Raw genomic sequence first — 72,089 nt, forward strand, 5'->3', positions numbered from 1 at the left:
ACCTCGTGATTTCTCACTTTAATGAACTGAGGATGAACGCTGAGGGGGAAGAAGTTTGAAAATCAGTTCAGAGTCCTTTCAAGGAAGTAGTTCAACACACCTTTTTTCTGTTTCTTTTGTTACTACGCAATTAGGTTTTCTGTTTTTTCTTTTAACTTTCACAATGAAGTACTGCCAGAGGGTTGCTAGTTAAGAAGCGCAGCATGTACAGGATTTTGTATAAAAATTCAGTGCCCCAGTCGGAAAAGAACTTCTTATACTCTTCGCAAGCAACATCATCAATACAAACCCTACTTCTAAAGGCGCTCGTCACGCGATGATGCGAGTAGTTTCCGAGGACGAAAATCGAACTTGAATTCAACCTCCCACAGTGGAATCGAATACGAGCGCCTGCACGCTAACGGGTACCTTTAGCAGTCAAGAGTTCCGCAAAACACACCGTCTAGCTAGGTGGTACCAAGCCGCCAGCCTATACACCAACTCATGTTTACAAACAAACCGGAGCGCCTCTATAGCGGACGCCACCGGCGCCACGCATGCGCGATGGGGGTGTGGGCAAGAAGCTCGCCGTCGCCCATAAACAAACCATTGAAATGCGATGTTGTCGGAGTCGGTGTGAGTCCCCCTGCCCTTTTTTGCGTTCGAATGGTCTTCATGGCGATGTCTGACTATCTTGAGCGGCGTCAGCGAAATTACCGAGGCTCGTCACATCGCAAAACTAGCAAAACTTCGCGTGAATAGTGTGACGTGTGGCGATTCATTCCGCGTGGACGCCGCAGTATGTGCGCTAATGCCTGATTCGCTTGATGAGATTTCGCTCGCAATATTCAGTCGCGACGCCGCTCGGGTTGCAAAAGCGTGAACCGTAGCTGAGATGGTCGACGTCGATACTGGAAATCGTAAGCAGAATCGGACCAAGTAAATTAGGCATAACAAGTCGGTGATGGTCACTGGTAACAATGATCAACATCTTCATGTATCTACTGTTTACATCGAGCCTGCTTACCAACCTTCAAATTTAAGTCTTTTGAGGCCTGCACTTGCTTCTTATTTCAAGTACCGGGACAACGTTTGGTCTACGGGCCGGCGTCGTTCAAGAGAGCAGACGACAAGCAGAAACGTTTGAAAGAGCAGACGACAGTTCGAACGATCAGAAGGCCGTTTGAACTTGAAGACGCACTGAACGTAATCCGCAGGTGGTCCGCACAACTTGACGGTGTTCTCGCGTTCATGTTGGAACAAAACAAATAAATCTGATAACCACAAGTATATCCGTGAATTCAACCCAAAGTGCTTCCCACCCAAGCAATCGTTGTCCGACGGCGTCTGCTTTTCCCTTTTCACGGCACATATCCAGATCCTCAGACGAACCGAGCACGTGAAAACTGACCTTCAAACTTTTCTCGACACTTTTGGTACGGCCACAGTCGCGGCGTTTTGACGAGATGGCAGGTTTTTGTCTGGTTCCTTTCAAAACAACGCGGGAATACATGTCTGGCATGGGGACTTCTGCCCACAGTTCTAGACCGGAAGTGCGACCGACGCGCCACCACGGCGCCGTGACGCAACAGAGATGAGTTCGTGTATTTGCAGAAATCAAGCCTTGTCAAGCGATCTACGAGATAAGGCTCCCTGATACACTCACCAAGCGCCTCGCTTGATCCCCCCCCCCCCCCCCCCCCCCCCCCCCTCCGGTGGGACCTTTGCCTCTGGGTGCGCTCCCGCAGTCTGAGTGCTCGTTCGGTGACAGGTCGGTTCCGGTACTCCCTTATGGTGAATTCCGCTCGCAGATCTCGAGCGCTTCAAAAGCGCTCCATTTGGAGCGCGCATATTCGGCTCGCAGATCTGGCTCAAGTTGGTCATCTTCCGCTCGTAGATCTCTGGCAGCGCCCGCTCCACGGAGCGCCCAAAACTCCGCCGAACTTGCTCTGCGGGATTTCACGGATCTCCCCGGAAGCTGAAAGAGCGGCCCACATGACTTCCGTCTAAATCGGCGGTGCGCTTGCGCGGCGAGGTTGGAGAGATCGGCGGGCCGGTCGGGTCGTGGAGTTGGATCTGTTCGGGTGCGTCGGTTGTTTACTCTGGATTGTGACGGCTCGAACGCTTCTACCTCGCGTAGATCAAGGATAAAAAGCCGGGAATGTGGAGCGTGGCAAATCGTAAGCGCTGACGTCTGTGATCGTGAGAGGAAGAACGAGAAAAAGAACGACAGAAAAGCCGGAGGCAGACGCAAGGTTAGGCCTATTCATTCTGCAGCCAGTGATTGTTTACCTTTTTACACTGCATTCCGTCGGCGTTTTCCCGTGAAATAAAGCAAGAAGTGGTGAGGCAACGACCGCGCAAGTGATGGTTTCTTACCCCTGTGTTTATTAAAGTCGTACTACAAATCTGAACTCCACGCTGGCAATCGCTGTCCGTGCCCCGCCGCTTCGAGGCGGCCGAAAGGTATGTGACGGTGCCGAACACGGACGTCTTCGTTATTTGTGACATGGGCGCCGCGGTACGTAAAATTTCGCCCGGCCTGTGTCGCGTGTTACTTCTGCAGCTAAGCAGTGACAGTCGTCACTGGTCGTTGGAAAGATCAGCCGGCTGAGGCGTTGGTGGGCTGGTCAAGTTCAAGCAGCGGCCATTTTGCACGGCGGAGGGAGAAGGGGTGGGGAGGGGTGTGGGGGAGGTCGCTCCAAAAATGCAAGCTTATTGTCCCCTCGCCGATTCGGAGCGGGTCCCACGGAGCGGAATTTTGCCTCCCTCGCGGATTTCGGAAAGCGCTCCAGATCTACGAGTGGAATTCACCCTTAGAAAAGGCTCGAGGGTCATCCAATGCCTAAAGCACGTGTGCGACAAGGAACCGCACACGTTCGCTTTCACGCCCACTGCACACACAAGAACACGTCATAAACGCTCCGAGCAGAAAGGACTGAAAAAGTAAAACAAATGGGCGAGCACTTACCAATTAGACTTAAATCCACAGCTGGTTCCATGGGAACATCGGTACTTAGGACACTTCCATTTTCCAAGACGTTATTCGGTGCTTTTTCCTAAAGTCTGCAAGCGCCCAAAAGTTTGTAACACGCTTTGTTTCTCTGTTTTTTGGGTTTTGCGATGGCGTAGGTGATGCGGCGATGCTCGTACCGTTGGTTTCGGTTTCGACCAAGCTCATTTGACGCAGTGTGCTCCCTTCCAACTTTAAAATGCAGAAAGTTGTTTTAAAATTTATACAATTATTTGTAATAAACCATCCTGTAGGGCATTCTGTACTAAGCTGAAGCTGGCTTCGTTTCATTTCAACAAAGCGGCGACAACCGACTTCCAAGTGCCGGCCGTGCTCGACCTACTCGTGCGTTGGCTGCAGCCCTGTTATCCACCTTCTGCAATTCACATCAGCCATGAGCATGCTGTCTAGATATTATGTGCCCGCTGGAAATAATCCCATGTCATCTTGGAAGCAAGGACCCCACTAGGGTTGCTCGGACGTCGTCGGCCCCACGAACCGAGTCAGCGAGCCTCACGTCGTTTGCTTGGTTCCTCCACGGTTCTGGCGACAGATTCCCCCCCCCCCCCCCCCCCCAGCCCTGCCCTCAGCCCTACGTGACCTAGCTGGTGAAAAACAATCTACGTCAACGCGGCGTTTTTGGTATCCGATTACTACGACCAATGGCTCCTGAAATCTCAGTAGCACCCTTCAATGATGAGCTCTTCGATGTGAACGCTCTTACCTTCACAGTGTGCAAACTCCACGAATCGTCATTCTACAGGCAACGCTGCGAGACGGCAGCCTTCTGCGATGTTTCAACTCGCAGTGTGATTCTCAAAATGGGCACTTGGTCCCAAATAAGCTGCTGCACCTTCATTCACTCCCCGAGACGAATCCCGCGTCAGTTCTAGCGGTATGTAAAACAAAAAGTTGATGCAGGATTCGGTTTATGGCGGTTACCTTGTCGATTGGTATACAGTGGAGTGGAGCACGCTAATTACGGAAAGGATCGTGCTAAGAACTCTAGATTTGTGCTGGTCGTGGTACCTTTCCGATTAAACTTTTGGCGACGCCATAACCTGGAGCTGGAATCTCCAACAAGCATGGCAACACGCTGTTATGCTGTGCGTGCTGCCCGGCTTCCGTGAAGCCTATATCATTTCTAGTAGCCCAAGTGCTCGACAGTTTGATGGGACAGTGTGCTTAGTCCAGTTGTTCTCAACATGCTTATTAATCGTGATAATGCCTCCCAAAAAACGACTCCACTGCTGTTACAGACTACCTGATGCTGGTGCCGTTTATCAGGTGATCCCAGAAACAACGAAGGTTTGCAGAGCATTGACAAGGCCTACTATAAACAACCAGTATACGCTTCTTCGCACAGCATGTCATCAGTTTTGTCCTTAACGTGCGGAACACTGGGTTTTGTACTTTGCGTGTCCAGTGGAACCGGCCATAGCACACTTAGGTACCTTTCACAGCCCTGGTACTGCCACACCAAGAGTATCGCAGCGCCATATGTGATTGATCTTGTAAGATAAGCTGAACGTTTTCAGCAAAAGGGGGCAGCATACGCTATTCTTCGGCAGCGAAGCTCGCTTCGGATCACTCACTACTCTAACGTTGGCTAGAATTCTGGCCCTTCACTGGCGGGCCAGAAGTGATCTCAAGTGTGGCCCTTTAATGGGTCGTCTTATTATGCCTCCTATACAACGTTGTGGAACTGCAAGCTCACGAGACAGCACTGAAGGGAGTTTTTTTTTTGCAAGAATTGGTGCTGGTGCCTTTCAACCGTTTCCTACTGTAGAGCAACAGCATTCCTTCTTGGTGTGGTCTTCACTCTTCTGGCAATCCGTTTATGTGCACTCATGCAGAAATCACCTAACAATCATCACAAGCTCGAAAACTTCAGTAGACATGCAACTCGTCACCTTCACTCCCGGTGAGGTAGAGCAGTGCGCATGTGCTTTACTGTGAATTATGTACTTTTACTTAATATCGGTCCTCTGTTTCCCCCACACTTTTTATTTGTTCCTTTTGCAGGGTACTGTAGGATTCTTGGTAGCCTTTAGTATTTTCACTATAAAGAATTGCTTTTAGCAGGATTAAACGATAAAAGCACTTTAACGCTTTTATCCTTTACTACAGTACGCTCTGATCCGATACGACTGTATACTATTTTATTCAGCCTTACAAAAATCAAGTGTTATGTCCGTTAACTAAGAAACGGACACATAGTTCGTCAGGATTACGACAAAAGTGTTGTAAAATTACGGATATTTTTTACAGTGCGTAATCAAAACATATTATTTTTTCTTTGTTGTAAAATGAAGGTATTGTGTTTTTGTTATGTTAATTCTCATGTTATATTTAAAACAACATGATGAGGTACGAGATAATATATTGTTTAAATTCACCTGGTCATCTACTGAACACCAGGTGAATAGCATTCGGTGCCGCCAGATGGGGGGGGGGGGGGGTTGATATTTTCCACTTGTGGAGGCGGGCGTACCTGCATTTAACTCGGTTTTTATGGTATTAGGACAATCTATCTGTGCACTTAATAGGTTGCTCATTAGTTTTGGCTCAAAAAGGAAAAAAAAGGAGGCCGCGAAGTTCTGGAAAAATAATTGTCAGCAACATGGTCGCAAGACTCGTCACTCAAGCAGAGATGTGGGCCATCCACTTCACCCTTATTTGGCCATCCAGTTAAGGAACCGGTCTATAACAAAGTCGCTATGTGAAGGGTTCGTACTGGACTTGCGGCACGTTTTTTTATATTTTAGATCTACGACTCCCATTTGCCGGGAACATTGCCTTTCGAGCGAAACAACCGGTACGGGAACCCTCCAAAATGGCGGAAATTTGATAATTGATTATGAGAACACTAGATGGCGCTTTTCTTATTGCATATGGTGTATTCTCCTAGCCGAAAATTAACCTGGGATTTTCCAAAACGGTCTATTGGAAGGAGCAGTCAGGAAATGAGAGGTACACAAAAGCAGAAAATAGTAAAAACAAGAACTGGTCTAGCGGGAACCGAGCTTGGCTCTTCCGCGTGGAAACCGCCTTGCATTGCTCATTGGGCTACGCACGCTGGATTCCTCTCTTCGAAGTGGAATTAGTTCAAGTCGAGAGATGATGTGCGCGACCGTACACAAGTGCCAAATGAAACGCTGGAGTTCAGAGGGACTTGTAACTTGCAGACTACTGCAGCTCATTTAGCCTTCATGGAACGCAAACAGTGTCATCGTATATTCATGCGGCGTGCAGGAAAGCGCTGGGGAAACTCAGCCCGTGTTTTCAGTCGGGTTCAGAGGCGTCTTGGAAGTGACACGGTGACGCCTCGCGCTTGTTTGCATTCGGCGTTGCAGCACTTCGTTCAGGGGAAGATGGAACCAACGTTCCGGCGCTACGCCTCGGTCCCCCGTGGTTGCCATAGAGGTTTCCTTGGAAACTCTGCATTATAATAAAGAGCACTTCAATTAAAAAAAAAGTGAAGCTCTTCAGAATTTGTTTTGCCAGGCAGCAAATAATATCACTTTTGGCTAGAGAGATACGTAATCATTCCTGGTTAAGTTTGGCGATCTGACCTCCTCGCGCGCCCTCATCTTCTCGTCGCATAGGTTTGCGACGAGGAAATAGGGAAAGCAACAAAACGCAAACTCGTTCGGTGGCTTGAAGAGAAGAATAGACGATGGCTCCTGAAAGGTTTCGGGTTAGCTAGTCGGCGACCGCGAATAGCCGATAGCGCGCTCAGGTGTGCACGTCTATGGTGTTCTTCGTAATGCGAAAGCATTAACTGTCCCATGGAGCGAAGCCAGAGTTGTCAGTAGCAGTGAGAAACGGCACCTGAATTCCCATTCGCTGAGCGAAATGGCACCTAAGTTATTGACTGATCTAAGCGGCACCTAAATTCAAGCACGCGCCTCAGGAATAAAACGCAAAGAGAAGCACAGCAACGCAGATGCGATCGTCACGGAAGCCGTCGTGGAGCGGGCAGGGTTCGCCGCGCCTGCGCAGTGGGAGAGCGTGATGTTTCCGCCGGAGCACCATGTGAACAAGGAAGACGTGGCGCGCTGCTTGTAGGAATGCGCCGCGTGAAGGAATACTTTCGCATTCCTACAAGTAAGCACTGTTAAGTGTTCCTACGGATTTTTGTTTATGGTCCAACATCGCTAGCTTGTAGCGCGATAGTTTTGTCGCTCAGCTTGCGCTCGTTCGCAATGAATACGCTCACGGTATTCGGGTGTTCGGGTTCGAGGTTCGTGACCAGTCGAGAGGAGAAAACAACCGCCGAACTGGGACAATCTAGACTGCACGCCACATACGTAGTATATGGCTGTGTGAGGAACATGGGAGATTAATTACTGGGGTAGCTGAATACTGCCAGAGTACACAGCATTCCGTTAGTGGTCGCTGAACTTATTTAGTTTGCTATTCGCTGCGAGAACTTTTGGAATCGCAATTTAGCGGAAGCCTGGCATAACCCAAAGTGACGCCACCGCCTCTTGGGTGTTATTTCAGCCTCGCTGTCTCGCGGTTTAATTTTAATCGTCTCTTTCTTTCCCCTAACAGATTTTCTGCATTCGTCATGGGTGATAAGCGAGTGTACGTCTGGCAGGTCTTGATCGCGGCTTCAATGCTGCTCACTGGAGTTTTTTTTTTTTTTTTTTTTTGGTAATGTCATTAAATTTCGGATAAGTAGCGCCATTTTTGTCTATAGAATGAGCATTTCCTTTTTGACCACTCGAGTGTTGGTGAGCCAACCCGAAATTTTGGTGGTAGTTTGCTTGATAAAACATTTCTCGTATACCTAGGTTTGGTTGTGTACTCACCAGAAAAACAAGTGCGAACCTCCGCTCCGCCACTTAATGTGGCTCCGGTGCTCGGCGGCATTAAAAAATAATAATCTTTCTTGAAATACCGTAAGAAATTGTTATAATTGTAAGGAATGTTTCGAGATCAACTTGATAAGTTGATCGCATATACAGCGCCGAAGACTCTTATATGGGCGAGCTGAAAGCTTTCAGTTCGATGGCGATTCAGAGCAATCTTGATGCCGCTGGTTCAGGACAAGCCTTTCGAAACTTCAAAAATTTCAAAGGGCCAAGATGGCGATTAATATGACAACAGATGCCGGTCAGCCAATAGGTAGTCTGTATGTTAGTTGTATCTGTTTGTGTCCTGCTGATAGGCAATGGCGCAACCTTCCCAAGAATCAGTGACTTTAGTCCTGGCCAAAGCACGCTGAAAATTTCGAATTTTCACTTTACAAATTTTTCAAATTACACGAATATTTCAGGTTTTCTTCGACAGTTCAAGAAAAATAAATTTAGCAATCTTCGTTGCAGAACAGAAAATTACAATGTTCTTTTTCTTGGCTTCTCGTTTACCGAAACTAGGAAAGTCGGGAAGCTACCCAAGAAATTTGTTCAAAAAAGAAAAAAAAACAAAAACAAATCAAAACGAGGGAAAACGTGGACATGCCGCCTGTTTTAGGGGACGGGCTCCACCCGTCTCCTATCGCCTCTGACTTGCCCGCTGGCTACGTGTTTGTTCGTGTTTTTTCTTATATTTCTTTTTTTTTCTCTTTGTCTTTGTTATTGGCGTTGTTTTTGGTATTTATAAAACGCACGTGCATGATTAGGGGCTCCGTAGACTATAGAACTAAGTAGGGTCCACCAGGGACGTGTTTGTGCCGCACAAACTCTTGCTTACTATGCATTCGGAGTAGTCGCGGCGGCAGATCTCATTTTTTTCACGGAGCGAGCTAAGATATCGCTTGCAAAGGGTCCGTATCCTTCGAAATGTCATACATAGACGAAAGTAAAGCACGAAAACACCGCAAATCGTCTCCTTACAAAACCAAAAAGTAAAAAAAAAACAAAAAAAAAACAGAACAATCACCGAGTGCCGCAGTAAAAGTTCCCCGACTTTCCTCCTCAGCCCCCTCCTCTCGCTCTTATCCTTCTCGGCCTCCTTTTCTACTCCTCTATAATTCCCCTCTCCCTCCTTTTTTCCTTTTTCTCCTCGAGCGGAGTACGATGTCTTTTAGATCTGTACCAAGAAACTTTACATTTCTTTAGCCCGATTTTTGTATCTTTAAAATATGAAGGACGAACCTCCACCGATTACGTTTTAAAAAGATCCGAGTAGTTTTCAAGCTTGATAAAATTATCAGCTGCACCATCTTTACCCTCATTGTAATTATAGTAAAGGAGTGATTAATGCTTCCAAGATATTAATTACGGATGACTACCAGCATTTGCAAACAGATGATGCTAAACTAAATGCTGCGGTGTTAGGACACGGTAATTAAATATTAAGAACAAAATTTACAAAGGCATTGCTCATAAATAAGATAAAAAAATTCAGAGACAAGCTTCCAGTGGAAATATTTTTGCTTCCAGTGGAAATGTTTTTGCTTCCCGTGGAAACGTTTTAGTCAAATTGTATTTATCAACGAGTCATTTCATAGAGATCCTGCTTTTTACTCACATATCATTTGAGTGACCGCTAACTCTTCAATAACTGTTCTCTAAGACATTGCGCAGATTTTTGATGACCGTTATTACAATTTCATTAAAAAAGAAATAGGTGAAATTGTTTGGTATGTGATCTGCGGGTGTGGAAAGCACCTTACAGCCCTAGGATCACAGCAATATTTTGGTACCTTACATGACATGTTGCCGTGTTGGCCATAAGCCTTCGAGAACAAATTGCATCCGCAACACAGAAAACTAACGTTCAACAACAGACGTTTTATTGCACAAAAAAATTGAAAAAAAAATCGAATGGCTTATAAATGCAGGAGAAAAAGTGAAACACTGCATTATTATTTAATGTTCTCGATCACAACACTGTACACAATACTTCCCATGTTATGATGTCGCAGCTACATAACAATAAAAGAAGAAAGACACGCTCTAATCTGGGATCTTCGTCAACCGATTTGTTGAACTTTATACAGTAGCGTCTTTTCGATTTGGCAGCATACGAAAAATTGTTTAGTCTTTCAAACTCGCAGCGCCAGAAGTACGACACGGAGGAGTAAATGCAGGCGCGAAGAAAGGGGAAAGGCAGATTGATTATCGGAGTTTCGTTGGAACCGACTCCCACCATTCAAATCCGAAGAGGAAACAAAACCCTCGCGAAGAAAATCAAAACATCATACAAACTGCAACACGATGCGTCGTGTGGAAGCATCTGCTCAGAAACGTTTCGAACACACCAGCGCGCTTGCCGAACGTTTTTGCCCCCGTTTTAAGCACACAGGCTAATGCTTCCACACATGTTTTTCTCGGATACGGATGGAAACTTTCCTTTTTTTCAGTTGCGCATGTTATGCCACCTGACAGAACAATAACAAGCCAACCGCGTCTCGTTTGTGAGCGAGCGATCATGCCGTATCTCGCCACGGCCCGCACGGCAGGTGATCGCGTAGACCTTTTTTAATTTTCGCTTTTATTTTGATCGTGTTCGTCGTCCTCTCTGGTTGTATTTTATTTCGCCTTTTTTGTTTATTTTGATCGCCCACTTTGTTTCTTTTTTTTTTTTTTTGTTTTTCTGGGGGAATGGCGGAGATTTTCTGAACCAAAACCGCAGTTTGTGAGTGCATCGGTGGAGGCACGCGAAATCGGATCGAGACGAGGCCATTCTTTGGAAATACCTGCGGAATCTCAACAAGGTTGTGCTACTCTTCACTTCAGGTTCAGGAGATAGCAACTAAATATGCCAAGGGCATATGCAACGGTGCAAGCAAAAAATAATTTGAATACTTTTTCACTCATTACCTGGCCGCATGTCGCCAGCTCAACGAGACGGAATTCTTCGGCCACATTTATTCTGCAGAAAACGTTTGCAGATCAAAATATCGAAATATTGAATCCATGTTTTAGCCACCCTTCTCAGAGAGTCGAAATACATTTGCAATTTAATGATATATTGTTGAGGTATGAGTGCACGTGTGCTTTGATACAGTCTGAAAGGACTTGGCCCGTCTCTGCATGTGGGTGTTCAAACAACATAATGGCCAATATATAGCCGCGCCCATTCAATCAGTATTGTATTCATTTGCGTAGAAGACAGTTAAGCGATCCGGTATGTGGGGCCAGTCTGGTTGATTTCAATAAGCATTGCTGTTGTCTCTACAGCAGACATGTACAAATTACTCAAAAAAGGTAGTTAAGTTACTGAGTATCGACGCCAAAAGTAATTGGAGTAGAGTAGAAATTACGCATTTTTAATAGTAATTGAGTAAACTACTAACTACTGTAAAAAGTAGCGAGTTACTTTGAAGTTACTTTTGAAGTTACTTTTTTATATTTTTGTTTCAGCAAAATGAACAGCAGTTTTGATCAATGAAAAACCCTGTGAGCCTAAAATAAATAGAGTCTATTTATGGCTTGCGTTTTCGCCAAAATAGTTTATTCGCTCGCAGAAGCAATTGACTTTCAAAGTTCTTGATAGGAGAGTTTTCCCCTTTTCCTTCTAAGGACGTCCCCAGCCAAGCTAAATAGACGTTCCACCGACGGGCTGGATGGAACGGCAACGTTGAATTTGAGAAACAGGCTGTGCAGGGTCGGATAAGCGAGTGTTGGCATCTTTAGTGTCCATACTAAACATGTGAGGCTTGCCTCGGGTAGAGGACCTTCTATAACAAACTTTCCTCCTCTTGTCTTTTTTCTTCGTCAAGTTGAGATTGTTATGACTGGCCCCTCTTTATTCCGACGTCGTTCTGAGAGTACGCTGACCGAGTGCACCAAACTGTCAAGGGTTCAAGTCTCGCGACACGACGATGAGATCATCCGGACGACTGCGCGTCCCGTTGTAGTGCTAGTGCTACGCTACTGAAAAAAAATTGTTTTAGTTTAACAGACGATGAACCGAAGTTCGCCGCTGACGCCGGGTCCAGCAAAATGATCTCCCAAGGGTAACTCGCAATCCTCCCTGGCGACTACAATATTCTGCTGCGCCTGATACACCTGACAAGTAAATCGTTTTTAACAAAGAGGAGGTCTCCCAGGCATGGATGGTCGGAAGGACGCGAAGGATTACGTGAACAAGCATTGTCGCTCGTATACAGTTGCAGCTGGGAGCGAGAACGTGCTCCCATGAACGGATTATCTGTGCCAGGGTTTGTGCGCGGGGGAGCCCGGCTTTGCAAAGACGTATGCGCTGACGACAAGGCGACCATGGGAACAGGCGCCCAGCTGCGAGGTCATTCCAGTGGCGCCTCCCGTGGAGCCTACCGCTTGAGTCAGAACTCACTAAAGACAGACAACACGAAAACAATAACAACTCTCGGAGTGTACCCGTCTTTCATGGTTGCAGCTGGAAACGCGGCGCCTTCGTGCATTACCGGATTAGGTCAATACCCGACCAAGGCTTGTTAAGCATCTCTTCCTGCGTTCGTGCGTGCCGGTGTTATGTTTTGGCTGCTCGTCGGCACCTTGGCCCAAGGACGCCTTCCCGAGCAAGGGGCCCCCTTGTTCGGGAATGCCATTTTATCTGCCGGCGTCTTATTCATTTCTGCGCTCAAACTTTCGTGATGGGCAAAATTAGCACTATATAATTTCGAAAGTAGTTAGTAATTTCAGTAGAAGTTACCTGAAAAAAGTAGTTAAATTAAACTACTAATTACCCAAATCAAGTTGTAATTGAAAGTTACCAAGTTACTCGAAAAAGTAGTTAAACTACAGTAGTTTGAGTAGAGTAGTTGAACTACGTCCAAGTCTGCTCTACAGTACGCGACAGCTTATGATAACAGTAGGTGTTCATAAAAAACGTACCCACAGCAACTCTACTTCCTACATAGCTGGAAGGTTGCGATCATAATAATATGAACCTTCAAGCACAGTATTTAGCCCAACTATAGCTACATTTTGAATTATGTATTTCCTCGCTGCCATGGTGGTTTTGTGTAAAAAAAAATCATCCGCGCCGCGCTTTCTTGGGCTTCTCGCTCCTTACTCCAGATGGCGCTACCTCTCTAGCGGGTCGCGGCTAGGCAGAAAATAGCTTCCTTTCAGTCGCTGCAGCAGCTGTGCTGCCTTCTCCCCCCCCCCCCCCCCCCCCCCCTCCCCGTATGATTCCAAAATAATTTACATATGTGGAGTAGAGTTCACTCGGCAATACCTGAAAGGTTGGTTCATACAGCACCGTTTTTTTTACGTTACGAATAAGTCACCTAAACATTCGTGTCTCGAATGTCGTGTGCCAGGTTTTCTCGTTGAACTGGAAGCTACGTTCAATATAAATTCCGGATGTCCTGGTCGATTTACGTAAGATTTCATAACGTGACGTAACTTAAGAAAAGTTGGCTGTGTGAGCCAAACTTTAGTTGCAGAATGCGTGGTTTATGAGTGCAGAAAACATGCTGAGTGATAAAACGTTTTAGCGTTTCATCAAAGCACGGGGCAAGCTATATTTGCTTGGCGTTCATCAGAAGTGACCACTATACATGAAAGACTTTAGTGCGGTGCCAATCAGTTCGTGAAAAGACGTTTCAACAACAAGTTGTTTCGTTCACGTACAAATCGATAAGTCTTCTAGCGTTCGTTTTATCGACATTCCTGGCGATATTTCGTCGAACAGAACCCTGCAGTTTTCGCAACAACCTTTCTGCTCCTCGCCTGTTCGCAATAAGAAGCACAAGTTGCCTCGAAGTCGAAGTACAGGCGCAAGTCTCCTACTCGGCACAGTCCAAAGAAAATAGTAAAAAGCCCATGTGCCCCAACCACACGTCTCATTGAGTCAAAACATCACCCAAAAAGGTGCACGTCAGGAAGGTGTGCGAAGTGCAGCACTAGAGCACAGCCATCAGGGACGACATGGATGTGCAAAACATGCCGAGGCCTCCTCTACCTGTGTAAAGATGGTTTCGAAGACTTTCAGAAGAATGAGGAGCTTTCTTTACCAGTATGGTGGTCACCTGGACCGACCACCTAATATGTCGTCGAAAATCTCTCTCTATATATATATATATAGATATATATACATATATATTTTTTTTTTTTTGCGAGAACAGCCTTCTCAGTATAGTTTTTGTGATAAACCAAACTTCTGTACGTGAAAGAGTTGAAGAGACACGCTTGTTGAACCCGCGACCACCAAAGAATGCTTTTACTGCTTCGCAGGCGATCGGACGGTTAGCACACGCACATGACACGTTTCATTTGGGCAGGCTGCCCAGCTTCCAATTTGTAGAAAAAACAAGGAGAAAAAAAGGAAATGCGAGGAAACAAATGCCGGAGAAATGATGGAAATAAATGCAAAAACTTAGGAGTGAGTCGGTTGTGACGTGATCTATATGAACACGTGACTGCCCCGAACCGGCGTTCATAAAAGGCGTCCTGGCCCGCAGAATGTAAACGAAGCCGTCCCCTTTAGATTGCGGTGCGATTGTTTGACGGCACCTGCTGGCACAGCCTGGCAGGGGTATTGAGAAACAGAAAATGTGCGTTCATGCCATGCAACAGCAGGCTTCGCTTCGAACTTCGCGATGCATTGCCTACTCTGTGGGGTGGTGACGCCATCTGCGCGCCGTGAAACAAGTCATCTTGACGACGCGTGGGGAGCTCCACCACGCAAACAGCTTTTCGGTGCACCATGCACCTTAATATCATAGGGGCATCGCCACTCCAACTTCGGAGCTACGTCCCTGCCATAGATGGCGGGGCCGTAGTTCCGAAATGGTGAAAGAGACGGGGTATAAATTATCGAGGATTTTCCGTGCGCCTGCTCACCGACGCTTGTCAGTGCTCTCAAAATAAATTATCTGTCTGCAAATGCCAAGCTGTCAGGGCAGGAGCATATTACAGTTGACAGAAATGCAGTATAGACCCTTTCAGGCAACATTCGTGGGTGCCGCCATCTTGACGTCACGTGACCCTGCCGCCATAACCGACCTTCAATTTCTCGCCGTTGCTCCACTCTATGGTTGCTCCGCGTTGTGTCCTGCGGCGGTCACGACCGGAGCTTTGTTTTTGTGTTCTTTTACGTTAAAATCGTGTGTTTTGTTTAGGTCGTTTTGATATTTCGGGCTTTCATTTAATCATTTGATATCTATATTTGAACGCAGGCAACCTGCAATGCTGTTTGGTTTGGCGCCATCTATTGACTGAAGCAAGAAATATTGGGTACCCATGGGAGTGGCAGCTGCATTGTTCAAACGTGAGCTTTTACTCGGGTGGCGCCGCTTAGCCTAGTGTCTGAAACAAGAAATACTGGGTAGCCCAGGAAGCCGTGATGGCGTAACGTGCCAGTAGAGTGGAAGCTACGGCCCTGGCGGGCCAATCGGAACGTGACTGAGTATCACCGGAGCGCGCTTCAACTCCGAAGAATTATCAGTCTTTTCACTGCGCCATGTTCCAATTTGTGTGCGTTGCGCTCGTATACGTCGCGCATTTCGAAGCCTTCGGTACGCAATGTGGGGCTTATCGTTCACCCTTTGCCAAGTAACAGCGAGACAGGGTATAACCGTGTGCTCTCACCCTGCTGGCGCCGCCTGGCCGTCGCCGGCTGGCTATAGCTCTTGTATTTGCTTATTTATGGAATGGAATCGGACAGCGAATGAATCGACGATGCAAGATTATGGCCTAGGCTTCAGAGTCCGTGTAAGTTCATCACATTCTTTTGTTTTTGTCGCTAATAAAGGGCAGTCTATACCATCGCAACATATCGAAATTTCAACTGACGCAGTAAGGCTATCGCAGTCGTGCTTCTCGCTGCATGTGCCCGCTTTAGACATCGTTTCCGTAAGTAAAAGCCGAACTGAATGTAAGGGCTTTAGCGAGCGACGACACGAGAGACGGTGACAACCACGAGAGTCAGCGACGAATATTTCTCATTGGCACTTGTCGCGTCGCTCCGTTTTTGAATTTGTAGAAAACGTCGTTCACCGTCTTGGTCGCTTGCTCTCGTCGCTTCCATGCGGTTTGCCTCGTCGCGCAATTGACTGAGAGACAGCGAAGCGGGTCGCCGTCGCTTGTCTCGTTGCTCGCCAAATTTCTTGCATGCGGTTTCGAGGTGTCAATGGTTTAGGGTTGTGTGCATCGAAATTAAATAAGTTTAAACTGTATGTAATCGATTTGGCGAGCGACGAGGCAAGCGACGGCGACCCGCTTCGCTGTCTCTCGGTTGATTGCGCGACGTGGCAAAGCGCATAAAAGCGACGGGAGCAAGCGACCAAGACGGTGAGCGACGTTTTCTAGGAATCCAAAAGCCGAGCGACGCGACGAGTGACAGTGGGAAGTCTTTGTCGCTGACTCTCGGGGTTGTCACCGTCGCTCGTGTCGTCGATCGGTAAAGCGCTTACATGCGGTTCGGCTTTTACTTACGGAAACGATGGCTAAAGCGCGCACATGCAGCGAGAAGCACGACTGTGATAGCCTTACTGGGTCAGTTGAAATTTCCATATGTTTCGATGGTGTAGACTGCCCTTTATTAGGGACAAAAACGAAAACGTGTGATGAGCTTACATGGTCTCTGAAGCCCATAATCTTGCGTCCTCGATCCATTCGCCGGCCAATACCATACCATAAATAAAAAAAATACAAGAGCTATGTTCAAATATAGATATCAAATGATTAAATGAAAGCCCGAAATATATATAAAAAAAATGACCTAAAGAAAATACTTGATTTTCACGCGGAACGTAAAAGAACACGAAAACAAAGCTCCGGTGGCAGCCGGCGCAGCACACACGGCGAGAAACTGAAGGTCGGCTATGGCGGCCCGGAAAGCGCGCGGAGAGCGCGCCGACTGGCGGCAGCTTGAGTAACTAAGTCCCTGAAAGCGCCTATTGGGTAGCATCGGGATACTTGTGTCACAATACTGTAATTTATTTCTTTTTTGGAAACTTTTAGCTGTAACTCGAAACATTTTTTTTTAAGTAACTGTAACGATAGCTTAAATACATTTTTTTCGGAAAAGTACCTAATGAGTATCTGCCAATATACAGACACTTTTCGAGGAAAAATTGCCCTATTTTGTAAACACCACAACGGGTTGACCATGTGCGAATGTTCGGCGGCACACTAGACGCAACAAAATAAAGCAAGAACTAAAAACGTTTTCCGTCCAAGAAACGTGCCGGCGAAGAGGGCAGACGTTTTTCTACTTCTGTTTTTCATTTTTCATCGCGCAGAAGAGCGTATTAAGCATTCACTTTATTTGAACCTTCTTATGCGTGGCTCTCTCGCCCCGTCTTCACCATCTCCTGCATCGTCGAACACCCCCGCTTTTTCAGCCAAGAGACAGGGCCACTTCGCGGAAACACGCGACGCGTGGCGGGGAACTGTTTAACACCAAACGAGAGCCTGTGTCGTCGGTGGCACAGCAGTCGCAGCGACCGCTTTCTTTGCAAAAGTGAGTCGTCGCGGTAGACACTGTCTGATCAGACAACAAATGTTTTTACTGATTGTCTTCCCCTTTTCCAATGCCGTGAGCCCGTAATCCACGGTCGAGTCTTTTGTCATGCTTTGCATAGAAAAAAATTAAACGGAAAAGCGGATGCATTCCGAGACGACTTTGTCCTGTTGTTCAGTCTTTTCCTTAACTTGTTTGATACTAGCCGGTCGGTTCCATTTCACTTATTTAATTCAGCCTTCTGCTTCCCTCCCTATTATTGTAACGGACCCGTATGTTCATCGGTATCGAACTATCTTCTCAGTTAAGAAAAGGGAATAAGAGAATCAAAAGAAAGAAGGAAATTCGTGGGAAGGTAATTAACCGCTATCGCTCAAGCGAGAGGCTCTCATGAGTGACGAACTGCAGGTGTAGAGTTCCTGTACAGGCTCCCTACGGGAGCCAGGGTTGCGCGTTCATCCCCGTAGCGCCGTCTTTCCTGCACGGCATGTTGATCCTGCTCCTCACGTGACTGAATTCGGCGAATAGCGGCGCCCCGTGTTCGAAGCGCGCGGCGCGCTCAAAAGCAGGGGTACGTACGGCGGGGCGCGCGCAACGTCTACTTTCCTTCACGGCACTTGATCCGGCTCCTCACATGATCGGATCTCGGCGAATAGCGGCGCGGCGGCACGTGGAAAACAGACGCGCAACCATCGTTGCGCGCAACTCACGCCGCGGTGGTGGCGCGCCGGACGCACTTCCGGTCTAAGGCGGTGGGCAGAAGTCGCAGTGCCAGACATGCATTCCTGTGTTCCTTTGGAAGATGCGAGACAAAAAACCTGCCTTCTCGTCAAAATGCTGCGACGGGGGTTGCACCAAGAGAGTCTAGAAAGGTTTGAAGATCAGTTTTCATGTGTTTTTGCCCCCTCCGTTCGCCCGAGAACGTGGATAGTAGCCGTGAAAAGGGCAAACCAGACGCTGTCGAACTACGATTGCGTGTGCGGGCAACACTTTGTGGTCACCGGATATATTTGCTTTGTTCCAACATGAACGAGAGAAAACCCCCAAGTTGTCCGGACCACCCACGGGTTCAGTGCGTCTTCAAATTCACACGACCGCCTGATCGTTCACACGGCCGCCTGATCGTTCGAACTTTCGTCTGCTCTTTCAAAGTTGTCTGCTTTTTGTCGTCTGCTCGTTCAAACAAAAGCGGCCCGTAGACCAAACTTTGACCCGGTGATTGCAATAGGAAGTAATTGCAGGCCTCAAAAGACTTAAGTAGGCTCGGTATAAACAGTAGATACAAGATGTTAATTATTGGTACCGGTGGCCATCACCGACTTGTTACGCTTGGTCTGTTCCCCCTTCCGATTTTCAGTATCAACGTCGATCATCGCCGCTACCTTCTACACTTTTGCAGCACGAGCGACGTCGCGACCGAAAGTGCTACAAGAATCTCATCATGGTTTTGGCGTCCATTCTGCAGCGTTCATGCGAATGAATCGCCGCACGTCAAATTATTCACGGAAAGTTTAGCGGCGTAACGAGCCTTGATAACTTTGCTCAGGCGATTAAAGTGGTAAGGCATTGCGATGAGGACGTAGAATCGACAACTCCAACGCGAAAAAGAGTATGCAGACTCACACAGACGCCGACAAAGTGACATTTCAATGGTTTGTTGACGCAGGACGCGGTGCTTCTTGCCCGTACTCCATTGCGCATGCGTTCGAACTGTCGTCTGCTCTTTCGAACTTGGCTACTTTTTGTCGTCAGCTTGTTAAAACGACAGCGGCCCATAAACCAAACGTTGACCCGGCAATTGCGATAAGAACTAAGTGCAGGCCTCAAAACTCTTTTGAAGGTTGGTTGGGGTAAGTCGGCTAAGTGTAAACAGATACAAGAAGTTGTTGATCATTGTAACCAGTGGCCATCACCGAGTTGTAATGCCCAATTCTACTTGCGGTTTTCAGTATCTATGTCCACCATCTCAGCTACGGTCCACGCTTTTGCAGTCCGAGCGACGTCGCGACGGGAAATAGCAAGCAGAATCTCATCGTGGGAGTCAGGCTTTAGCGCCCGTTCTGCGGCGTCCATGTGAAATGAATCGCCGCACGTCACATTATTCACGCAAAGTTTTGCCTCGATAGTTTTGCTGAAGCCACGCAAGTAGTCCGACATTGCTAGGAGGACGTAGAATCAACAATTCCAACGCGAAAAAGAGCACGGGGACTCCCACCGACGCCGACAACAACGCAATTCAATGCTTTGTTTATGGGCGACGGCGGGCTTCTTGCCCACCATCCACCGCGCATGCGCGGCGCCGGTGGCGTCCGCTAGGAGCGCTCCGGTTTGTTTGTAAACATGTGTTGGTGTATAGACCAGGGGTGGCCAAGCTGCGGCTCGCGAGCCGAATGCGGCTCTTCGCGTGTTAAAATGCGGCTCGCGGCTCCCTCCTCTAAGACCCCCCCCCCCCCCCCCGCCCACACACACACACACTTTCCTGCCTCTCTCCCGGTCACATGAGCACTTACCTAAAAAAGAGAAATGGAACGCGTTCAAAATCGGAAGGCAGGTTGCAGTTTGATATTATTGTGCTACTGCTACCTTACAAACAGTTGGACTGCTTTTGACGCGGAGAGATTGAAAAAAGTCCGAGTTTCGTTTACTGCTCTGGAAAAAAGTTTGCCCCCCCCCCCCCGCGGCTCTTGGAAGTTTCGTGGTTTTGTTTACGGCCCTTAGGCCGGGTCTGCCTGGCCACACCTGCTATAGACCTTTTCCACAAGGGCGCCGCCATCTTGAATTGTCGTCACTTCCAGTATAGGCGAAAACATTGTTTTGCCGTCGCCACGCCAACAGAAGAGATTAGGATATAAGCCTAACCGTCACACATTCTCGTTTTGGCTCCCCTCTATTTTTTTACTATTTGCAGGTTGAAACGTTTAATTATTTTGTCGTCGCCCATACTGGAAGTGACGACAATTCAAGATGGCGGTGCCCCTGTGAAAAATGTCTATAGATCATTCCATTTAGCGCTCTCTGGGCGGCACCATTTTGTTCGACCGCAGCGCTCTCTCCACACATCCGGGAAGTTCAGCGGGTTCAGCGGGTAAAACAAAAGAGAGGCCACGCGCCCGACTCCGCTAGCAGACGACAAGCCGAGAGGTTGCCGTTCTCCATCGTTGGGCTGTATCGGCGGCAGTACGGAACATCGAACTCTCACTCGTGGCTGCCGTTGTGAAGTGGTTCGCGTTCTTAGAATAGTTCTGGTTACTCCAAAATCAGCCTATTGCTCTCTGTTTTTCTATTTCGCTAAATGATCAACTAGCATATCTTTTTTCCGTTACTTAAATAGCAGTTGAGTCAGCCGGCAGTACTACCCTCAACTACTGCGTGTATTGCGGCAGGAGAGCACGTTTTATTTATTATTTCAGACTTCCACTCATGGTCTTTAAATGCCTACATCAGTACAAACTTTGTATAGTAAAAAAGGTACAGCAACCGGGTTTACTTTTCGCCAAAGAGACCGGCCAATCTGACACAGTTTTCCCTGTTTTTTTATTTTTTATTTGCATGCAGGTAAAAGCGCAATAGGACCCTGTGAGTCTTTTTATCTAGCACAGTATTACACGACAACTGGCATACCAAAATCTGCGCATCTGCGCTTGAAGGTTCCAAAATGACGCGATTTTAAACAGCGTTTGCACGCCAGCCGGACGCTAGCTACAGCCCACTCGGCGGAGCAGACGATATACGGGGTGAGAGGGGGAGTGTATTTTTTTCTCTTTTGCCCTCTCTGCTATAACCCTAATGGAACGGTCTATACAGGAACTCTAGGCAGGTGCTACCGTGAACAAGCTATGAAAAAGACTTTGACCTTGTAGAATATAGTGGTGATTACGCTGCCTTCATCTGCGCTTCGCATAGAGTGATGCCAACTGCCTGTTTCCCTTTCCCACACCCTCTTCCACCGTCATTATGTTCCTGTCATTATTTCCCCGTGCGCCGGAAAGTGACCTTTGTGTCCATGGGTCCTCCCATCCGAGGGGGAAAATGCTAATCCTCCCTCTGTGGGTTCCACAACGCTGCTCCGAACTTGTGAGATTAGGGGCTTGTTTCCGGGAGTGCTATAAGCCCCACGGATTATCGCCGAGAACCAAAATGGCTGCTGGTTTGTCGGCGAGTGGTATTACAAAGGGTGGCATCACCCTAGGAAAGCGCACATGAAGGCTCCCTAGTGGTGATAACTCCACTGCTCGCTCCCAATACACCGTTCCAAGTAGGTCGATGCAGAAAGGAAAAAAAAAAAAAAAACACTCTCGAACCAGAGCGCTGTGCCAACACTCCGCTTACCCTTTCCCTCAAAAGCTCGTTTGCTTCACGAAGTGAGCTGTTACCAGAGGGTGGAGAAAGCACGTGCGCAGTGTACGGAAGCAAGTTGTTTCGACAATGTTAGGCGCCGCTTTGAAAATGTAGCGTGTTTTCGCGCAGGACATGGCCTATGCAAGAAAAGTATCGACCGAGCAGTACTGTGCTGCAATTAGTTGTATAAATTACAAAAAAAAAAAAAAAAACGTAAAATGAACGCCGATTCAGTGTGCGAGACCCACGCTATGATGTACACCATACCCACGCTGTTAAACAGGATGAATGTGGGTGCGGCATGTTTATGCTGCGTTCCCCGCTGCTCTAGACTTACAACGCCGGTGGCTGGCAAATTTTATCAAAAAAGACTTCTTGCCATCGAAGAGCAGTCGTGTGTGCTCCGACCATTTCTTGGACGGCCGGGGAACTGCGGAGAACCGCGTGCCGTTCCTTCGCCTGGGGTACGACCAAAAGGTAAGCGGAGGGCGGCTTAGACATTGAAAAAAGAAAACAGTTGCGTGACTCCTCGTGCACTGATTTGATAATTCTATTTTTCTTCAGTAGGTAATTGACAGGCGACGCTTGGTGCCGAACGAAACTGCGAGGATGTTCCTTGCAGTTTCAAAAATGAGATGAGAATTGCCCATGAAGCAAACAGTAAATGCCAAACTTAAAAAAAAGTTGGTATGGTCAAGGGTGCCGGGAATGTTTGGAAATAGAAGGAAGACGGGAAAGGGGGGGGGGGGGGGCGTTTTGTTCTGACGCCATTGTGCACAGCAAGACTGGGCACAGAGCTCAGACTTTGGCTTTGCTTTGTGGTAGACTCTCCAACACGAATATATAGATATATATGTGTGTGAGTGTGTGTGTGTAACACAGCCGCATGTAGCACATGCCGCGAAACAAAGTTGCACACAAATAATCCTCACGCGAGGCGATTACAGAGAGGCACGTCAATGTGCCAATATTGTGAGAGTGAATTCCAAATCAGAAAAAAAAACAGGGATCCGTCGCACTTGCTATCTGTACTCGGTATTTATATATGGATTCATCTATAAATTTAAAGTTTCTACTATTTCAACTAAAGCAGACGTGGCAGCTCAGGTCTGAGCCGCTAACCGCGCAGTTATTTGAATTGTCCCCAGCGCCTTCAAGCTGCGGCAACTTGAGTTCAGCGCGAATTCCCATGCCGTAATTCGTGCCATCCTTGCTTCGTTCAATCCTCAATTTCACTTCAGATCCCCAATTTCGCTAGCGATTGAAACGCCGAGTTCGGTTTTGGAGCGACGACTGCCCCCAGAACCGCGCTAAAAATTACCCGCATATAGATGCCAGGAAGGATACACTTTTCCCCATGCCTGACATAGCGATTAGGATAGTGCTTTCCCCATGAACGAAGGCGATGAGCCGAGGGTGCCGAATACTGCAGCAGTGCCGGCAGATGCAGCTGCGATCGGTGTTTCTCGGCGAGCAGGGTAACACTTTAGTAATGGCGGTCGGACATTCGGATGGGTTCAGATTCTCCCAAATGCCCGGATGAGGGTGGACGGCGCTACAATGGTTAAAATGTTGCCGCCCAGGAAGCCCAACTTGGAACGGTGTATACTGCAAAAAGTTTACGCAGCCGAGAGGTATTTTTCCTCCGACCTTCGGAAGCACCTCGAGGCGAGTTTCGACTTTCATTTCTGAACACAACCGTTGGACGGAACGATGGAATGCCGACACCTCGACAGTGCTCTCCAGACTCAACGAATTTCCCACCTTTATGAAAGTTTGTGTGTGTGTTTTTACAGCCTGAAGTTACTCTTCCACAACAAGCGACCTGTCTCTCAGATGTAACTGAGAAATTCGGCCAGTGCAGTACAACCGATAGCATGGAGTTTTAACGTGCACCACTGTGGGATTTTGCAATTAACCCCATTATCCTCATTGAGGTAAATACCCACTTCGTAGTCCACTCTTTCTGAGGCTACGGCAAGGTCCGTCTATTGACTGCTTTTTGCACCGCTGGACGAGAAACAACACAAACACAGTCAGTCCGTTTTCGACGTGTTTATTGACTCAAATGCCAACACGCTTCACTCCTAGACAAGAAAAGTCTGGGCGCTGGCTCAATTGCCAGTATCACCCGGTCGGTTTCCCGTACTGCGGCTTTAGACAGATTCACGGGAAGTCAGAGGCCCACAAAAAAAAACCGAGCTCCGTAGAGCCAGGGCCTCCGCCGACGAGAGCCGCTGGCCCTAAAAAAAAAAAAAATTGGTTTGCTCTTTATGTTTATACAGCCTTGATGGAGATACGCCACGACGGGTAATCGGTCTCTTAGCTGTAGATGAGAAATTTAGCCAGTGCAGTACAACCGCTAACCTGGGATTTTTAACGTCCATCACGCAGTAGTGATAACACGAACGCGTGCCGGAACGAAACTCATCCAGATCGAAACGGGCGGGCCTGGTGGGGATCGAGCCCAGGAGCTTCCCATCGCAAGCTTTCGCTCCACGCTCCGAGGTGAGACGCGTTAGCCCACTCGGCCACGTCCCCCCAGCCGCTGGCCCTTAAAAAAAAAAATTGGTTTGCTCATTATGTTTATACAGCCTTGATGGAGATGCGCCTCAACGGGTAATCGGTCTCTTAGCTGTAGATGAGAAATTTAGCCGGTGCAGTACAACCGCTAACCTGGGGTTTTTAATGTGCATCACACAGGAACGCGTGCCGGTACGAAACTCATTCAGATCGAAACGGGCGGGGGCGGCGGGGATCGAACCCAGGAGGTTCCCAGCGCAAGCTTTCGCTCCACGCTCCAAGCTGAGACGCGTTAGCCCGCTCGCCCACTCGGCCACTCGGCCACTTCCTCCCCTCAGCCGCTGGCCTTCCTTCGGGGCCAGCTTATGTAGCCTAGGAGATATGGACCCGCCCGGGGAGGCCGCCAGCAGTAAGACCTTTTCATTTACGAGCGATTCGGAGGAGGAATAATGGCAGGTCACGTGACCCGACGTCACCGGAAGTGACGTCACAAATATAACGTCACGTGACAAAAAAATTTTGTTTTGCTTGTTTTTGTTTGTTTTGTTTTCTGTGACGTCACGGTATTTAGCGAGGAAACTTTTTGTTATTTTTACTTTGTTGACGTATTATTTATTTTTTTTTGTTTGTTTATTTTCTTGCTTTTTGCAACCGGGTGACCGCGTTTTCTGCGCTACAGACTGCGTTTTTCTGACTCCTTTGTTTGATATCGTGTCGTATCGTCGTATTTATGTAGTTATTAGGAACGGCAAGCCTACGTTGTTGCGTCCTTTACCTGAATATCGTGACCGAATCGAGTGTCGTCGATTTGAATCGTGTCTTGCGAACCATCGTCGAACAAAAGGTGAGTGATTTACGTTTTCCTGTGATGTGATTTCGATGTGTTCGGTCCACGCGTCCGAGCTGCTTCTTCGTTTCAAATACATTTGGCGCCGCTGCCTATTGTTTGAGCCTGTGCTCACGATTAAAACACGCATCGCAGAAAGCTGAAAGCCCGCCAAAAGAGCTCTAAAAACCGCATACTTCCGACCCCAGACCTGCCGGCAGACTTCCGAGATAAGCCTGATTAAATAAAAACGTTTGATCCGACGGAATAATGTGTTTAATATTACATCCCATGTCAACAAGGAACTGCGCTGTCTGTCTTCGCCCCTACAGGTTTTATTCTTCCGGGTTTTTCAAATCTTTACCAACCCGCGTCCGATCGTAATACCCCGATCACAACAAATAGTTGGTCGTGCTCCGATGGCTCCTAACATCAGCCGGCAAGGAAGTTACGTTTTTCGCTTCTATATTTTGACCCAAGTAACCCCATATTCTCAAACTATGTCATTCTATCACCACCTCCAGTTGCACATTCTGGCGCACTTGCAGCTTCGTGCACCCTTGCGAGGTTTCCTGCTATCGTACCCTGGATATCATGGATTTCTCGCCGTACGCGAGTGCTCACGGAGGCGTGCTATACACTCTGTATCATAAGTTGTGTGCAGCAAAGGCGCAGGCCCGAGCACATGACAATAAAAAGCGCCTTTTTTGCACGAGTACCCGCGCAAAAAGAACATTCTGCAGAGCTGCGCCCTCGCACCCGTGCGTTCTCTGCACACAACTTATGAGACAGTATAATAACCGAGCCGTTTTTGTTTCTTTTGCACATTACTGTGAAAGAAGTGTCATTGCTGTTTTCTTCTCGAAGAAAACTCGGAGACGTCAGACAAAAGCAAACAGATAGAAGACTGCACATTCACACGTTTTTCCCCCTTGTGCTACAGGTCATGGCTGGTCGCGGTTCATCAGCGTTTGTTTTGAAACTGATGGGTGCCACAAGGCATGAAAGAGGTGACTTGCAGCAGCAAGACACCGCAAGCCTTCGCAGCAACTGGCTAGCCAGTGCTGCTCTGTTCTGAACTGTACTGCATGTCATGTGGAGGGTTTGTGCAAGCTCTCTGGGCGGCGACGCTAGCCACGGTAAGTGCATTCTATGCAGCTTTCTTTTAGGGATATATGTGGCTCGCAGGCCATGTCGTGCCAGCGAAATATCTGCCACCCGAGTGACAGCAGTGCTAGTGGCAAGGCTGCGCTGACAGTAATCAACACTGCACTGTGTTTTCATTCTATAACTAGTGACAAGGAACCAAATACTCCCGAGAGAGTCTCGGTTGTGCTTTGATGAACTCCAGCTCGCTTATGAACAGGTGGATGGCACAGATGGCTTTTCCTGATGAACTTGGTGTCCGTGTTAACAATGCAACCAGACTTTCTTTCAGTTTGTGACGTTTTTTCGTTGCGGGTGACTAGCATTGCAGTAGAAAAAGATGCAAAATAGTATAATGTTTGCATTCGTTACCTAAATTAATGGCAAGAACAACTGACCTACATTTCCGCCGACTACATTTCTCTGAGGAATCGCCTGGACTAAAAAGCTCGCTACACTATGTCGTTCCCTCTTAGCCTGTACAACTCTGCGTCTTCCCTCGATTGTCTTATGTGGCTGCTTCTGTGTCTGCCTAGGCACTCGGTTGAAATGGGAAAAGCTGTCTGCGCTGCACATAACCGCCATAAGAGCCAGCGTGGGCGTAGCTGGGGTAGCCCCCGCTATGGCTTCTCCAGCTCGACACAAGTAACATTCCTACCGCTGTCGTGTTAGCAGAAAACGGACGTGCTTAAAACGTTCAGTGCACGTAGTACACAATGGAGAGGTTGCTCGCCAATCATTTTCTTGGAAGTGTGAGTTGAGCCCCTTTGAGGCAGTTTGCTTCCGCACCGTGCACTATAATCCGCCCGAGAAAACAAGATGAATAACCAGTAGGATTTCTTTGTTCCAAGGCTTCTTGACGCAGAAAAAGACTAGGGAACCAGTATTGTTGCTTTTTACCACCCCGTGCGAGACTCAAACCCGACATGCAAGGGAGTGGAAAGGCCTCTTCCTTTCTGCTTTCTTGTGCCTTGGGTTTTAGCTGTGCTCACAATTCACAGCTCGCCTGCATGCCTACTCTTTTGTTCACGGTGTTACTGAAGTTTTCTGTCGTTGCTGTCCCAGATTGGCTTCGTGGATGCACAGAAATACTCAAGGCGCTTGACGTCTGTGGCTCATTTTTTTTTTCCGGTACCACGGCATGAAGGAGCTGGCCTCCCTCCCTTCCGTCAGCTGCAATATACTACAAGCACTGGGCTACAGCTGCAGCTAGCCCATGGGTACCGTTCTGCGTCCTGTACTGCATCTAGTTCGAAAGGCCATGTGAAAGGCAGGTGTGGTCTTTATGGGCTCTGTCAGTATGTGCATTTTCTGCAGCTTTTTCGGGGCAACTTCATATTAAGATTCAATACGGACTCGAGTGAGAGGGGGGCATTCTGAGAAAGCCAGCCTCTTTGTTAAATCATTGGGACTGCTATTATATCTATAGAGTTTATTTACACCTTACGTTATGTACTTTTTCATTTATTTTTATTTTACTAGTTACTTGTACTTCAATCTGACACGACAGCCACCAAAAATGTTGACATATTGGCCTTTTTTTTTTCTGTCAGTTTGTTTGAAGAGCCAATGTTGGGGGCGGTCATTCATGTTATATTTCCCACACGCACGTCCAGCCTATGTTTACGTAAAGCCCAATTGCCCCTTAGCAACAAAAATAATTTATGCGACAGACTACACGGCAGCATTGTGGACGAAAACAGGCCAGATTATATCTGCCATGTTTAAAAACTACATTGGGCGACAGGTTATGAATTCAGTGGCAAGAATGCACACCGCCTGCCAATCGCTGCCGTCAGTTGTCCTGACGTCATGTCTGCTAAGAAACTAGAATATATTTTTTTTAAATGGCAGGTTTTCGTTGCTGACGCCACGTAGCATGTCGGCACTCTAAGCACTTCTTCTGCTCTTGGCCTCTCCGGTTTTATCTTGCGAAGTCATGACGGTGTCTGCTTTTGTTTGCAGTATTTCCCGTGTGTCGACGTGAGAAGGCAGCGGTTGTATCGCCAAGGAAGTAGCAATCAATCTGCGCGCATTTGTTCCAGCGGCACAGCGTTTACAAACCGGACTTTGCCCTTCAGCGAGGGGAAAGTCTACCGACTCGCCCTACAGTTGGTGAGCATTGTGCAGCCGTGAGCGCGTAACTTGTCCGAATGCTTTCGTCTGTATACAGTGACAAAATGACTCGCTGAAATGCGAAGTACCATACAGTACCATGCCGTACATCAAACCATCGATCACTTGCTGCAGCAACTTTGCGTTTTAAGTCGTAATAATAAACTGTATTTTAAGGCTAAAATCATTATTTCAAACTGCTCAATTATTCGGAATTCTGCACGATCCCCATCGGGTCTGCAATATCGGTCGGTGGCTGTATAACCTTTAAACACAATGGTTACACACCACAGGTACCGGGGACCATGACATCAATGAGCTGGCTTTCACCTTGTCCAAGGCAGCAGCGGAACACTACGGGCGGGACCCTGGATCACTGCACCGTGGATGCCGTTCTGTACCCTGAACGGCACTGCGTGTGGCTTAAGTGGCCAAGCAGAGGGTCATTGCATGACTATTATGAGGCGCCGCTAGCCATTGTAAGTATATTTTGGACACTCATGTCTGGTGATGTACTTTTGTGCTCTACCACAGAGCACATTTGGTGGCGGTTCAGTCTTGCCAATTACACCATTTTGAAACGGAACACATTTAGTGGTGGCTCGGTTTAGGTTTCCTGGATCGGTGATCTTGCAACAGTGCCTAGACTTGGCGTAAACCTTTTTGTACTTTATTGTCAAGGCTAGTGTAATTTCTGCAATGCCGTTGAAGCCACTTCTGCACGCAAACAAGATAAAAGACGAAGCCACATGCTCGTGCACGGCGTATGACTACATGTATGCATGGGCACTCGTGCCCATGCGTACCCACTCGCAACATGGACAGGGGTGGAACGGCTGCGCCATTTGCGCCAGACGCATGTGTCTGCGCCATCCTGCGCCATGTTGCAGAAACTGCGCCACAGCCAATACCTCGCGCCATTATACGCCAAATCGCAAGACGTGCGCCAAAAAACTTTTTATTTCGTCTTAGTTTCGGTTTCTATCGACTCAATTGGCAACAATGAGGGCGTTTAGCCTGGTCGGCCTTGCAATCCTTTGTTGTGTTTATTCCCCCTGTCTATCCCGAGTCGGAAGCGCGCGAAAGAAAACTCGGATTCAAAGCGCTACACCACCTGCGACTGGATTGCTATTCTTCAACCATAAGCGGTAGGGCAAGTCGGCCGAGGTGAGGTCGAGTTTTGCATTGCATGAGGCTCTGCGGCCCGGAATCCGGACGTCATCCAGTCGAAAACAAATGAGCAAAAGATTCCTTTTAGTACTTCATCCTTAGGAGTTGGAACCGCATTCTCGCAAGATAAATCGTGATTCGATAGAACTGAAACGCGGTCCGATCCGAAACCTTGCCGGCCAGCAGCTCTTACCTTGCCGGCCAGTAGCTCTACTTATCTGCTCGGCGTACTTTAACCTTGCTCCTGCTTATCGCTTCAAATACGATAACTTCGTTAATCGTAGCCTGCTGCTTCGATACCGAGTTGCACAATAGGATAAACTCGAAATTTGTTGCCCTGCTCCTCCGTCCAACTGCACGTCCGTTGTTTACGCACGTCACGTGGTTCGCACATGTAATTACTATGTCAATCACGTGCGGGTTGTGCTATAAGCAGTGCATGGTTTGCATCTTGAGCATCTGAAAGCCATTCAGAAAATATCAAGGACGCTTTCTTCAGAAACATAGAGTACTTGCTTTTTGATTCTCATTAAGGCTCACAAAGTTTCAAGTTTTCGCATCTATTACACTGTTATCCCATCTACCTGGGTCCCTAACCACTGATGTTCATCTCTGCTCCTAAGCAAAATTGAAATTGTTCCCGTGCTTGTCTAAGACACAAGCTGAAGTGCAATGCAAACTGATCTGAGCTGCTCCTAGCCTGCTCCAGAATGTAGTTTTAGCTGCTCCCAACCTGCTCTAAAACAGCTGTTTCAGCTGCTCCCGTGGCTGCTCCCAAGTACATTTCATGAGTTCCACCCCTGCATGGAGCAAGTTTGTTTCGGCCGACACTCCTCGCGTTCATTTCGGCGTCGCCACTCCACACGTCCATGCACTCGCTGCACCTTGAGAATCAAGTGTGCACCAGAATGCACTCCCGTCATGCATCACTCAGGAGGGGAACAAGAGCAGACGACTGGGGTTTTTCCGCCATAAGGAACGAGAACCGAAAAAAAGGGGATTTTCTGCTAAGAAACTGCGTCCCACGGGCAACAAAATCGGACGCGAGCTGGGCTATTTATTCTGTGAAGCAAGCAATCGACAACCTGTGCTTCATTTTCAAGTTTTCTTTCAGTTTGTTGCCACACAGACATTGAAATACATCAATGGGGTAAAGTAAGGTTCAGAACCAACATCAGCTACCGCGAGATCTTTCATCATCCTTGCGGGGGTGAAAAATTTGGACTTCAGTTGACAAACGTCGCTTGCCCTCCTGTCCATCACCTGACCCCATTCTGCACATGTGGGTATGCGCAAGGGAGCGTGATCATGTGGCTGAAAACACAAGTGTGACCGGCCCAACGAGCACATAGTTTCCACAGCACCGTCGGCTTAGGGGTGCACGGAAGATACTGTATAAACTGGAATATAGGTCGAGCCCTTAATTTACAAGTTGCAAGATGCAAAAAAAGTTCTTATGGCAAGAAAATGCAACCTTACCTTGGTGACAAAATTGTCCAAGTATATGGAAGGACGAGAAAACACGGCAGATTTATTTAATTGTTTTGCACTCAATAAAACAGGAGGTATGCGAGTGTTACTACTCAGATTCCTCAGAGCCTTCGTCCGACGACGAGTTCACTAGCACAATTCAAAGGGATGATGCCGTCCCTTTGAATTGCGCCCTCGAGAGCTCGGAGGCACGAGCAACCTCAACGCCTTTTATACGGATGCTCTCCGACATCAAAGGTACCGATCTGGCGCACAGATCCCGAATAAAGTTTGCCACCTTAGTTTCCAATTCAGGGTACACTGCAGTCCTTCCACGGAATTAAGTTTTCTTCGCCTTGTTGCATGCCGCCTATCTTTGTCTCTGGTTTTGCCAGTAGCGTATGCGCTGCAAGATTCTTGTGGATCTCTGCATAGGCGATAGCCTTCTTCTAGAAGGCTACTGTGAACTGTCTCCTACTTCCGCTCATTATTGCTCTGGGAACAGCAACGGTAGATGTAACAAACCAAGGAGCACAAGTAAAAGTGAATCAAGACTAGTGGACGAGTGCTAGGCCATTGCAAAGAAAAACAAAATGGCGTCTTCAGGCACTCAGTGTTGCGAGATTATTTTTGTTTTTCCGCTAATGACCGTCATATAAGACGAGGGTCGACTTTTTCAGGTCCAATTTCAACAATAAATTCGACCTATATTCCGGTTTATATGCTAGTTGTGCGTAGTACTGTGGAAGCCACAGGCTGGGGAGGGGGGGGGGGATTAGCAACTTTTGTCTCAATGTTGAGCGACGAGCATTAAAGGGGCCCTGCAATCATATTTAAGCGTTTACCTTTTTTGCGGTTTCCGCGTCTCTTGGGGTTCGGGCAAGCCAGCGGGCACGGAAAGAGTAGCTAAATATCAGTGCGCCATATTTTAACCGGACGACACGGAAACCTCCTCCACCGACGAGGGCGACCCGCGGTACCGAAAGCGCGCAAAATGTGACGTCTTTGGTCCTGGGCTTACTACTGGTCAGAGCCACTAAAAACTTCTTTTTGGTCGAAATACAAAATATAAGTGGCGCGAACCGTTTCAATTATTTATAAAAGTAGTTTATGTTCACTATTATAGATGAAAAAAAGAAAGAAATGCAGTTTATAAAGTACGGAAACAAGAAATGACTCGTCGACATACTCGCCGTTAAGCGGTGGCAATAGAAAGGAGTAGTGAGATAAGGCGCAGACACGGAGAAATCCCGGATGTACGCGGTGGCGCTGCAGTCGTATGGACAGGAGGATCCGACCGGCTCCGAGCGTTCCGAAGGCCTTCGGCGAGAGGCTTTGTCTTGCGGTTTGGCCATTCCGCGGTATGGCAGCGCGAAGTGGCTCCCATTCTGAACTGAACTTTACCCCGTGTTTGCTGTCGTTTGGGGCCAATGAAGTGTCATGCCGAATTAGTGTTTAATCGCGCAGCAAACGCAATGAAAGCCGCTTTGGCTGCCCGCTGCATATAGCCTATCCAGAACATGCTTTAGTGGCGCCCTCTGGCGCCGTCGACACGGAGTGCGGCGGCCGTGAGCGCTCGATGAGCTCACTATTCCTCCTCTAGTTCACGGCCACTCAAGCCAGGACCTACGACGTCATGAAGGAGGTTATTTTTTGCTTGTTTTTGTAATTCTAAATTGCCTATAACTTTTAAAGTAAAGCGAATTTCGCGAAAAGAAAAGTTTCACTAAGTTACTATGTTCAGTGCGCTCAGGTTCGGTGCAAATTAAAAAAACAGTTAAAAGTCCTTGCAGGGCCCCTTTAAGGGCCAATTTCCTAGGGGGAGAATGGTGACGTGCGAGTACAAAAATGAGGATCCAAGCGCCATGAGCAAGAGGGGAGTTCCTCCTTTTCCTCCTCTTGAACTGCTAGAGGTATACTTACGCCCCTGTACCTTTGGTAACACTGCACAATTTGTAAGTTGAGGAAAGCTAAGAAGGAAGTTGAAGAATCGATTCATGGCCCCTTTGACATTTACCTACACTAGTTATCTTGCACCATTATATTTTGTTTGAGAAAGCTCTCATCCTCACCTCTCCCATAAGGGATAAAATCAGAAGGGTACACAACGATCGGAATCTAAAGTGCCACGAAACCTATTGCTGGACATTCTAACGGGTTAGTGATCAATTTTTGCATGAATGAGGCCTTACCAGTGCCTTTGCCTCAATAGTGTGGTAAAAGGGCAATTTTCTTGTTTGTGAACACAAATTTGTTTTGAAACATAACTTGCGGGACTACCAATGCATGTTTCAAGATCTCTGTTGTGGTGAATGTTTTGCTGCCTGTTATATTCTTCAATAGCCAGTATCGTTTAAGTTCTGGAACTCTATACAGTAAACTCTCACTTGAGCAAACTTCTAGGGACTCAAGGAAATAGTTCCCTTAACTAGGAGTCCACTAAACTGAATATATTCACTGGAATATGGAACAGCATAGGGCACAGCATACATCGAGTCAAAAGGGTGAAATGCAATTTATGGAGTCATGTACATTGATATATACAAAGTGTATCACAGTTACGCTGCTGCCTTTCTCATTTTGAAAATAGTCAATAATTTTCATTTGCACCGGCGCTCTGAAAGCGCATGAAGTAACAAAGTTGCCCAGAGAGTATCTTTTTTATGCATATCCTCTGGCACGGCTAGTTGCTGTGAGGAAGTCATACCGCAACGGCACTGTCCACTGGCTTAAAATCTTCTGTGCAGAGTCGTTCCCTGTTGGGATTGAACACAGTTTCTCTTTCAAGCTTCGACTTTTGCTTCACTAACGTTGACAACGTCGACGGTAGCATCCGATAGTCCTTCACAACGTTCACTTGCCTTTGACCGTTGTCCAGATGCTGAAAGTATTTCAATTTGTCTGAGAGACAACCGCTTCCATTTCGTCATACTTATTACGTAAGTGGGCGCACAAACTGCCGTTGTTACCCAAAACTAAGATGGCCGAAAGGAACCAATGATAAAGAAAAAAAATACGCACCGCATGGTTCGTTTTTGTCTACCGCACCGCTGCTGCAAAGGCGGCGGCGGCCATCAGCTACGCCAGCACTGCAGAGCACAAAACTTCGTTGAACTGATCACACCAGTAATCCTGGGTCCACCGATCAAGTTCGTTGAACTGAAATATTCGCTATTCCGAAATTTGTTTTTCGTAGAGCAAACATTTTTGCATAGAATGCAAAGGAAAACCGCCATAGATTTTTTAAAGTTTGTTACTCTGAAATACTTGTTAAACCGACGTTTGCTCAAGTGCGAGTTTATTGCACCCGACTACTGTGCGTTGCCCTACATGTTCGGGTAAGGTACTGTTTCTGTTCACCTGATGGGCACTTTCGTTCTCTGCATACACCACAGGTTTCAAACCGCCCTGAATCGTGGATCAAGCCTTGCAAGATGGAAGTTCTCTTTAGGCCCAGCGCCTCTTGATGGATCAAGTCTTGTACGCCATTCCCTCGTTTCTTTCATATAAGTAAATTGTTGGTATTTCTTTTATGACAGTGCGCATTACCTGCCGACCACGTTTTACAGTCGAAACTTCTTTTATATAGACCCCTTTCTTTGCTAATGCCACCAGGCGGTGCTCCAGTTTGTTTGACGTCTCGGCGAACTTCTGATTCAAAACAAGAATGAACAAAACCCACTTTGACACTGCTGCCTAAAATGTCGATAAAACGTGTAACCACCAATTCTCCAGGTGAGCGCCAAAAGAATGAAGAAACGGGAGATATGTTAAAATGTTTCGAATATTTTGTACACCAACTTGCCTCCTCCAAGACATTAAATTGTACTGCCAATTGCCCTCATTAAATCTCCAACTTTGATGTATGTGTAGCATTTATGCTTTCTAGCACTGGTGACATGAACAAGCTCAACAGGCTTGCAAAGACTGAGCGACCAGAAGTCACTTGGGACACAAGCAGCAGTTCATGTTTGTAAACAGCAAAATCTAGATGAACGGCTGTACGCTGCCGTTCCCACGGCAGCTTACGCAGCCGCAATTTTTACCGAGACGCATGCGGGGAGCTATGTACTTCACATTGTTTGCGCGTGCCTTATCATCTATCTTGTGGTTTTGACACTTGTGGTTTTCTTGTTGAAAACTACAAGTGTCAAAACTATGTGATAGAAGACAAGGTGCGCCGCGCAATGCTTTTCTGTCCACTACTGTTCTGTTAACAGACGGAAAAAAAACCTGACCAACGGAGTCATATACAGCTTCGCTGTAAAATTGCAGTAAAATGCGACGAAAAAACGAATAGAACGCGAAGTGGAGAAACGAGTGACTATTTGAAGCCACCTAATGGCCGCTGTGTCACGTGATTTCAAGATCGCAGCACCCATGCGATGGAGGGTGAAAAGGTCTAAAGAATTTTAGAAATAAATTGAAGGGATGGCATAAAACCATTTGCAGGGGGGACTGCCTAGCTCGGAGCCCAAGCTACTGTTGCATTGGTAGGAATTTGGCATTAGGAAGATGGTGTGGCTGTAGCTGGCTTCAGTTGCTGCATTGGCATATGCATCTATTGACAATTGGTGACCATAGCATGCAGAATTTATTGTACAGGAGGAGAGACAGTTGTGACGAGATCAGGAGCATGATTTTGCTTGTTTGGAGTGCTTTTCAATGTGGCTGCAGGACATGAACATAGAGTAGAGTTTTCAATAAGGACTGAATGTGTATGGCCAATATTTTCCAGCACCTAATATTTTAACAAGCCTTGCATGAAAGGAGTTTCTTACAGCAGAGCTGTTAAGGGCTAGTTTCCCCAGAATCATGTCCGGTACCAAACAAATGTCAACACCTGTGGTCGACACAACACTGTTTGCCGCCGTCGCTCATAGATCGCGGCAACCTTTCTAGCCTTGGCAACCAGAGAACTGGTTGCTGCCATCGCTGATAGATGGCGGCAACATTTCTTAGGAGGAAGAAGAGCGGGAACGGAACGAGCAGTGATGTGCGCAGCAGCACGAATGGTTCTGCTATTACCTAAAGTTCCACTGCGTCAAGCGCTTCAGATTCCTTTACGAAAGAAGAGCAGATCGCTCTCCTGAAAAGCCACCACCGAAAACAGAAGCTGCAGCTCCGCTGCTCTTCCTTCTTTACCAGAGTGGAAGTACCAGAGCACCATGTTCCAGAGTGTCTGGAACATGGTGCTGAAGTATCAAACTGCCTCTGATGTTGCGAACAAAAAAAGATGCCACCAGAACATCTCGGTGCTAATAGTTGCCGACAAGGTGAGAAACGCAGGGCATCTCTTAACGCCCAGCCTCCAGCAAGCATTTGTTGCCTTTTCTCATGCTTTGTCTGCGCATGCATTGTTGAGGCTCGCAAGATGCCAAAGCATTGCCAAATGTAGGAGGCTCCTCCCTGCAGTTCTTGTTGTCCTACATTTGATCCTCGAGGCACACCCCAGGTTGGTAGAAAAACATGCGATAGTCTATTGAACACCTGTACACGATCCGGGCAATATGCTAGATATAGTCCCTAACGGAATGAGAATGTATGGGCGTGTCTTCCATACGCTCGGGCTCAAAGCATTGCTGAAGGTAGGAAACTCGTGCTAAAGTGAGGGCAACTGAAGCTTCACCCTGCCGTCCTCATCTTGCGAGTTGCTAGTTATTAATCCATTTTAAATGTGGCAATGCTACACCATACAATAACGGTTTTTACAAAAGTAATTTGTGGTTCATCTTATCAAAAGCTCGTTATAAATCGAAATGAATAATATTAACTTGCTTCCAAGAGAGAACAAATGGCACTGTGTATTCAAGCTTACAAAATCCAATTTTTACAGAGCAACTTTCTAAAAAAAATTGCGTTCAATGGTGCTCTGTTCAAAACTGGAGTAAAAAGATCCATGTCTGTGTATAACTATCTTAAACACTTTCAAACAAACATACAGTAAGGAAATGGGGCAGTGAATGTCTACCCTAGACATGTCACCCGCCTCCCACACACAGACTCATGTTTACAAACAAACCAGAGCGCCCCTAGCGGACGCTGCGCGGTGGACGGTGGGCAAGAGGCTCGCCGTCGCCCATAAACAAACCATTGAATTGCGTTGTCAACGTCGGTGTGAGCCCCCGTGCTCTTTTTCCGTTGGAATTGTTTATTCTACGTCCTCCTAACAATGTCTGACTACTTGAGCGGCTTCAGCAAAATTAATGAGGTTCGTTGCACCGCAAAACTGCGTAAATAATGCGACGTGTGGCGATTCATTTCACGTGGACGCCGCAGAATGAGCGCAAAAGCCCGACTCCCACGATGAGTCATCTCGCTATTTTCAGTCCCGACGTCGCTCGGGCTGTAAAACCGTAGGCCGTAGCCGAGATGGTGGACGTCGATACTGAAAACGGCAAGTAGAATCATTACAAGTCGGTGACGGCCGCTGGTAGCAATGATCAATATCTTCTTGTATCTACTTACACTTAGCCTACTTACCCCAACCAACCTTCAAAATTGTTTTGAGGCCTGCATTTACTTATCACAATTACCGGGTCAAAACTTGGTTTACGGGCAGCTGTCGTTTGAAAGAGCAGACGACAGTTCGAACGGATGCGCAATGGAGTGCGGGCAAGAAGCGCCGCGTCCTGCGTCGACAAACCATTGGAATGTCACGTCGGCTTCCGTGTGAGTTTGCATACTCTTTTTCGTGTTGGAATTGTCGATTCTATGTCCTCATAACAATGCCTTACCACTTTAATCGCCTGAGCGAAATTATCAAGGTTCGTTACGACGCTGCACTTTGCGTAAATAATTTGACGTGCCGCGATTCATTCGCATGAACGCCGCAGAATGGATGCCGAAACCATGATGAGATTCTTCTAGCTATTTTTGGTCGCAACATTGTTTGTGCTGCAAACGTGTAAAAGGTAGCGGCGATGGACAACGTCAATACTGGAGATAGGAAGCTGGAACACACCAAGCGTAACAAGTCGGCGATGGCCACTGGTGCCAATGATCAACATCTTGTATCTACTGTTTTCGCCGAGCCCACTTAAATCTTTTGAGGCTTGCAATTACTTCTTATTACAATCACCCGGTCAAAGTTTGGTCCGCGGGCCGCTTTTGTTTGAACGAGCAGACGACAAAAAAGTGAAAGCCGTTTACAAGTAACTCCCTGTAACGCCGAATTAGAGCGCAGCTCTTGAGGAGGAGGAGGGAAGGGAACGGGGGGGGGGGGGGGGGGTCATGTGCCGATGCCGATCACGTCGTCAGTAACGATGACGATACCGATGACGCCATCAGTGATGATGACGATGAGGATGCTGGTGACGTCATCAGTGATGATGACGATGCGGATGCTGGTGACGTCATCAGTGATGATGGCGTCATCGCATCATCAGTGATGATGACGATGCGGATGCCGGTGGAAAGGGGTCATGTGACCTTGGAATGACCTTGGGGGGTCACGTGACCTTGGTTACGCCGACGCCGCTCAAGCCGGGAACGGGCCCCTAAGAGCTGCGCTCTAAAAGCAGACAAGTTTGAACGATCAGGCGGCCGTGTGAATTTGAAGACTCGCTGAACCCCCGGGTGGTCCGGACAACATGGCGGTTTTCTCTCGTTCATGTTGGAACACAACTACATCTGTCGAGCACAAAGCGTTGCCAGCATAAGCAATCGTAGTTCGACAGCGTCTGGTTTGCCCTTGTCACGAATACTATCCACGTTTTTGGACGAATGGAGGGGCAGAAACACATGAAAACTGATCTTTAAACCTTTCCAGAGTCTCTTGGTACAGTTCCGTCGCAGCATTTTGACGAGAAGGCAGGTTTTTTGTCTGGTTTCTCCCAAAAGAACACAGGAATGCATGTCTTGCACCGCGACTTCTGCCCACCACCCCAAACCGAAAGTGCGCCCGACGCGCCACCACCATGGCGTGACGTAGGAGAGCTGAGTTCATGTATACCGGTACTGCAGTAGACTTTCTCCACAACAATGGAAGAGCACGATTCCTTAGGTGATATGCATGCTTCAGTGATGGGGCAAACAAATCAGTGCTGCCCTTAACAATAAAACAAGATATAAAATCTGCACCCAAGAACAGCCTCGTTTTAATTTCTTTATTGCTTTTAACATTTCGGTGTCAACTTCCTTGTTGCTGAAATGTTCCTGAATATTACTGAAAAAAAGATGTGCTTGCATTGACGAAAGTGTGAATGTTGTGAACACATTCCTCACCAAACAGCAGATCTCCAACAATATCTGGACCTGCTTGGCAATGGTAGCAATGTGTGTACAAATGTTCTTAGATGTAGGTCAGTTGACACACTCGGAAAATGCCCGACGCCCTTTTGAGGCACATCCGCTCAATGGCATCTGCTACACTATCAGCTCGTCGGATGCACATTACCTGCGGTGGAAGGTGGTTTTATTGTGGTTCTTATAGTAAACATAAGGTCTGCACAATACTTAACGCAAAAAGAGTATTTAAAAAATGTTTTTTTGCTGACCGTGGAGGCATTGACGCTGTGGCGCTAAGAACGTTATCCACCCTTACCTGCTTGCATGCCGGCAACAGAAAACTGTTTTTGAATGCTGCTTTTCCGTGGAGCTTGTCAACTGATAGATCCAAGAACGTTGGCATGTATGGCCCAAGGGGAGGCATCTATTTTCCAAAGCACCGGTTTAGAAACCCCTATTTTATTGAATCCTTTCAAAAAGATGCCCAGTTTAGAGAAAATGGCAACGAACCTCCTTTTATCAAATTTGTTTTTAGGAAAACAATTCACCGAACTCGACTGCTTGCTCTAGCATTCGCTTGTTCTGCCTTGGCTGACGGTGAAGCTGAGCCAGTCAGCGAGTCGCTCGCTTGGGCGGCCAGCATTATCAGAGTATGATAGACACGTTTTCGTGCATGTCACTACCCTGCTGTTTTCGCAATAGTACTTTTACGTTCTGTTTGTTTTACGGCTTAAATCATGCCTTAGTGAATCATGCGCTGGCCTTTAGGTGCTTCCAGATTTGCTTATCTTAATGCAATCGAATGGATTCACTAAACTGCGACCCTTTTTCAATAAATGATGCTGCTGTAAACTGAGCTTCGATAAAATGTGCCAGTCCTCGAAAACACGCTTCTATGATATGGTGTTCGGTCAAATGCCATAGACCCCTGCACGAGTGCAACTGAGCAGCAGTTGTAGGTGCAGCACATTCCATTAGCATGAAATAAAGGCACACAGTCAAACAAAGCACCTCAGTCATGATGCCTAGGAAATCAGCGAACATAGAAATATTTTACACTGGGTACTATTCAGTTTCATATCTCTAACATTGCCATCCCGCTTCGGCTAGTCCCTAGATTGTTGACAGCTGCCCCGGCGAGGATGCTTTCCGGACATTCGGAAATAAAACATCTCAGCACAGGTGCTATCCACCCCTGTTTAACCACGTGTTCTTTACGAACATAACTCGGCTTCCAAACGATATTATAGAACGCCGTAAGGGGTCCATATCACATGAGCGAATGACATTTTAGCGAACAGCGACATTCGTCACTTTCTACGTTTCCGGATTCATACATAACCAGACTGTCGTTAGCAAAATTGTAGGTACTGAAAACAGGGAAATGAGTGTGTGTGATGGGTTGGTAAGGAAAAGAAACGTGGACAAAAGGCAAACAAGCAATTTAGGAGACAAGACGACCCACCGAGCTAATGCTCTGTACGAATCTAAACCTCAAATACTACTTTCAGTACAAATACAAGATACTTTCAATATTACGCGATAAATAGCCACCAAAATTAACGTACCAATTGGGCAGTGCTGTTCGTAAATCACGTAAATCGCCGAAATCACAGGACGTTCGCAAAACATGCGCGTAACAAAACGGCCATCTTGAAAAAATAAAAATAGTGATGATGATAGCGATGTGTATTCTGTAAAAACTCTGAGGACAAATGCAGTCAATGTTTTTTTTCTGATTTTTCTTCAGATTTATGTATGGCAATAGCAAAAACTTTGGAAAACTTACTTCCCCTAGCAAGACCTCATTAAAATAATGGTAACAAAATAGTCTTAAGGTTTAAACACATAGACGTGTTGAAATACACTTGGCAATGTCTACGTGGAGTTTTTTTTTTGCATGGGTTGTGGCAACGTAAGAATGCCAACCTCCGATTTAAGGAAAGTGGATAGACCTCAAAGCAGCTAAACCTGTGATTAAGGATAGTGGATAGACCTCAAAGCAGCTAGCATCGCCTACCCACCATCCTTCAATCAGAGCTCGGCATTTCGACGTAACCACAAGCAGACGAACCTGCGCTCCACAAGAACCTTTTCTCAGTAATTGAATGCAAACAGAACAAAGACTTGGGAACTTTTCTTGCTGATAGCCTTTCCTTTAAAATGTGAATGGTCAAAAGCCAATGCTACGAAAGGCTGAAACACTTCGGACATAGCATGTTAAGGTGGCAAGAAAAATTAAACAGGGATATCTATCTTCTTTCCATCAAACTTTTCGGGGCTTCATCTTTGCAATAATTACCTTCTCACATGTTTCACAGTGATCTGTGGCATGGATTTACCACACTCCTTTTGTGAAGTGAAGCAAGAGGGATACACCGTCATCAGAAAAACAAACTATTTATTTAAGACAGGGAGCCACGAGAGGGGAAGATGGCAAGACCCGATCTACCAGAAAGGAGAGGGCATAAGAGTGAGGTCTTGCAAGGCTCGGTCCGTGATTCAGGACGGTTTGAAACCTATGAGGAATGAAGAGAACAAGGGAGTCCATCAGGTCAACAGCAACAATATCTGACCCAAACATGCAAGGCAATGAACAGCAGGGGCGAATTTGTCAGGCTGGTTGGAGTGGGGGTCGGTGGGAGGGGGGGCGGTTTGCAAGATGATATCACGGGCAAAATGTTGCCCAGGTCTGTTTTGTTGACCTAATAACCAAAAACTAATAATTTCTTCCTAGGAAAAGCTGGAGTATGTCGATTTTTCATTAAGAAGTTAACCTCAAGGGGGGGGGACGTGACTCCCCCCCCACAAAAAAAAATCCGCACATGATGCAGAGCACTCGAGTATACACCAAGAAACTGAGGGAGAGGAGGAGACGAGAGCATGTGGGGACGTCAGAATACAGAGCTCTGGTTGGAATGATTAGAGGGTAGACCTAGCTGCCTTTGTATCCACTGCACTCGTCGAAGGCGTTTGAATGTGAAAGCCATACGCTGGACACCAGCGTTCCGCGTTCTAACGTGTTCGAATGAGAGAACAAAACGCTGGATGCCGGCGTTCCATCTTCAAATGTGTTCGACGAGTGCAGCAGAGACAGAAGCTATCTTTGTCTCCACTGCACTCGTCGAACGCATTCGAATGCAAAAAGCAAAAGCCAGACACCGTCGTTCCGCATGTGCAGAACAGATAAAGGCAGCTAGCTTTAGGTCTACCCACTAATCGTTCCAATCAGAGCTCTGCGTTCTGACGTCCCCGCACTCTCGTCTCCTCCTCTCCCTCAGTTTTTCGGCACAGGGTTCTGGGAGTTTAACACTGGCTAGCGAAAAATCCAACAGACAGCACCACATCCACAAAAAAATACTTTCTTTGGCACTTCCCAAAGGTGTTCTAAATTGCATAGCATTCATAGGATCTCTTTGCACCCTACCCGTCGCCTAGAGTCCACTTCAGGACTCCGGGCGACGTCCACTTGGAGGAGGGACCGTCCCGTGTGATCTGGCTGGTCCCTTGAAAACGGGAAATGTGCAGGGAAGTGTGAGAGTAGGCCAGAAGGGTGGTGTACTCTCCCCGACATGATACAGAACGAGCAGACTCGAAGCCAGACGACTCTGGCCGGAATGTCTACAGCTTACACCTTCTCAGGGGAGGGAAACCAGTGGCTCTCGCAAGTCACTCGGTTTTCCTCTAATGATCTTGTCAAGACTTCTTCAATACCCGTATCAAATAAAAGCGGTCGTGCTCAGCAGCGTCTGCTTGAATTTTATTCGGAGACCGTCTGTTAAAGGGACCTTGAAATGATTTTAAAATCGAATTTCATCCACCGCAAGCCGTAAAAGGTGTGAAAAGAAACACAAAAACACAAAAATAGGGAGCCAAAAAAATTATTTGCTATAGAACTTTTAAAAGAAAACTGGACTCTTTTGCGCCTTCTTTCACTACGATGCATCCGCGGAAACGGAGCACGTCAGTCGAATCCACGTCGCCTATTGGGTAAGAGCCTACCTCACCAGCACCGCGATCGTAAACAATAAATAGCCGGCGAATGTTTCCTAAAAGTTTTGTTAAATAATATTCAGATCCACATTTTGTAGCATAATTAGAGATGTGTGGCGAAAATTGGCAAATTTGATAATGCTGAGAGCCAAGCGCTATCTATCGTGTGGTAAACGAATCAACTACTGCGCGTGCGCAGTAGGGCAGCTTGGGTCGCGACGACCGCAACGACCGACGAACGTTTATTTCCTTGGATTTCCTTCCTCTCAAAACTATGACTGACTGAACGTTTATTTTTCTACGTGTTCTTCTCGCGCGTGCAGACTTCAAGCAGCAAGAAAAAAAGTACTTAAAACAGACCACGACGAACAGGAACGCTGGATCCACAAACACCCGAGAAAAGCGACTCCGACGAAGCGAGCTGCTCAAAAAATAGGCCTAGCAGGCACTCCGACTCGGCGCAGCGTTGCTTCGTTGCAAGACCGTCTGGCGTGCTGAATGGAATATGCCCGCGCTACCCTTGTGGACCCTTCCCGTATTATAGTTTGATCGCTGACCTCAATTTTAGATTAAGAGGTGAGGTCAATCTCTTCCCATTGTTTTCCGAGGCAGTGTTGACGAATACTCGTCGAAAAGGGACTCTCGCCGATTCTGTCTTCTTGTTTTGTGTGATATAGAGCTGAAATAAACGCCGTATGGATTACCTTCGTAACACCATATGTTACGTACACGGTATGTTACGATATGTTGTTATTGGTGTGCCATTTTTATTCTGACAGACTGCACGTCACTGTCGAGCTATAACCTTTCTTTGCCGAGTGTCGCATCACAGCGCGAATACAGCACTTCCATCAAACGCGCGCGTCCGCTCAGAGTGTGAACAGGTATTTACGTGGCTCTTGCTGACACTCGTAGTTCAAATGTATCTTTTTTAACGTCAGCTCACTCCTGCACCTCCGAGGCCGCGAAAAACACCGCGGCAATTTGTTTCCATCTACGTTGCTTTGCAAACGACTGACACTGGCCGCCTTTTACCAACAGTGACAGTTGGGTTGACTTCTGGAGTCTTCATCGGAAGACTCGCTGCACTTCCCAAAAGGCATACCGGCGTATGGGACTAGTCCCATGCTGTCGCTGTAGCGCAACATATCTAATTGAATTTCACTCAGCTGCGATGCGGCGATGAGAGGCGCCGATTCAGAAAATACGTCGGTTACATCAGCGCTGTAAAACCTACCGGCGTACCCCAACTCGTCGCCGCTAACGCTCCCATTCTCCTACTGCCGAGAGAACTTCCGGTTCCGGAAACAGCGTACGTCACGGCTTGTTTTGCGGTCAGTGGGAGAGAAAGAAAAAGTCAATATTTCATTAATTTTTTGTGTAGAAGTTAATAAACCGAAACGAAAACGGATGCCTGTTCGGCATTCAGTGAACATTGACGGTTTAATGTAAAAGTTATCTGGGAAAAAGTAAAAAGGTCATTTCATGGTCCCTTTAATCAATGTCGGAGGCAAGCGCAAGAAGGAGGAGAGGTACCATGTGAATGTGCTGAAGTGTGTTGAACGTACCGAAAACGTTACCCGGGGGATGTCCTTTGTAATGGAAGCACCCGACGAAATCGGTGACGAAATGGCGTGTTTTGATGTACGGACCCGAGAGAACGGGTCAAGCGGAGGGCTGAATGTGGATGCTGAAGTTCAGGCTCACGAGGTTCAAGAACTGGACGAGTTGGTTCGGTCCTACGGTGATATCTTCGACGATAGGCCAGGTAGAACCACGAGATCCCAAAGAGCGCCGACCCGATTGCGTCGAAAGCGTACAGAGTTCTGTACAGTATCAAGGCGGGGGTAGAGGAACAACTGAAGGAAATGCTGGAAATGGGGCATCATACGAACATGGACAAGTCCGTGGGCATCCCCGATAATATGCGTGAAGAAGAAAGACAACAGCATGAGGATCTGTGTCGACTTCAGGAGGCTGAACGTGACAAGACAGGATGATGCCTACCCCATGCCTTCACTCCCTGAGATGATTGAGACTGTGGGGAGAGCCAAAATAATCGGCACCCTTGACATGTCCCAAGGCTACTGGCAAATCGGTTTATCAGAGGAGGCTTTTTTTAAGATAGCATTCCGTACGGACACCGGCTTGTACGAATTTACGGTGATGCCGTTCGAACTGAAAGGAGCACTGGCGACATTCCAAAGGTTGGTGGACGACCTCCTGAAAGAGCACCAAAACTTTGCTCGGGCATACTTAGATGACATAGCGGTGTTCAGCAACATGTGGCAGGTGTTCAGCAACACCTGCTTCATTTGTGCACCATCCTAAAGAAGTTGCATCAGGAAGGCCTGGCTCTAAAAAATAAACAAGTGCCAGTTTGGGAGGCGGGAAGTGCACTACCTGGGGCACGTGATTGGGAATTGGCAAGCACAACCTGACCATGATAAGATTGAGGCCATCCAGGCGATCGAGAGGCCCTACACGAAGACAGAAGTCCGTTCCTTCTTGGAACTAGTTAACTTCTACCGGAATTTCATTGAAAACTTCGCGGAGCTGGCCGCACCGCTGACCGACCTCCCACACAAGGCTGAACCTAAGCAAGTAGTGTGGACGCCGTCATGCGAGAGCGCATTCGGCGCACTGAAGGAGAGAATACGCAGCAGTCCAGTGCTGTGGAGCCCAGACCCGAGTCGACCCTATATACTCCAAGCAGACTCTAGCAACAGGGCGATCGGGGCCATTCTAGCTCAAACTAGCGAGGGTGTCAAGCACCCCGTTGCGTACGCCAGCCGTAAGCTACTTCTTCTTGAGAAGAAGTATGCAACAATTGAGAAGTGTCTGGCAATTGTGTGGGCCATGAAACATTTTCATGTGTATGTTGATGAACAAAATGTCACAGTCCAGTCGGACCACAACGCGCTCCGGTGGCTAAACAATAGCAGGCAGGACAATGACCGTCTACAAAGTTGGAGCCTGTTGCTGCAGGCCTACCAGATTAAGATAGACTACAAACAGGGTTGCTTGCATTCGAATGCGGACGCCTTGTCGCGTATCTATGAGCACTATGATCAGAATGTAGTGCCCTGCCAAGGCTTGCGATCCGCTTCTCCACTGAACATGTAGTCGCAAAGATTTTTCTTTTATTTTTACAAACCTGAACGTTGAGAATGTGAAAAAATAAAAGAAAAAAGTTTAATGTATTTAGAGCATTTCACTTGTGCGTGTCTGTTTCGGATGCTTAGTTTTATAGAGCAGTATTACAGGAGGAGTTGCACTGTGCAATGAAAACAATGGGCATTTCGTGAGCAGAGGCTCGCAAATCTTGTTTTTATATGTTATCATTTCGGTTAAAGGGGCGTGTTGTGTAATTTTGTACCTTTTGCCTTCATCGGGGGTTCGAGCATCTTTACTACACCTTGCATGCCCCCTCCCGGGGTCGATGGGCCCCAAGTGGAGGCATCAACGTGAACATTATAACCTTACACCTGTTTATATAGAACTCCGCATATAACTTCTTTGCCTACAAAGGTACTTTGTATTATTTTAGCTGTCCTTGACGCACATTGTGCCGCATTATGCCAATGATGGCATGTCCCATCCCATGTTGTCGACCTTTCGAGGTTGTACGGGAAATCGGCTATTGTAAACATGAGAGGTATATTAAGGACTTGTAAATGCGCTTGTAGGGGTCTAAGATTGGAATGTTTACAGAGTCAGCGGTGGAGGGCCGTTTTGTTTTGGATAGCGCCAACTGAACTCATTTATTACTTTGCTTGTCGGGATATCTGTAGCCCTACCACAGAGACGAGAATGCATGTTAGAGGGAGAGAGTGAAAGAGAGAGACGAGGGTAGCTATGTTGGGAGTGGGAGAGTTGAGAAGGGGGAGTTGACTGAGAGACTTGAGAGGAGACACATCGAGAGCGATGCAGCAGGAGTTGAGATAAAAGGCCCATCAAGAGCGATGCGGAAAAATCGAGTGGATAAAGTGCAGGCGTGTCACTTAGAGAGTTAAACGGCAGAGGCCATCGAGTTTTGAGAACTAGCGAACTCTAACTATGCTGTAATTTTTGTGTATAACACCTGCATATTAAGCCAAGTCATTCAACCCTAAGTCTATGATTCCGACATCACTAAAACCCTTGACTGGCAATCGGCGACAACGACGTCAGCACAGACCCGAAGACGAGCGACTTCATGTCACGAGACGAGACGAGATGAATATAAACTTTACAGACCAGATAAAAGTGAGTGACGCATTGGCTAACGTTGCGTCTTGGTGTCATGAAAATAACATGAAGATTAATATTAACAAAACTCAGTACATGCATATTACAAAAAAAAAGAACTATCTAAAATTTTAGCTATGAGGTTGCTGGCATAGGACTGACTGAAGTAGACAGTTACAAATATTTGGGAGTGATTTTGTCTTGTGACCTTGGGTGGAAAAGGCATGTACGGTATGTTAAGAAGCGGGCAACTAACAAATTGTGGTAGCTGAGGAAAACGCTGGGTAAATCTCCCCCTTCCGTTGAAATTCTTGCTTATAAGACAATTATTAGACCTGCGTTAGAATATGTGTCTGGAGTGTGGAGCCCATGGCAGAGCTCTCCGGTCAGAGAACTCGAAGATATTCAATTGCTAGCTGTGCATATAGTTTTCTTCAGATTTCAGACAAACTATGTCTGTGACCGAATTTAAAAGGAGAGCCAATATAAGCCCGCTGTCAAACAGAAGAGAGAGCCAATGTTTAAAGCTGTTCTTTCAGATTTTCAAGAATAGTATAAAAATTGATAGCGTGATTTACTTAAAAACAAAAAGTTTTTACTCGGATCGCTTGCATCACTCACAGACCGTAGCCCCTATTAAAGCTCGAATAAATAGCCATAAACAATCTTTTTCTGTGCATACAATTGATTTTTGGAACAGCCTTCCCGGTGATGTTATCGATATTGATTCACTTTCTTCTTTCGGAAGAGCCGTAGATATTATTTTTCAGTGCTAAGATTGCATTTATTGCTGTTATGACATTATTTTTACTGTCTTTGTTTTTTATTAGTTATTACTGCTGTACTGTTACTGTTATTACTAGCAATACATTTGGTTACTGTATTACTGTTAATATTGATTGATTTTCTTCTTTCGATTAAGTCGTAGATATTTTTCAGTGCTAAGATTGCTTTTTGTTTAGAACTGTTGTGTTTATAATTTGCAGGTATGACACTGTATCACCCCACTCCTGCCTTGGCCCTATATTGGGCCGGCAGTATTGATAAATAAATAAATAAAATAAAAAAGTCTGTGTGGCAACAAACTGAAAGAAAACTTGAAAATGAAGCACAGGTTGTCGATTGCTTGCTTCACAGAATAAATAGCCCAGCTCGCGTCCGATTTTGTTGCCCGTGGGACGCAGTTTCTTAGCAGACAATCCCCTTTTTTTCGGTTCTCGTTCCTTATGGCGGAAAAACTCCAGTCGTCTGCTCTTGTTCCCCTCCTGAGTGATGCATGACGGGAGTGCATTCTGGTGCACACTTGATTCTCAAGGTGCAGCGAGTGCATGGACGTGTGGAGTGGCGACGCCGAAATGAACGCGAGGAGTGTCGGCCGAAACAAACTTGCTCCATGTTGCGAGTGGGTACGCATGGGCACGAGTGCCCATGCATACATGTAGTCATACACTGTGCACGAGCATGTAGCTTCGTCTTTTATCTTGTTTGCGTGCAGAAGTGGCTTCAACGGCATTGCAGAAATTACACTAGCCTTGACAATAAAGTACAAAAAGGTTTACGCCAAGTCTAGGCACTGTTGCAAGATCACCGATCCAGGAAACCTAAACCGAGCCACCACTAAATGTGTTCCGTTTCAAAATGGTGTAATTGGCAAGACTGAACCGCCACCAAATGTGCTCTGTGGTAGAGCACAAAAGTACATCACCAGACATGAGTGTCCAAAATATACTTACAATGGCTAGCGGCGCCTCATAAAAGTCATGCAATGACCCTCTGCTTGGCCACTTAAGCCACACGCAGTGCCGTGCAGGGTACAGAACGGCATCCACGGTGCAGTGATCCAGGGTCCCGCCCGTAGTGTTCCGCTGCTGCCTTGGACAAGGTGAAAGCCAGCTCATTGATGTCATGGTCCCCGGTACCTGTGGTGTGTAACCATTGTGTTTAAAGGTTATACAGCCACCGACCGATATTGCAGACCCGATGGGGATCGTGCAGAATTCCGAATAATTGAGCAGTTTGAAATAATGATTTTAGCCTTAAAATACAGTTTATTATTACGACTTAAAACGCAAAGTTGCTGCAGCAAGTGATCGATGGTTTGATGTACGGCATGGTACTGTATGGTACTTCGCATTTCAGCGAGTCATTTTGTCACTGTATACAGACGAAAGCATTCGGACAAGTTACGCGCTCACGGCTGCACAATGCTCACCAACTGTAGGGCGAGTCGGTAGACTTTCCCCTCGCTGAAGGGCAAAGTCCGGTTTGTAAATGCTGTGCCGCTGGAACAAATGCGCGCAGATTGATTGCTACTTCCTTGGCGATACAACCGCTGCCTTCTCACGTCGACACACGGGAAATACTGCAAACAAAAGCAGACACCGTCATGACTTCGCAAGGTAAAACCGGAAAGGCCAAGAGCAGAAGAAGTGCTTAGAGTGCCGACATGCTACGTGGCGTCAGCAACGAAAACCTGCCATTTAAAAAAAATATATTCTAGTTTCTTAGCAGACATGACGTCAGGACAACTGACGGCAGCGATTGGCAGGCGGTGTGCATTCTTGCCACTGAATTCATAACCTGTCGCCGAATGTAGTTTTTAAACATGGCAGATATAATCTGGCCTGTTTTCGTCCACAATGCTGCCGTGTAGTCTGTCGCATAAATTATTTTTGTTGCTAAGGGGCAATTGGGCTTTACGTAAACATAGGCTGGACGTGCGTGTGGGAAATATAACATGAATGACCGCCCCCAACATTGGCTCTTCAAACAAACTGACAGAAAAAAAAAGGCCAATATGTCAATATTTTTGGTGGCTGTCGTGTCAGATTGAAGTATAAGTAACTAGTAAAATAAAAATAAATGAAAAAGTACATAACGTAAGGTGTAAATAAACTCTATAGATATAATAGCAGTCCCAATGATTTAACAAAGAGGCTGGCTTTCTCAGAATGCCCCCCTCTCACTCGAGTCCGTATTGAATCTTAATATGAAGTTGCCCCGAAAAAGCTGCAGAAAATGCACATACTGACAGAGCCCATAAAGACCACACCTGCCTTTCACATGGCCTTTCGAACTAGATGCAGTACAGGACGCAGAACGATACCCATGGGCTAGCTGCAGCTGTAGCCCAGTGCTTGTAGTATATTGCAGCTGACGGAAGGGAGGGAGGCCAGCTCCTTCATGCCGTGGTACCGGAAAAAAAAAATGAGCCACAGACGTCAAGCGCCTTGAGTATTTCTGTGCATCCACGAAGCCAATCTGGGACAGCAACGACAGAAAACTTCAGTAACACAGTGAACAAAAGAGTAGGCATGCAGGCGAGCTGTGAATTGTGAGCACAGCTAAAACCCAAGGCACAAGAAAGCAGAAAGGAAGAGGCCTTTCCACTTCCTTGCATGTCGGGTTTGAGTCTCGCACGGGGTAGTAAAAAGCAACAATACTGGTTCCCTAGTCTTTTTCTGCGTCAAGAAGCCTTGGAACAAAGAAATCCTACTGGTTATTCATCTTGTTTTCTCGGGCGGATTATAGTGCACGGTGCGGAAGCAAACTGCCTCAAAGGGGCTCAACTCACACTTCCAAGAAAATGATTGGCGAGCAACCTCTCCATTGTGTACTACGTGCACTGTACGTTTTAAGCAGGTCCGTTTTCTGCTAACACGACAGCGGTAGGAATGTTACTTGTGTCGAGCTGGAGAAGCCATAGCGGGGGCTACCCCAGCTACGCCCACGCTGGCTCTTATGGCGGTTATGTGCAACGCAGACAGCTTTTCCCATTTCAACCGAGTGCCTAGGCAGACACAGAAGCAGCCACATAAGACAATCGAGGGAAGACGCAGAGTTGTACAGGCTAAGAGGGAACGACATAGTGTAGCGAGCTTTTTAGTCCAGGCGATTCCTCAGAGAAATGCAGTCGGCGGAAATGTAGGTCAGTTGTTCTTGCCATTAACTTAGGTAACGAATGCAAGCATTATACTATTTTGCATCTTTTTCTACTGCAATGCTAGTCACCCGCAACGAAAAAACTTCACAAACTGAAAGAAAGTCTGGTTGCATTGTTAACACGGACACCAAGTCCATCAGGAAAAGCCATCTGTGCCATCCACCTGTTCATAAGCGAGCTGGAGTTCATCAAAGCACAACCGAGACTCTCTCGGGAGTATTTGGTTCCTTGTCACTAGTTATAGAATGAAAACACAGTGCAGTGTTGATTACTGTCAGCGCAGCCTTGCCACTAGCACTGCTGTCACTCGGGTGGCAGATATTTCGCTGGCACGACATGGCCTGCGAGCCACATATATCCCTAAAAGAAAGCTGCATAGAATGCCCACACCGTGGCTAGCGTCGCCGCCCAGAGAGCTTGCACAAACCCTCCACATGACACGCAGTACAGTTCAGAACAGAGCAGCACTGGCTAGCCAGTTGCTGCGAAGGCTTGCGGTGTCTTGCTGCTGCAAGTCGCCTCTTTCATGCCTTGTGGCACCCATCAGTTTCAAAACAAACGCTGATGAACCGCGACCAGCCATGACCTGTAGCACAAGGGGGAAAAACGTGTGAATGTGCAGTCTCCTATCTGTTTGCTTTTGTCTAACGTCTCCGAGTTTTCTTTGAGAAGAAAACAGCAATGACACTTCTTTCACAGTAATGTGCAAAAGAAACAAAAACGGCTCGGTTATTATACTGTCTCATAAGTTGTGTGCAGCGAACGCACGGGTGCGAGGGCGCAGCTCTGCAGAATGTTCTTTTTGCGCGGGTACTCGTGCAAAAAAGGCGCTTTTTATTGTCATGTACTCGGGCCTGCGCCTTTGCTGCACACAACTTATGATACAGAGTGTATAGCACGCCTCCGTGAGCACTCGCGTACGGCGAGAAATCCATGATATCCAGGGTACGATAGCAGGAAACCTCGCAAGGGTGCACGAAGCTGCAAGTGCGCCAGAATGTGCAACTGGAGGTGGTGATAGAATGACATAGTTTGAGAATATGGGGTTACTTGGGTCAAAATATAGAAGCGAACAACGTAACTTCCTTGCCGGCTGATGTTAGGAGCCATCGGAGCACGACCAACTATTTGTTGTGATCGGGGTATTACGATCGGACGCGGGTTGGTAAAGATTTGAAAAACCCGGAAGAATAAAACCTGTAGGGGCGAAGACAGACAGCGCAGTTCCTTGTTGACATGGGATGTAATATTAAACACATTATTCCGTCGGATCAAACGTTTTTATTTAATCAGGCTTATCTCGGAAGTCTGCCGGCAGGTCTGGGGTCGGAAGTATGCGGTTTTTAGAGCTCTTTTGGCGGGCTTTCAGCTTTCTGCGATGCGTGTTTTAATCGTGAGCACAGGCTCAAACAATAGGCAGCGGCGCCAAATGTATTTGAAACGAAGAAGCAGCTCGGACGCGTGGACCGAACACATCGAAATCACATCACAGGAAAACGTAAATCACTCACCTTTTGTTCGACGATGGTTCGCAAGACACGATTCAAATCGACGACACTCGATTCGGTCACGATATTCAGGTAAAGGACGCAACAACGTAGGCTTGCCGTTCCTAATAACTACATAAATACGACGATACGACACGATATCAAACAAAGGAGTCAGAAAAACGCAGTCTGTAGCGCAGAAAACGCGGTCACCCGGTTGCAAAAAGCAAGAAAAAAAAAATAATACGTCAACAAAGTAAAAATAACAAAAAGTTTCCTCGCTAAAAACCGTGACGTCACAAAAAACAAAACAAGCAAAACAAAATTTTTTTGTCACGTGACGTTATATTTGTGACGTCACTTCCGGTGACGTCGAGTCACGTGATCTGCCATTATTCCTCCTCCGAATCGCTCGTTTTCATTTCATTAGTTGCCTGACCGGCGGGCAGAGGGCGTTGGCACACTTGCCGCCATTAGGTTGCTTCAATTTGGTCGGTTTCGGTTTCAACGTGCACGCGATTGTAATGCTGTTTCATGCCCCTTTCGATTTTGCGATATAAATTTCTTTCTTGTAGCACACAGCGAATAAAATAATAGTATTGAGCCACTTGGCAAACCACGAAGTGGTTTCGAGCATAAATTGCGATATTTACGAACACTATATGCGTCTGATTCCGTCCATCGTTATTTCGGCCAGGTACGGCGGTGAAACAACTGGGCTGACGCACAGGGAGGAGTACCGTTGTCCACGGCCGTACCCGTGGACACTGATTTCCGGAATAAAAAAACGAAAATAAAGAGCAGGACAAGCTCCGCCTGCAGCGTGCGCTCGTTGCCTGCCGCCGTGCTTTGGAGCGGTACGGAAGTAGATAGCTCGCGCTCAAGTCAGATATTGAACTGATCATCTTATATTGCAACAGACTATATTGCATGAATGCTTAGTGAAACAGCAGGTCGACAACATGATTAAGAATCTGCTGAATTACCAAAAACAGATGAACTGACAAGTTTACTGTTCGATGTTTGGTTTCCGTACACGAACCTTTTCTAACTTCGAGACTGGAAACGTCTTTCATAATGACTAGAAAAGTTTCATATAATCACGCAGATAATATAAAAAAGTAATATTGTCCCTGCCTGTTTCATTTAAAGAAATTAAGCGCTCGAGAACTATGTTGATAGACCAGCCTAGGCTGACTAGAAAATTTCTTTAACTAAAGTACTCATTAGCAGCATTTCAAAATATTGGCCTTATGAAATGAACTTTTTGTTATATGGACACTTGCTTACGACGTTCTCAAGGTATGAGAATGGTGAGATAACTGAATGCCAAACTTCAAATAAAATGTTTCGATTGAAATTGAAGAGCACAAAGAAATGATCTCCGATAAGTTTGACTAAAGTCATACTCCAGGCGCCACCTAATGAACGAAAGCTGTTCACCGGTTTGAAACGACGCGCTTTGCACATTTTGACGTCGCCAGCTACTGAAAGTAAGTCCCTATTCGCCGTCGACAACCGGCTGCACACAGGTGATTTGCATGCAGAAGGATTCTTTTCGGCGTCACATTTTGTGAATCGTGGGAACTATCAAGCTGTCTGTGACAGTTTCTTAAGCGGGGAGTCCAAATATTTGTGTTGAAATAAATGAATTGAAACAGCGTGGTTATATAAAAAAAAAATGATTTAAGCAACTGAAAGATTATGGACATGGGACCAAGCACGATATACAATTCCATAAAATTCATAAATAAACCGATAAAGCGAATGCTTATATCAGACACGCGATTAAGAACGTAAAACAGATATAGCTGTGATATTGCGAACAAACAAGTTGCCTGAATGTTAAGGTACAATTATTTATAGCAGAAAGAAATAATTCAAACTAAACGTTTGTTCCCGCGTCTTATCCACAAGTTCCCTAGTGTAATCAAAAGAAACTGTTTTCGATCTGTTGGAACTACAAAACACCATGCTTTCAGGAAAAAACACGTGGCTAATTACGCTGAGTCTTTTTGTTTCCTCCCTTGGCACCAATGCGCACTCATACATATATATATATAATAACAATGGGCTTCCTATTGATAATGTTCCGCCCTTATTAGTAACCATACCTCAGTTCTCATAAGTTATTGGTATTTGAACCCTCGAGGATCTTTTCGAGTCATATATGCACTCAATGTGCGCAAGTGCTAACGCTGATTTCTGTTCCTATAAAGCCTTTTCACAAGTCTCCCGGGCACACCGACGGTAAAAAATATTCAAAACGTGTTACAAAATTAACTACAGAAGTTGCGCGCACAATGATGTAATGCAATTGCATGGTAAGTATAAGTATCGAAAACTTGGCCCGCTTTGTGCACAAACTTAGTAAACATCTCACTTGACTCCATATATCATCGTCCCAGCAGTTCTACGTTTACAGCGACGAGCGAAACAAATTTTCCACTGAGAGCAATTATGGTGGCGGCCGTCTTGATTTTTGGAAAATTGCTCAAACTCCTTTTTCGACCGCAACTAAAGAAATTACCCCTAATAACGACTCAAACTCAATATATAAGAAGCGGAGTACAGGTAAATGCCCTTCTTAAATCTGCCCCAGCACTCATGCAACGTCAACCTGAACTTATCGGCTCAAAAAGCAAAAGTTCGGTCCGTGCGCGCTTCCGCCGCTACAGCTTCGCACGCGAAAAGGCTGCTGAGCGCGCCTCACTGCCGAACGCCAGCTCCTCCGCTAGCGGCGGTATACGCGCGTTTTTCAAAGCGCCTCCTATAGTTCCCGCACGGTGCGTATACACCAACTCATCTCTGTGACGTCACGGCGCGGTGGTGGCGCGTCGGTCGCACTTCCGGTCTGGGGCTGTGGGCAGAAGTCCCCATGCCAGACGTGTATTCCTGCGTTGTTTTGAAAGGAACCAGACAAAAACCTGCCTTCTCCTCAAAACGCCGCGACTGGGGCCGTACCAAAAGTGTCGAGAAAGGTTTGAAGGTCAGTTTTCAGGTGCTCGATTCGTCCGAGAATCTGGATATGTGCAGTAAAAAGGAAAAAGCAGACGCCTTCGGACAACGATTGCTTGGGCGGGAAGCACTTTGGGTTGAATTCACGGATACTTGTGGTCATCAGATTTATTTGTTTTGTTGCAACATGAACGCCAGAGAACCATCAAGTTGTGCGGACCACCTGCGGCCGCCTGATCGTTCGAGCTGTCGTCTGCTCTCTCAAACGTTTCGGCTTGTCGTCTGCTCTCTTAGACGACGCCGGCCCGTATATGTTGGCCCGGTACTTGCGATAAGAAGTAAGTGCAGGCCTCAAAAGACTTGCGTTTGAAGGTTGGTAAGCAGGCTCGATGTAAACAGTAAATAAAAGATGTTGATCATTGTTACCAGTGACAGTCACTGACTTGCTATGCCTAATTGACTTGGTCCGATTCTGCTTGCTATTTTCAGTATTGACGTCGATCATCTCAGCTACGGTTCACGCTTTTGCAGCCCGAGCGGCGTCGCGACTGAAAATTGCGAGCGAAATCTCATCATGCGAATCAGGTTTTAGCGTTCATACTGCGGCGTCCACGCGGAATGAATCGCCACATGTCACATTATTCGCGCGAAGTTTCGCGGTGTAACGAGCCTCGGTAATTTCGCTGATGCCGCTCAAGTAGTCGGACATCGCCAGGAAGACGTAAAATCAACAATTCGAACGCGAAAAAGAGCAGGGGGGACTCACACCGACGCCGATAACAACGCGTTTCAATGGTTTGTCTATGGGCGACGGCGAGCTTTTTGCCCACACCCCCCTCGCGCATGCGCGGCGCCGGTGGCGTCCGCTAGGGGCGCTCCGGTTTGTTTGTAAACATGAGTTGGTGTATAGGGAACCCCATGGTTCCCACACCACCCAGTAGTGATACACGAGCGCACAATGGTACGATGCTCAAGAAAAGCTTGTTTCCGCATGTATAATGCACTGCCGTTCAGTGCGCCCGTTGAGCGACTCTTTAGCAAGGGCCGGGATGTATTCAGCATAGAAACAAATAAAGTTAATTTATCTCCGAAAGTCAGTTTTATGGTGCGTTAAAACAGGAACTGAATTATTTATTATTTAGTTCGTATTGCGTCGAAGCAGCAAATGGTTTGATTCTTGAAGTCGTGCGACTGTAATGATATATATCTCAAAAAGTTAAAAAGAAAGTTTTCTGAGATTTATAAATCCTAGACATTGTGTCTTGTCATCAATGTCTTGATAATTTAATTTTAAAAAAAAACGAAAATATCTTCAAAGTGACTAAGTTACTATGACGAAATATCTAACTTTTTAAGTAACGGTATCTGAAACTTACGCCGTTGACCACGATTGCTTTGGTGTTAAGCACTTTGTATTGAATTCATGGATACTTTGGGGTGATCAGATTTACTTGTTCTGTTCCAACATGAATGCGGGAAAACAGTCAACTTGTACGGGCCACCTGCGGACTACATTCAGTGCGTCTTCAAGTTCAAACGACCGCCTGATCGCTCGAAATGTATTCTGCTCTTTAAACGTTTCTGCTTCGTCTGCTTCTTCGGACGATGAGAAGTAAATTCAGGCCTCGAACAATTTTTAGGTTTGAAGATTGGTTGGGGTAAGCAGGCTTGGTGTAAGCAGTAGATACAAGGAGGTGTTGATCATTGTTACCAGTGCCCATCACCGACTTGTTATGCCTGATTCACTTGGTCCGATTCTGCTGGCGATTTTCAGTATCGACGTTGATCATCCCAGCACGGTTCAGCACCGGTTCACGCTTTTGCATCCCGAGCGACGTCGCGACTTAAAATAACGAGCGAAATCTCATCGTGTGAATCCGGTTTTAGCGTCGATTCTGCGGCGTCCACGCTGAATGAATCACCGCATGTCACATTATTCACGCTAAGTTTTGCGGTGTAAGGAGCCTCGGTAAGTTCGCTGAGGCCGCTCAAGTAGTCAGACATTGCCAGGGAGACGATGAATCAACAGTTCCAACGTGAAAAAGAGCACGGGGCTCACACCGACGCCGACAACATCGCATTCCAGTGATTTGTTTATGGGTGACGGCGAGCTTCTTTCCCACACTCCATCGCGCATGCGCAGCGCCGGTGGCGTCCGCTAGGGGCGCTTCGGTTTGTTTGTAAAAATGAGTTGGTCTATAAATTACTCTTTAAAAGTAAGTTACCCAAGATTGTGGAGATGTTGGTGTGCGTCAGGAAAACGAGCATGCAGATATTTAAAAGGTGCCGCAAACCTCAAATTGCGAAGCTTTGTGGGCGAGAGCGTTTTGGGCACCGGCCATGACACCGTTTCCGGCAAAAGATTTTTGAGGGTGATGAATCTATCGTGGTGTTTGCAGTTTGCCTGGCCATTAATGTTCTGGTGGTGAGCCGCGCACTTTGAGCATCAAGCTAAAGAACAGTGTTCACAGTGTGATGTCTTCGTGGAACAGGCTCAAAACTCATCTGCTAACCGTTTCAGTTTTAGTGTATCGCAGAACGTGATCAAACTGCCCTATGGTTACCATTAAAAAGATTTAGGACAGTGTTCCGGCAGGTTACCGTACGTGCAGCATTGCGACCGGAAGATCTCGTTGCACCTTTGAAACATACCTTTCAGCGCGCGCGCCAGGAGCGTTGCGGTGTTCACCGTGGCCTGGGGTTACGCTATGCTAAAACTGCCTATTAACGTCATAGGCGTGTTTAGAGGTGTTATTTATTGCTCAATCAAAAAGAAAAATTTAATTATACCATATATTGCATTTGTGTACCGTACGTGGCATCTGCAACGTTGCAACCTGTCTCGGCAAAACTGAACGTTCTAAGCTCTTGTCGCAAATGGCTGGTTAAAAAAGCCGCGCTTAAAGTGCTTCTAGCATTTGTTTTTTTGCCTTCGTAATTACCCTAATGCAAGTTCGCGTATCCTGTATTCTGAAAGTGCTTAGAGCAAATGGGCATGTTTCTTGTAACGGCCTTAAAACGGGAACCCATTCGCGATGTCTATTGCTTGACGTACCGTTGCGCGACCAGTTTTCTCCTACTATAGGGCAAAGAAGACTTTTAAAAAGACCGTACGCTACAGCTCTACACTGCTAGTTGGAGTTTTTGCCTTCACGCTGAGCACAAATATAGCTGGCGACTACAAGACCAGAAATCTGTAGCATATATACAATACGCGAAAAGTAACCCGGCCCCTTTGTGCAACGCTGCTGCGTGGCGGAACACACGAATTCCTATTTTAACGCGCTCACTTTTTTCATTAAAATTGCTTCCCGCACGAACACGCCGAACAGAACCATGCGGTAATATCATCTCCAAGATATCTAGGCTAGCTAAAGTCGACGTTCCCAACCACCGTCCCCGCTCTGCAAGCGCCGACGCCGGGATATATATATATATATAAAACTGAGAAAGAACCCTTAGTGAAAACAGCAACAACGCGGACGATTTATTCTCTGACGTTTCGGCCGGAGTCCGGCCTTCGTATATATATATATATATATATATATATATATATATATATATATTATTATAAAGCATTTTTTCACCAATAAATATAGGCGCGAAATTAAAAAAAGAAAGGACATTATAAGACCTAATAAAAAATTTGTTGAACCATTTGTAAGAAAAAGATATGGAGAGGCCACAAGGAAATATTACATACCTAAGCTTTATAATACATTACCCGATGAGCTACTAGAAATAAAATCCCCTAGAATAAAAAAATAGAAAAAAAAGTGGATAATTGAACAGGGAAAAAAAGATTCTTAAAAGGTAATAGGTATAACCGATGAGTATCCCCGAAACGCAGGATATAAAAGGTTGTTATTGTGTTCTATTATTAGAATTGTCTCGTAAGTCGTGAATTCTGTTTTTCTTTACGGTATGTAAATGCTAATTCAATATGATTCGATGGGTTTACACATGTACTCATCAAAGTAGGCGAACTAATATAAGCTGTAGAACGAGGTGGAACTGCAGTAATAGGTACTGATATTGGTATGTTTTGTTATTTTTAGTTATGTGTGCAATAAAAATGCAGAGGCTCCTGTCGTGTCCCACACACAAGCCATTATTGGCTTATGTGGGCTTTATATTGTATTATTTTCAAACAAAGTAAATAAAGATGGTTATTTGTATTGTATTGTATTGTATATTCGCAAACTCTACACAGGCAAACACAGGATGCTCAACTTTATAAACTCGAAAAGGTTTTTGTTTGAGTTGTTTAGGTGTAATGAAGGTCGCATCAACTTAGCGGTACATTATTCATGCCTATTTGGAGCAAAGAAAGATCCGTATAGAAGCAGGTGCGAATAAAATTAGATGCTGCGTAACAATTTAAAAACAAAACAAAAACAGAGTTTTAACCTTTGGTTTATCTCCAGACGAGGTATTTGCCGCTGTCAACTAAATATCGTTCTAGCGTTCGTTCATTCAGTATACCGATTTCAGGGACCATTCGCTAAGCCACGGCAAATGGTTAACTTTAATTCTAGAAACCGCAAGCTGTTTTGTATGACAGGCCTGCTGCACGCAAATGGAGCAAAAGTTTTAAAATATGTCGGTGCATTTAATTATTTCGAAAACAAAATAATAAGCTTGTTCATTGTTTGGTGAAAGTTAGGCTATATTTGTCTTTTTTTTATTTCGCCCAATAAAATATTGAAATAGGATTAATTATAAAACTTTTTAAATATTTTATTCACATCAAATGTTCCAATCATACATACGTACAGCGCCCTCATAAACATCCAAATTAGTGTTTTCTATATATTGTTTACCAAAAAAACATTTAACGTTGTTCTTTTTCGTTGGCATCACAAAAAAGGTGCGTGGATTACGAAAAAAACACGGGACTAAGCTCTCGCTCCCCTTGTATTGTTGCAGTTTCACACGTGGCTTGAACGAGTCAAAGGGACCACGAAATTAATTTTCAGCTGTGATAAATTGGGATTTTGCTAATCGCATTCCGTTTATCCTGCAAAATAAATAAAAATATTAGTGCACAAAGTGAAAAGCTTAAAGCTCGCTTTTCGGTACGAAAATTTCAAAATATAACAGACTATTTCGTACCTCCTTTCCTTCGAAATTTCTCTCGGCCGTTCAACTGTTATGCATCCGCAGTGTCGAAGCACGTCAGCCGAACCCAGCTCACGCATTAGACAAGAGCACTGAGTAACTTGGACGTATGTGTTCGTCAACAATCAATCCGTCGACGAATCTTTAAATTCGAGTTATAATCACTTGAGAACGACAAATTTCTTGGGGTGTTTAAAAAGCTCAGTGGAAGCTTGGAGTTATCGTCTCCGGTGCCTAAAACCGTCACGACCACGCGATTTTTTTTTTTGAGTGGAGGATTTATGGGGCACTGACACCATCAAAATCATATTTTTTTATTATCCGTAACGATTGAAAATGATGCCGGGACATTACCTTCAAAATTCAAAATTTGTGAATTAAAAAAAAAAACAATTTCCAAATGCCGAATTTCAAGTTCCCGCGCGATCCGCGCCAGTGCAGTGAGTCAAATTTTGCGGTCTCCTGCGACTCGACTTTCTTTCGGACCTCCGCTCCCCGCTATGAAGCAAAGCGCCGTTGCCGCAGCGACCCCAAGCGAGGAAGAGGTAAGCAGGCGGGATAGAAGCCGGCGCGGGAAAAAAAACAAAAAAAAACGGTTCCTTCCCCGACTCGCCGATAATCCTCTGCTCGAGTGCCGCCAAGTTTGCCGAGGGAGGATACAAATCCAGGAAGCGAGATAACACCGAAATCTGATTTTTGGTACTTCAAAAAGAGGGGCCGTAGTGTGTTCGCAATTGCGTTAAAAAACATGGTTTACGATTGCCGTTATTAAATATTATAGAAATGTCGCCTACAAAGCTTCTAAATTTTTTTTTTATTTTTGACGTCACCCATCAAAAGAAGCAATGAGGTGAGCGCGGGAGATATAAGCGCCAAGAATGAAAGGGCGCGCGCGCGCGAAGCGAAATTTTTTTCGCGATGCCGTTTTCTTTTTTTTGCGTGTCTATGACTACAACTTCCATCGTTTTAGACAATTAATAAAGATACCACCTTTGGGGTGTCAGTGCCCCTTTAAAACTTACGAGGAAGAGGTTGAAAAATCATGACGTCGTTCCTTTAGAAGGGCACGGAGACGAAATTTTGGGGCTCATTTTATTGCACCAGAGAAACATCAGTCTGATTTGTAAGCGCAAGAAAAGTAATTTTAAAATGAGTAAAAACATTTCCCACTTGCACCTGGTAATTGGGGAGCCGAAGATTTGTTGGGGGAACGTGATGTGTTGCCTTTCCCGCAGTGGCACCACACTAGTCAGTACACGGTACTCATAGAGGTGCCCTAGCCGTCAACGCCAATGCCAAGAAAAGTTGGCAAGTTGGCCACGTTGGATTAGGTGGCTCGCGCGGAGTGCGATTGTTTGGGGCCGCCGAGTTGTTCCCGCTTTTATTCATCGCGTTTGCGTAGAGGGCTGTGGCAACAGCGTGCCTAACTGCGAGACGCCGACCCACTTGTTCTCGAACGATGAGAAACTTTGAAGCGTGTGGATCCGTCTCGAGCGTCCGTCGTCTCCCATGTGAGCGCCCGAGAAAACCGATCGCTTGTACGGTGGTCATTCCCTTACAAAAATCTGTAGTTAAATTCTTTTGAATTTTTGTTGAAAATTTTCTGGAGTCCTATTGAATTTCTTTTTAAACTTTTTTGATTTTTTTTAGACTTCGTTTTGACAACTTATTTAACTCCTAGTTAAAATTGGCCACTTAAATTTTTTAGAATCCCTTCTTACATACATTCTTTTGAATTCCTTCTTACATACATTCTTTTGAATTCCTTCTTACATAAATTTTGTTGAATTCCTTTTGACAAAACCGCAGATTAACGTTTAAAAAAAACACTAAATTTTTTAATATATTTTTTAATTTCGTTAGGAAATAGTGTCTTTTTGATACATACACATCCCACAAATAAGCAATGTAAACAAACACAAACACCATCAAGCACTCAACACCAGAAACACAGTCCTGTTGACAGCACCAGAGCCTTATATAGCCTACATATTGAAGGTAACCATTTGGCCGGTGACCACCTCAGCACTTACTAAGGTTCCAGGTCTCCGGTCTCCTTCTCGAAAGTCTGTCCAAGGAAAGACAGTGTTTCGAAGTTCGTGGACTCTATCTCTTACTAAAAAGCATTGGTACAACTAATAATAATTTCGTGTAGTCGCTAAAACAACATCCACAAAAACGGGTTATAGAACAAATGTTTATCGCTTCTCTGAATAGCACCACTCGGGACGAAGCCAGTCAAGGCGGTTGCTCCACTTTAATATAGTTATTTTGCTCTTCTTTACTAGTTGAATAGGGTCAATAATGCAACGATTGTCATTTACAAAGTGAGAACGGCAGGGCGTGTTTTTCGAACGCCTGCCCTCCAGCACGCGCCGCATGCCTTCCGTCGTGCTTTCACTGCGCAGTCGAGCTCGAGGGGCGCGAGACGTCGAAGAGTTGTCAAGGATAGAAGGCTCGCGCTGGAGGCAGGAGAACGGAAGCTCCTCCCTATGGTTCTCAACTTGTCAGAGACTATTGAGAAACTTAGTGACTTTTGACATTGAGTCAAGATGTATTATGTTCAATAAAAAGTCAACAGAAAGTCTGTAGCTTTTCTTTTGACACTGGCTACAGAAAGTCAACTGAATAATTTAAACACGAAGTAAATAGAACGTCTGCAGTATTTCTGATAACACATTCAACAGGAAGTCAACAAAAAAAAGATCCAACGTAGAGTTAATAGAAAGTCAATAGAAAATCATAAAAAAAGTTTCAACACAAAATCAACAAACTTTTTGTTGACCATGTCAACAGGAAGTCAGTCGAAATAAAGTAATCAGAGTGAACAAGAAGTCAACACATTTTCAATTAAAAGTAGAAAAAAAAAAAACATCCGTCATATCGGACCCCGCACACGACCGCAGACCAAATAAAATAATAAAAAAATGTCTCCTTTTATAAAATATTATAAAGAAATAATGTCAATAGGTTTTCTTTTTATTTTTTAGAAAATAAGCCACAGAAAACGTTGTTACAACTTCTTTTTATTTTTTTATAAATAAGTCTACAAAGCAAAATCTATTGTTTTTCCTTTTGAATTTTTTTAGAAAATAATCTACAGAAAAACGTCTTTACAAGTTCTTTTTAATTTTTTTATAAATAAGTCTACAAAACAAAATCTATTGTTTTTCCTTTTGAATTTTTTTAGAAAATATCCTATAGAAAAACGTCTTTACAAGTTCTTTTTAATTTTTTTATAAATAAGTCTACAAAAAAAATCAATATTTTTTCTTTTGAAAGTTTTTTGACAATAGTCAAAACAAAGTGCTTTTATAAAGGAATTCAGTAGGATCGCGGAAAGTCAATAAGAAGTCTAAAAAAATTAAAAAGAATGTTGAGACCCGTTTTTGTAAGGGTTTGCGCGATGAGGAGAATGAAAGGCGACTCACTGTCAATAGTTTGGGTCTTCATACCAAGAATATTCGGTTGCCACCAGGGGCTGCGCCGAGTATTTGTTTTAAGAAAAGACACAAGAGCTCAGCGACTCGCACGAGAAGAGAAGCAAACTGGTAAGTCCGCACGCCGTGAATAAAACACCTAATAGCGCATAGCTCAAAGTTAGCCAACCATTAATAAATGCGATTCACTTCTTTGTCTGCCCTGTCCTCGTCAGGTTCAGAAGACGACCAAGCTGACGGTTCGAACACGTACGCGGTTCTTGCACGAATCGGCTGTCCGTCACCATGTGCGTGCCCCTCGCTGAAATACTGACGAAAAGGCAAACAGCGCACAGTAAACGGGGACTAAAGGAAGTGCAAACAGGACAAGCGCTTGTCCTGTTTGCACTTTCTTTAGTCCCCGTTTACTGTGCGCTGTTTGCCTTTTCGTCAGTATGAACCAACTAACCCACATCGCCACCCTTGTTCAGTTCATTTCTTCTACGGTGGGTTCTTTTACGTGTTATAACTTATGACAGCAACTATGACCATGCCATCACCTGCATACAGCGCTTGTCCTGTTTGCACTTCCTTTAGTGCCCGTTTACTGTGCGCTGTTTGCCTTTTCGTCAGTATGAACCAACTAACCCACATCGCCACCCTTGTTCAGTTCAATTCTTCTACGGTGGGTTCTTTTACGTGTTATAACTTATAACAGCAACTATGACCATGCCATCACCTGCATACAGCGCTTGTCTTGTTTGCACTTCCTTTAGTCCCCGTTTACTGTGCGCTGTTTGCCTTTTCGTCAGCATGAACCAACTAACCCACATCGTCACCCTCGCTGACATCTTCCGAATCCCTTTTCGAAATTCTCGCGGACAACAAGGGCCGACAACAAGGGCCGAAATGAATAAGTCAGGACGGCCGTCGTGCAGACAGAGAATAAGGGAGAGCCCTCAGCCACTTTGAAGCGGGAGATTGTAACACGGTTATGAAAAAGCCACCGCGTGGTGCGCTCATAATCACGCCAACCTTTGGCTGTGCTGAAGAGCCATGCGTCATGTTTGCGACGGAGTTCTTATGATGCATCGCACGCCTCGATGACCGATTTCGAAGCGCGCGCCAGAATCGGGCGCTTGAAACAAAAAATATAGACATGTCCGCTCAAAATACGAGCGCGCGATTTTCGTTAACGGATAGCATAGATCATATTTCACTGATTTTGAAAAGGTTTTCGCATATTTTGATTTCTGTTTCTGTACCCCTCTAAGCCTGCCTGCTGGCCGAGCGCGCTGTCGCAACAAAAACAAAAACGAGGCACTGGTAAGGACACAAGATATTCGGCAGCGAGTATTTTCGCGAGCGCGACAGATGTTGCGAACTAAAAGGTCAATTAAACAGCGCAGAATGCATAACGTGGTGTCGAGCTCCCTGCATCTGATAGGATCGGCCGGTGTTCGCTGCCTTTCTGTGCGTGCTCCACCTCGGGCTCGTCCCGCCTAAAGTCCCTTGATACTTACTTTTACAAGAAACGACAACCAATACAAATGACAAAGCCCATTCCGCTGGAGAAAAACGGCGTCATTTAGTTCAATATTCTGCAGTGGGCCGCCATTCCCTTCCTAAAACCTGCACCGTCACGCAGTCGGCCCTTGAAAGAATGTCACTTCTTGTAGCAAGTTGTTATCTAGGAGCTTTACTCCTACCGAGCGCAGAGAGCATGCTATGGCGTTGCGCTCTTTGTGCTGTTTGATTGGCCTCTCGGCTCATAACTTCGGCCGCGGCGTCAACAGCACCTTGTCGACAGTTGCCTCACCAGCATGCAAGTCGCTCAAGCCACGGTTAAAGTCAAATTTGGGGGTTTTACGTGCCAAACCAACCACGGGCATCTGGCACGCCCCAGCGGAGGACTGAGGATTAATTTGGACCACCTGGGGATGTTCTGACGTGCAACCGAAAGCTCAGTTACACTGCGTCTTCTCCGCAATAAGCCTCCGTCAGATTGCGGGCACCTCGGCCGGGATTCGAACCCGCCACATGGGGATCCATAGGCCGACGCTCTCGCCTCGGAGCCACCGAGGTGGCTAGCCACGGTTCAGAGCGCTACAAAACAAAACGTGCAACCGCACAATTACGTTTTTTTTAATTTTTTTCGTGTGTGTGCTTTTTTTTTTTATGAACACAACATGGGTTAGAGGATTTTTTATAATAAGCACTCGGATGTTTTTTTAGGACGATGTAAAACTTTATCATCGGGTGTTTTGCTCATAATTTAATATTTCAGAAGTTCATCATATAATCCGAATTATTTATTTAATCGGGCAAACTACAAAAAGAGCTTGTGTTTCTCCAAAGATTGAACAAACTTATTTCTACAGTTTCGACTTTCTAAAATACAGCAAAATAATTTTAACCTTGGCTCAAGTACGTGAAACACCCGGTGCATTATTTATTTAATCCAGCGCATTGCAAACGACGCACGCCAAACGGGACGTGTACGTAGTGCTCCGCGGACCTAATGGCCAATAGGTACCCGCTCTCGGCTGTTCGGACATCAGTTTGTTTTGTGCGGCAATATTGTAGTAGTCAGACAAAGGCCGTGGCACTTGACGAGCTCTGTAGTAAAGCCCACCTTCTCCGATCTGTGCCAGTCGTGATTCGTTCGGTGTTTTATTGTGATCTACACCCGATATTTCTGCCCATTATCAGTCGAAATTGCGATTCTGTGCTTGCTCGACGCTAAGCAAACATAGAAAGCAATCGAGAACAAGGCGTAAGGCGTGTTCACACCGGCAAGACGCAGGTGCCTCGCGAAAAACTTTGTCGCAAAAGCGTAAGTCGCAGGTTGTGAACGTGACGGGTTTGTAGCAGTTGCTTCCAGGCAGAATTGTGGTACCTGCTGCTGAGTCGCCCGGCTGCTGGATCAATCAGCGGCGCCTCGGAAGTGACGGGAGGCGGGCCTCGCGTTTTTTTACATCCGGCACGCCTAACTTCTGTATAAGAAGCAACCAACATGTCCGTTCGACGCCTCGGCGCCTCGCTTCGCGTACAATGTTCTAAAAGAGGGAGTAATGGCAAAAGCAGGGCCAGCGTCAAGGGGAGGTGCACTGCCGAAAAAGCGGACGGCCGCCTGTGGCGCCGCGGTCCACAACTGCAGGAGAAAACGGCTGCACCGGTTGCTTCCTCGTGCGTTAGCAGCCATCAGGTGCTCTTGGCGGACATCGCTTATGCTAAAGATTAGATGTGCTGAACGCTCCAGTGCATTAACTGCTGAACTGATGGCCTTTTATGTTGCCACCAGGCTGCCTTTATTTGTTAAGTCACTCAATCGTGCCAGAGCGCAGAAGCATGAAGCGTCGAAATACCCGAAGCTCGACAAGTCGATCCGCATAGCTTTTTCACGCAGTTTTGTCAGAAGTAATTTCAATAAGTATTATTTCCCTCAATGCTTCAATGTGAACATATTTATTGTGTTTCTTGGCTTTGTATTTTCATGGTGCTTGCCTGACGTAACGTTTTTTCTCACTTCGTTTTTCTAGGATGCATAAGGCCGGTGCAGCTCTAAATGTACCAGTTTTCAAGCTATATTATTTTTGTCCTAGTGCGTGTGAGGCAGCGCTTTCTGGCTTAATATAATCTTCATGTAGAATTAAGCCAGTTTCTTGTGCTGTTGTAAAGTGAAATTGTCGGCACTTTAACCCCTCATTTATTTAGTCGTTTTCTTAGCAGCATTATTTTCTAACTTCAAATAAATGTAGTTTTTTTGTGTTCGGGGTGTAAACAAATTGGGGTATTTTTCAATCAGTCAGAAATTTTTCTTTGAATCAAGCTTACCTGAATTCGATGTCTTCAGCTATAAATTAGTGACTTTTTTTATCACTGTATGTTTCTTTTTTTTCGTGACTCTTCGATATCAATATCTCCTGCTCCATTATTCTTTATTTCAGATACAAAAATAAAGAAATACCCATGGGAAGCACGCTGAAAAAGTGTTTGATTAAGTTCATTATAGCCAAATAGGTGCGACTTAAATTCTTGTAGCCAAATTGATTAGATTTAAATAATTATTTAAACGAACATTTAGCTGAAGAAATGTAAGAACACACTGTGTGAAGCAACTTCTGCATATATGAAAAGTGAGCAGCTTATGGTGAATTCCACTCGTAGATCTGGAGCGCTTTCCAAAATCCGCGAGGGAGGCAAAATTCCGCTCCGTGGGACCCGCTCCGAATCGACGAGGGGAAGATAAACTTGCATTTTTGGAGCGACCTCCCCCACGCCCCTCCCCACCCCTTCTCCCTCCGCCGTACGAAATGGCCGCTGCTCGAACTTGACCAGTCCCACCAACGCCTCAGCCGGCTGATCTTTCCGACGACCAGTGACGACTGTCACTGCTTAGCTGCAGAAGTAACACGCGACACAGACCGGGCGAAATTATACGTACCACGGCGCCCATGTCACAAATAACGAAGACGTCCGCGTTCGGCACCGTCACATACCTTTCGGCCGCCTCGAAGCGGCGGGGTACGGACAGCGATTGCCAGCGGTGGAGTTCAGATTTGTAGTACGACTTTAATAAACACAGAGGTAACAAACCATCACTTGCGCGGTCGTTGCCTAACCACTTCTTGCTTCATTTCACGGGAAAACGCCGACGGAATGCAGTGCATAAAAGTATACAGTCACTGGCTGCAGAATGAATAGGCCTAACCTGCGTCTGCCTCCGGCTTTTCTGTCGTTCCTTTTCTCGTTCTTCCTCTCGCGATCACAGAGTCAGCGCTTACGATTTGCCACGCTCCACATTCCCGGCTTTTTATCCCTGATCTACGCGAAGTAGAAGCGTTGGAGCCGTCACAATCCACAGTAAACAACCGACGCAACCGAACAGATTCAACTCCACGACCCGACCGGCCCGCCGATGTCTCCAACCTCGCCACGCATGCGCACTGCCGATTTAAGCGGAAATCACGTGGGCCGCTCTGTCAACTTCGGAGAGATCTGTGAAACCCCGCAGAGCAAGTTCGGCGGAGTTTGGGGCGCTCCGTGGAGCGGGCGCTGCCAGAGATCTACGAGCGGAAGATGACCAACTTGAGCCAGATCTGCGAGCGGAATATGCGCGCTCCAAATGGAGCGCTTTTGGAGCGCTCGAGATCTGCGAGCGGAATTCACCATTAGGAAACAGGGCGTAGCTTGAATTTCTCTCCAAAATTCGCAAGCCAGTCCGACAGTAAAGAATATGACACTAATGGTGAATTCCACTCGTAGATCTGGAGCGCTTTCCGAAATCCGCGAGGGAGGCGAAATTCCGCTCCGTGGGACCCGCTCCGTATCCACAAGGGGAAGATAAACTTGCATTTTTGGAGCGACCTCCCCCACACCCCTCCCCACCCCTTCTCCTTCCGCCGTTCAAAATGGCCGCTGCTCGAACTTGACCAGCCCACCAACGCCTCATCCGGCTGATCTTTCCGACGACCAGTGACGACTGTCACTGCTTAGCTGCAGAAGTAACACGCGACACAGGCCGGGCGGAATTATACGTACCACGGCGCCCATGTCACAAATAGCGAAGACGTCCGCGTTCGGCACCGTCACATACCTTTCGGCCGCCTCGAAGCGGCGGGGCACGGACAGCGATTGCCAGCGGTGGAGTTCAGATTGCTAGTACGACTTTAATAAACACAGAGGTAACAAACCATCACTTGCGCGGTCGTTGCCTAACCACTTCTTGCTTTATTTCACGGGAAAACGCCGATGGAATACAGTGTAAAAAGGTAAACAATCACTGGCTGCAGAATGAATAGGCCTAACCTTGCGTCTGCCTCCGGCTTTTCTGTCGCTCTTTTTTTTCGTTCTTCCTCGGTGATCACAGATGTCAGCGCTTACGATTTGCCACGCTCCACATTCCCGGCTTTTTATCCCTGATCTACGCGAGGCAGAAGCGTTCGAGCCGTCACAGTCCAGAGTAAACAACCGACGCACCCGAACAGATCCAACTCCACGACCCGACCGTGGCCCGACCGGCCCGCCGATCTCTCCAACCTCGCCGCGCATGCGCACCGCCGATTTAGACGGAAATCACGTGGGCCGCTCTGTCAATTTCCGGAGAGATCTGTGAAATCCCGCAGAGCAAGTTCGGCGGAGTTTGGGGCGCTCCGTGGAGCGGGTGCTGCCAGAGATCTACGAGCGGAAGATGACCAACTTGAGCCAGATCTTCGAGCGGAATATGCGCGCTCCAAATGGAGCGCTTTTGGAGCGCTCGAGATCTGCGAGCGGAATTCACCATGAGATAATTTTGGTGGATCGGCAGTTTTCATTCATCGGGATGAAGTAAACTGAAGAGAAATACCAACCGTGTTTTTTTCGCCGCAATAATTAACTACCCATCACCGAGCCCTCAATCTACGTCGGAATGGAAAGCTAGCCGTTGGGATCCGATCGCATAATTGAGCCTAAAAGCTTGGAAAAGGCGTGAACGTGTATGCGTGTGCTTCAAGGAGTGGGCCATTTTTCAATTGAAAAAATTCAGGACATCGCTCCTGAAACACATGCACCTTATCCCAATCTCTAGAGCTTGCCTCTTGATAGCTCAGTCTCTGTTTCAGACACCTTCCAGGCATCTGAAACACTTTTTTTGTTCAGCGTGATGACCGCAGAGCTGATAAAATCTTGTATAAAAAGGTGTACTGTTGGAAAAACATCACTACGCCAGCGCCACACAGCGGCATCCGCTTCGAAGGCCTCACGGAGGTCTCTGTGGCGGCTCGTGGTCAGCGCTATTAAAAGGACTACCTACCCACTTCTTTATAAACGCGTCGCAGTACAGGTATGTACTGCGACGCGGGAGCTACACACCAATGTAGAGGTCGTGCTTCGTTTTCATGTGGCAACGACGACTCATGTGTAGCTGTGAGATAACAAAAATAGAAGAGCAGCGAACCGCGAACCCAATCTGTGGCGGTGTGCACAAATTGAGGCCACTCAGGCAGCCTGCGTGCGGGACTAAACCCCGCGAATCGTCCCAATTATTTTGATCGGGCCACTTCAAATGTCGATTTCTGAAACGGTCCAGTCACTCGTGCACTGTAATTTCACGAACCACCTGCAGGGTACATTTTAAATAATCACAACATTTAAATAATAATATTAAGACCAGTAGCTATCGCAGTAATGAAACTGCGCAACACGAAGATATCAGCAGGATAGAAAAATTTCGACGTGGAAAGTTTGAACTACTCAATATTTTGATATCTGGAAACCGATGGCGTAGTTTACCGAAACCTGAAAGGAATTAAAAATGCTTGATAGTTTCATTGCGAAACCCGTTCAAAACCTTTTATATTTGTAGTCGAGCATTTTTTGCACGGCATTTTGGAGGACAAGAGAGAGAAGTCAAGCCAAGCGTGGAGGTCCTGGGCCATTCAGGTCAAATTAGATCACCGTACACCGTTCTCAGTTTGCATAGTTTATTTACAAAAAGAAAATGTGTATGGTGTATGTTTTGACATAAGGATGAGCCTCAAGGCGATTCCTCCGCCGATCTAGTTGGTCTTGCCCGTGTAGTAGGAAGCCGGTCGCACGACAGCAGAATCCCCCTTGGGAGCCTCGTGAGACTTGTGCGCATCGGACACCTGAAACACAAGTCATTGTAAGGCCTTAGCCCTTGATCACAATTAATCGGGAATAAGCGTGAAGAAAGTCGGCAATGAACGTAGGTTGTTTGTAGCTGTTCTCTATATACGTGAAAATAGCGCCAGGAATGACGTACGGTATT

General features: G+C 46.3%; 2 long non-coding RNA genes across 3 annotated transcripts; one reads left to right on the forward strand and one right to left on the reverse strand.

Annotated features, from left to right (window-relative positions):
- The first annotated feature begins 24,836 nt into the window (after positions 1-24,836).
- Positions 24,837-34,801, forward strand: LOC120837196. 2 transcript variants are annotated; one of them, XR_006078258.1, is made up of 5 exons: positions 24,845-25,052; positions 25,978-26,173; positions 27,328-27,474; positions 28,146-28,774; positions 34,331-34,801. It is a non-coding gene; the product is annotated as an uncharacterized LOC120837196 (long non-coding RNA). The 2 variants fall into 2 exon arrangements; XR_005797931.2 differs by having other exon boundaries at positions 24,837-25,052; positions 27,328-28,774.
- Positions 34,802-41,548: 6,747 nt separating this feature from the next.
- Positions 41,549-53,049, reverse strand: LOC115326072. Its single transcript, XR_005797930.1, has 5 exons — positions 52,842-53,049; positions 51,721-51,916; positions 49,600-50,566; positions 49,121-49,306; positions 41,549-41,683 (listed from the first exon to the last, which is right to left on the reverse strand). It is a non-coding gene; the product is annotated as an uncharacterized LOC115326072 (long non-coding RNA).
- Positions 53,050-72,089: the final 19,040 nt, after the last annotated feature.

This window comes from Ixodes scapularis, unplaced genomic scaffold (assembly GCF_016920785.2).
Source record: "Ixodes scapularis isolate PalLabHiFi unplaced genomic scaffold, ASM1692078v2 PGA_scaffold4__175_contigs__length_147842914, whole genome shotgun sequence".
In the NCBI taxonomy this organism is placed as follows: Eukaryota; Metazoa; Arthropoda; class Arachnida; order Ixodida; family Ixodidae; genus Ixodes; species Ixodes scapularis.